Raw genomic sequence first — 60948 nt, 5'->3', positions numbered from 1 at the left:
GAAGCGTAGCTTTCATCGAATGTGGAGGCAGCGTACGGCTCTCACAGTATGTAACCAGCATGTACCTGCACTTGCCGATGTGGGTATCAATGTGGTAAAATCAGTAGGAAAAGAAAAACCATGTGGCCAGAAATCAGTGGAGTCTGGTAATCCTGCACATGGTCAACAGCAAACACAATGTCTTGTAGGCCACACATAGAATCCTGATGGGCTACCAGTTGCCCACCACTGACCAGCTAGTTCCTAGTGACCAGGTGGCTACTCACACTGCTGTTCCCTTGTCTGCTACTGCTAGGTGAGTACAGCACCTTCAAAGGCAGTGTCAGCAAGGAGGCCAAGGAATGAAGGGTGTGATGATTAATCTCTGGGTAAACCCTTATGCCGCCTCAAGCTAGAAGGAAGCTAGCGGTGTGCCTGCCCAAGCTGTGATCAAGCCTTCGGTACAGACATACCCAAAGTCTCTATGTGCTGGTAGATTTTTTGTGGTGTATTTTAAATGAGTTGGGCTCCACCTTGGGCCCCCTAGGCTAGTGAGTGGACTGCGTGAGTAGCCCACTGACAGAATCTTACAACGCTGCATGCGGGCAACTGTAAATCAAATGTCTTGTAGACCACCAGGCCCACCGGCCAGGGGTGCAGGGGTAGGATGACCATATTTCCCTATCCCAAATAGGGGACAGGGAGATACGGGCTGGGGCGCATCCCTGGCTGCAGCTGCCAAGGGCTGCCTCTCCAGCTGACCTCCCCGGCTGCCCCATGACACAGGGAGCCAGGAAGGAAGCAGCTGCGGTGGCTGTGCTGCTCCCAGCTCCCCCGAGGCATGGGGAGCCGGGAACTGGGCAGCAGCCATGTGAGTGGGCTCCCTGCTCCAACCTTTTCAGGGTCCCCTGCTGGCTCCCTCTTCCTGTGGCGGGAGAACACGTACTCATGTACAGCATGTGCTGTCCAATCAGCAGCTGCGCCTGCCCAGCTGGTGAGGGAAAAGGTCAGCTGGCGGGGCAGTGGGGGGACCAAATACGGAACAATTAGCCCCTTTTTAAGATCAGGAGGAGCGCCTTTTTGGTGAAATATGGGACTGCCCTGCCCAATACGAGACAGATGCTCACCCTGGGCGGGGGGAAAGGGGGTAGTTGCGCCCAGGCCCAGCTTTTCAAATGGGCCCAGAGCTCTGGCCACCACCACAGCTGAAGCTCGGGGCCCCTTTGAAACTCCACGGAGTGCTGTGTCCTGCTCTGTGGGCAGCTCAGAGGGAGGGGGATGGGGAGAAGGCACAGGGCTTAATGCCCAAGCCCTGCCCCTTCTGCCGTTGGCCCCACACCTTCCAGCATCAGAGAGCCGGGCCCCTCTCCTCACCCCCGGACCCGCAGTGCCTCATGGCGCTGCTTCATGTCACAAATAGGACCCCAGTGGACTGCACTGGCCCACTGGCTATGCTGCAGGTTGCCCTCCACTGGACTAGAGCGTCTAGCTCCCTCATTTCTACCGGCAGTTCACTATTCCTCTTTACTTGTTCTCAGCTCTAATGTGGGATAAAGCTGCCGGGCCCCACCTCATCGATGGCTGCACCTCAGTGGTGGGTGCGTGAGGTGAGCCCTTTACATACCACTTGCCTACGTCACAGGAGTGTTGTGAACCTAATGAACGTCTATGAAACACTTAGCAAGCCTCCTGAGAAGCATGCAGTAACCAGACAAAGTATCTGTAGTGTTGTTATTGCTTGGACAGTGGGGAAAAATGCAATTTTCCTGTGGTCTGAGCAGAAAATAAATCAGCAGTCGCAGAGAGACCTCACCTAAGCAAGGGCTGCTAAAAATGATTTTTGCTCAAGGTCAGCTCCCCTCCCTCTCTCATATTGCATGATATGACAGTTCTGTTTTGACAGGAAAGCTTTCATTTGCCCAGAGAAAGGGATAATTTGTTTCTTTTAAGGAGTTAATCCTCTGGTCCATTTCTGGGCTAGAGAACTGCTCTTCACCCCCAGCCTTGAATTGGAGGCACCGACACAATGGAGATCAGAACCACCTTCAAATCTACACTCAAGATGGAGAAATCAGATTTCCTTCTGGAGTCATTGCTGTAGGATTAGCTAAATCTTAGATCCACACTAACCCTTCACAAAGCTGCCAAGATTAGTTAGAATTTATTTTATTCAGAGGGGGGTTTAAGGTTTTCTTTCCAAAGGGATTATATATATATATATATATTTACTTAGGATGGCCTCAGTTCTAAAGCAGCTAACTTAGAAAGGTGGTGGGGGGAGGCATGTCTGTTTATAGATATATAACATAAAAATCCCAGGTTCAAGAATGACCATCGCTTAAAAGAAAACAAAACAGCCATTCTGTCTGGCGTCACTGGTCTGTTTTAAAAAGCATCGAAGTGTGAGCCGCAGTTTGGTCTCTCCCAGAGAGCAAGCCCCACTGCTTTCAGCATCTGAATGTGACCGGCCAAGTGCCCCAACGGCAGTTCCTGGAAGAGGATGTCTTCAGAGGTCCCCCTGGACACAGAGCTCAGCAGAAGAACCCTGAAGAAGCAATGCTCATTCACCATCGAGAACATTCTGTCCAGCCCCATAGAGAGAAGTCCCCAGGTTTTGGTTCCTTTTAGTCTCCAGGGGATCTTGGACTGTGAGCCCAAGGCACTGTGTGGGCTGGAGGCCATCAGAGCTGGCTCTCTGCCAGAGGAGGAGGAGGAGGAGGAGGAAGAAGAACTGGAAGGTGCTGGGTGCAGCTGCTGTTGCTGTTCTCACACAAGCACCCATTCCCTGCAGGATTCCTCAAACTGGCTAGGTAATTATTCTTCTGTTTATAAGTCATTGTGTGGCTCCCGTATGGGGAGGGTCGGGCACTGCAGATGCCACTTGCAAATGCACCAAGAGAGTAGCAAAACCTGGTGATATAATGACATCACCGCACTGTGACCTGCAGCCTTGTCATGGTGCACTGGGATTTTGTTAGACCTCAACCTGAGCAAAGTTGGGAAGGGTCAGTTCTCAGATGCGGACTCCAAGGACCAGTGAGGGTGTTGCAGGATATAATCCAGGTGATTCAGTAATTGATGCTTCGCTCTGAGGCAGTATTGTATCAATGCCCCAACTACGTTTCAATGTGGCACTGGGCTGTCACTCTCTCAATGAGATGAAGAAGGAAGGTCCTGATTTCTGATAGCTGTTAGGGAACCTAAGGCATTTCTTGCAACACTAGAGATGTTAATCTAGTTCAGGTAACTGAATTCTGCCAGACTACATCCCTGTAACGCTTTCATTTGGATGGTTTTTGCTCCTTGTTAGTTGGTTTGAGCATTGGCCTGCGAAACCCCAGCTTGTGAGTTCAGTCCTTGAGGGGGGCTATTTCAGGATCTCAGGCAAATAGCTTAAGAAAGGGATGGTGCTTGGTCCTGCCAAGTAGGCAGGGAACTGGACTTGACGACCTTCTGAGATCCCTTCCAGCGCTATCAGATGTGTATCTCCATATTTTAATTGTAGCTCTGATTCAGCAAAGCACAAACCAGCGCTTAGACAAATCAGGGCCTTTTTGCTGTAGTTCACTCCAAGGGCAGCTGCATTTCAGGGGGGATGAAATAGTTCATGTTTGTAATTTGTACCTCAGTGTAAGTGTGCAGAATGCTATGGGTTGAAAGGTGCTAGAAATATATTTAAGAGACTAGATTATTAGCAATAATGTATTATTTTATATTATCATGGAGGAACCACTATTTTAAAAAGACATTGGTATTTGTAAAGCACTTTAATGATGAATAGCATGGTCTAAAATCTACACAGTATTACTGGGCTAAATGCTGTGTCCAATGAGTGAATCTTCAGCAAAGCATGCAGGGTTTGATTTTTTATTATAGGAATGACTTAAGTAACAACCCTTCTGTTCCTCTCTCTCTCCCCTAGATAGATAGATAAGTTAGTACTGGAAAAGCTACTGTATAATTCCCAGCATCGTAAAGAAGAAAGAACACGCAGAGATGTCTTAGTTATGCGTAATTAAGATGAGGTCTCCCAGATTTCGGTTTAAACTGATGTTTACGAGTAAGCATCTTACGAGATGGACTTGCAGATCTGATGGCAAGTACAAGCTCGGACTAAAGAAAAAGGCCGCACTCTCCATAGCTGTGGGGTTCGTGCCATTATTTTGAAAGTGAGCGTGAGAGACCGTACTGTGAATTTCATACGACCTTCCCAGTTTGGTTTGTGCTATGGAGTCTCCATGAGCCACTGTATAGAGATTAGCAAAGCCATTTCACTTGAGTGCCCAGATGGGAAAGGTATTCCTTAGCACAATCATGTCTTATTCAGGACCCCAAAACCACCTGTGGATTTTTGCTGTAACCTAGCCAGTCCCATAATCCATAGAATCACAGAATTCAAGCATAGAATCACAGAATTCTAGGGCTGGAAAGGACCTCAGGAGGTCATCTAGTCCAGCCCCCTGCCTAAAGCAGGATCAACCCCAATGAAATCATCCCAGCCATGTCAAGCCAGGACTTAAAAACCTTCACGGATGGAGAGTCTGCCACCTCTCTTGATAACACATGCCAGTACTTCACGACTCTCCTGGTGAAATAGTTTTTCCCCAATATTAAACCTACACCTCTCCCTCTGTAACTTCAGACATTGGCTGTCCGGTCTGAGAGCTCATGCCTTTACCCTTGTGAGACCACAGAAGTGCCACCTGGGGTGGGGGTGGAGGGCTCTGACCACCCGCAGCTCCCTGTGACTGTCATGAAAGCTGAGAGTGCCCATTATCTCACACTACATGGCCTTTACCTTTTACAAAAAAGCTCATGACCTAATAAATAAATGTGTTAGTCTCTAAGGTGCTACAGGACGGCTTGTTGCTTGTGAAGCTACAGACTAACACGGCTGCCCTGCTGAGACTATAAACTCCACTGAGGCTCTGCTGTTCCCTGTCAATGAAGGAACTGCCCCATATCAGCCATAGAAGCTGGTAACATTTCACAGGGGGAAGTCAGACTGACTTTGTCATTGGTTTCCATGGGCCTGGTTCCTTTTTGCTTGTTGCATTTCTTTTCATGTGTCTCGCAGTGAGGTTTCTGCAAACCCCTGAGAAAGAAGCCAGGCATTGTCTCCCCTGCCTGCTCTGGGACAGCAGCCGTTATAGACTGGTGTCTGCACTGAGAGAGCAATCTGAGTCCTAGTGGGAACCCAAACTCTGCCCATCTTCTGTTGGAGGGTGTTCCTGATGCCTCCTGGAATTCTCCCTCTGATGCCACTTGAGTTGTGCAGAGTTAATTGATCCAAATACCTGCTGCTTCCAAGCACTGCATAAAGAGACTCTACAGTCCTCCTGAATTCTGGGGAAGGAGGGAGACCTCCTGTGAAATCATCTTTTTTTGGCTATATCCTTCAGTTGCATTGCAAACAGGGCCATGGATGTGCTATGACAGAGCTTGAGACCCGCCTGGAAAACTTGTGACTCTCATGGCCTTCTACTTAAAGCCCCAGCTCCTGGCCTTAAGAGGCTTGATGAAAACCTCACCTTCCATTTAAGAAAGAAAAGTTCGTTTCCAGTCCTTTGGTTGCAAACAAAGGTTTGAAAATATGGCCCGAGTGCATCCTGAAGGCTAAAAAATCACACTGCGAATAAACAGAACGTTGCATGTATTCGATTAACTCTCTTGTGGCTTTTAACCCCCTCTCACAACTTTTGGGAGCCTGACTCATGCTGGTTTAAAGTGTGTGGTTGGCAGTGCTGCGGCTAGACAGCAAACCAAGAGAACGAAGCTACCATTCCTTCACCCTCCCCCGGAGTGAAATACTCTGGCCTTTTTTTGTCTTTCTTCTTTTTCCTCCCTCCTCTGAAACCTCAGAGGCTGCCAGAGCTGGAGAGGAGAAACTGGAGGGAGCTGGCCAGAGCTCAGAGGCGCCCTGAGTATTCTGTCTCTCCCACGCTCAGCCAGCTGATTCTTCCTCACATACTCAGATTGTCACATGTGAGGTCAGGAAGGAATTTTCTCCCAGGTCAGATTGGCGGTGGTATTTGGAATGTTTCCCTTTCACCGGTGTGTGGGTCCAGGTTGCTTGCTAAGATCGCGGGGGAGTGTCTCCTTTCCCTGCCACTCTGCTCAGCTTGTTTAGGCTCAGTAAGCAAACTGGTAATTGCTAACTCTCCTCTCATTAGATGCCAGGTTCCCCTGGCCCATGAGGCTCCTTCATCCCGCCGCCAGGGCATGTAAGAATCTCCGTGGGAGCCAGAATGAGCTGCAGACCTTCCATCAGATCCAAAGGCGAACCCGCCGGCACCGCACCATCTTCACTGAAGATCAGCTAAAGGCCCTAGAGGCCCTTTTCAACCAGAACCAGTACCCCGATGTCATCACCAGAGAGCACCTGGCCAACCGCATCCACCTGAAGGAGGAGCGAGTAGAGGTGAGAGACCAGGATCAAAAAAGTTTTGGTCCCTGTTTACTAAAAAAATAAATAAATAAAAAATAAAAAGGAATCTGGGTCAGAAGCCGGTTTTTATGCCTCCTCCGGGGCTGCATTGTAAGCCATAGATTAAGGCAGTGGTGGGTAACCTGTGGCCCACTGGGACTCCACCTGCAGCCCATACATCCAGTGGCTGCCCCTCTCTCTCTCCTGCACTGGAGCACCTGAGCCCGGCACTTCCTAGGCCTCCCAGCATTTTCAGAGGAGCTGTCAATTGCCTGATCTGTGCTCCATCCCCATTTCTGCCCCTCGCTCCCTCCCAGAGCTGGAACACTTCAGATCAGCTGTTCGCAGTGTTCCAGCTCTGGAAGGGAGATTGAGGAGCAAGTAAGTGTGATGCTTTCAGGAGCCAAGCGAGAGAGGCAAATGTGGGACAGGTGCAGACCGGAGGGCTGTGAGGGATGCAGGGGGCATCCTGGTGGGCTGCGGGAGGTTGTGAGGTGAAGGAGGGAGACTCATGTGGCCCACCCACTATTCATGGTTGCTCATCCCTGGGTTAAGGCTAGTGCACCCTGGCGGTGCACAGAACAATACTTACACATTGGTTCACTCCGTGTTTATGGCATGACACACTCACAGGCACTCTTGCACACGTTCTCACACGCACACATTGCTTAATTCTGCGGTCCCTCTCCATAGCACTTTTGGTTACCGTTGGGATTCTCAGCTCCCCTGCCCACCTTGAAAGGAACTGAACATGAACTCCAGGGCGGGAACTTCTTGTTCTGAGTTTCCTGTGCCACGGCAGCCTTTATAGCCAGAGTAGGATGTACTGCCAAATCCTAGAACTGTGGTTCCCAATCTGGGGTCCGTGAAGGTATTGCAGGGGGCCCGTGAAATAAATATAAGATAAATAAAAATGATGATAGAAAATAAGTTTTAAATACATTGCAAAGTTATAATCAATTATTATTTTAAATATGGTCCAATAGTGTGATTAATTGCTCTCTGACAGTCTATGTTGTAAGCTGCTCTTTCCTTTAATGAAGTGTACATAGTGGCTAGAATTGGCTTTGGTGGGGATCTGCAAACAGTTTTAGGGGCTGACTGGGGGTTCATATAAGTGAAAAGGTTGGGAACCACTGTCCTAGAATAACCCATCGTGCTGTAAAGTCCCAGTTGCTTTCAGGGCCAGGTTGTGTCATAAAGGCTGGTGATAAATGTTGCATTTCTTCTGTTAAATGTCTAGGTTTGGTTTAAAAATCGACGGGCCAAGTGGAGGCATCAGAAAAGAGCTTCTGCTTCAGCTCTGCTCCTTCAAGGTCCCAAGAAACCTTCTGAGGAGAATTGCTAAGGGGCTGATGCTAAGCCTCACTGGGCCAGTGTGAAAAACACCAGTTGCCTTGAGCCACTAGTTTCATAGCAAGTTGAGTCAGGTGGAAGAGGAGGGAGGCTGGAGAGGGAAAGCAGGGAGGGAAATCTGATTTGATGAAGGAAAGGGCAGGCAACGGTAGGTGCTGTATTTTCACACCCTTTTTAATCCTAACAAAATTAATCTCATGACAAATAAAATGAATGAGTCTTAGGGCCTGTTCCTCCAAAGCTGCAGTGGAAAAATTGCCAAACTGGGGGACAGCCAGAGCTTGCTTCAGTGTTGGTATTATAGATGCATGTGCGTAGGGCAGAGAAAGATTTCTCTCCATTTGTCTTTGTTCCCGTACAGATAACATTATGCCTGTTTTGTTGTTATAGATTCAGACTATCCCAGGAAATGGCCTGGGTTTTCTCGTGGTTTTGATGTCATGATGGTGACTACAGTTGCCTCTAGGGGCCAAGATAGAAACTGATTAATTAGACAACTCATTCTTTAAATTAACAAAGAATTTGCATGTTTCAAAATGAATTAATGCCTGTATGGAATAGAAGGCTTCTAACAGTACTTTAAAACTAACATCTTCAAGGAAGCTGTGCTGATGCATGGCTGTACAGGTTGAGCCTCTCTAGTCCATCACCCTCAGGACCGAAGCCGGTGCCAGGTGGAGGCAGCAGCAGCCAGGGCCAGGTTTAACATCTAGGGGTTCCTCTCCATCGCCCACCCTGTAACCTGGGAGAGTCACACGCCACCCTGGGTGCCTTGGAGAGGCAAAGCTTCTCCAGGTGCAAGCACAGCCTGAGTGTAGTAAAGAAACTTTTCAAAAAGGGGAGGGAAGTAACTTGGTATTATCTGGCGAAACCCTCCTAACAAGGCTCATAAACAAAAACCACGAGTAAAAGTCCAACCCCAGGTAGGCTGGGCAACGTTAGGGTTTCCATATTAAAAGGAGGGCACCCCTGTGAGGGGGAGTATCTGTATCAGTATCAGCCAAGTAGTAGTAAAGTGTTACAGCAGGGTGGCCAACCAATTAGGAAGTCCGAGCCAAAATAGCTGTGGATAGTGTGCAAAGAGTCATGTATTATCTATCTAAGATAAATACATAAAAATAAATATTAGATAGATAGATAATATGTGGCTCAATGCCCTCACCCTCCCCAGAGCCAGGCACCCCCAGACCCCCAACTCTAATCCACTCCTCCTCCCCTCTCTCAGAGCCAGGCACCCCCCCAGCCACCCGCAGTAACCCTATCCCTCTCCCCATCTAACCCAATGCCCGGGTCTCACCGTAACTGCCGCAGCTACGCACTTCTCCTTCCAGGCGCTGGGGTGGGTGTGCAGAGTGGCGGTGAGCAACTCTGAGCAGGCGCTGCATTTCAATGAGCAAAGAGCCATGGGTTGGCCGCCCTGGTGTTATAGTATATCTAGTACATTAATACAATGTGAGTTGGTAGATACTGATACAGACACACTCCCTCTCAGGTGTGTCTCCCTTTGTGAAAGGTCAGAGATGGTAACCCCAGGCAATGTCCTTTTTCTCTCAGGTTCTTAAGACCAGCAATCTAAATGTCCCCTTCACATGCCCAGTACTTCTCTGCACCCCACTCATGGTCACTGCCTTTGATCAGGGCAGACCCACAGTTCAGAGGTGTGTTGGCAGAGTTCACCTCCCATCCACAGTCGAGGGAGATGAAGAGGCATCTTACTCACTCCACTGGTCATTTGCCACCCACTTGCTCACTGCTTCTGCCCAGCTGGTATCACACCTCTCTGCCATCCCCTGCTGGCCACTTGCTCACTGCTCCCACTAGCCACCTGCTCGCTCACTCACTGCTCCCGCCAGCCACCTTCTTGCTCGCTCACTGCTCCCACCAGCCACCTGCTCGCTTGCTCACTGCTCCCGCCAGCTGCCTTCTCACTCACTCACTGCTCCCGCCAGCCGCCTTCTCGCTCGCTCACTGCTCCCGCCAGCCGCCTTCTCGCTCGCTCACTGCTCCCGCCAGCCACCTGCTCGCTCGCTCACTGCTCCCGCCAGCCGCCTTCTCACTCACTCACTGCTCCCACCAGCCACCTGCTCACTCACTCACTGCTCCCGCCAGCCGCCTGCTCGCTCGCTCACTGCTCCCGCCAGCCACCTGCTCGCTCGCTCACTGCTCCCGCCAGCCACCTGCTCGCTCACTCACTGCTCCCGGTAGCCACCGGCTCGCTTGCTCACTGCTCCCGCCAGCTGCCCACCTGCTTGTAGTGGATTTGGCCCTGGGCAAAACCCCAGTGATTTCAGCTCTTATCCCAAAGCACTGTTCTGCCACAAGTAATTCCAGCATCCATTAGAATAAATTTAAACTAATAAAAGAGACTCCTTATGGAGCCTATTTTAGCTCTGCTCCTGAGACAGCAGAGAGAAACAGCTTGAACCAGTCATATAGCCAAAGCCTCGAGAGCATTACTGATTGAGAGTCCTGCATGCACCTGCCTCCCCTTAGGCCAGGTCTAAACTAGGAGATAAAATCAATTTTAGAGATGCAAATCCAACAAGGAGAATTGCGTAGCTGGAGTCCTAGGACATTAAAGAAACACGATAGGAGGTAATATCTTTTTGGATCAACTTCTGTTGGCGAGAGCTTGTCCTTCAAGGTATTACCCCACCATCCTTGTCTCTTTAAGGTTAATAACTGGTAATGTCATACCAGGCCAGCCAGCTTTTGAAGAATTCCATCCCTATCTCTGTTTTATTCCTTGCAGACAGATTTCTTTTCATTTTCAGACTTGTCTCTCCCTGATGAGTGTGGGTAATGGAGTGTGGGTGTGCGGTAAATGCTGCTGGAGTTCATTTCTAACTGTCTGTAAAATAAAGGTTCATAAACAAAGGTATTGCGGAGACAGCTGTAACTGGGACTGGAGCCCAGGTCTTAAGCTTGCCAAACACTATGCACCTGACAACTTTACTAACATGAGTCCACAAAGATTCTGTCACTGTAAATAACACTTTGCACATCCACAGCATCTTCCCCTTGCATCTGTGCAGCTGACACCAAGAGCCACACACCAGTTTACGATTTTCAACACAAGGCTATTGAGTTAATCCTGAGTGATGCCATCTTCTGACGAAGGGTTGCTCTGCTGGGGGGCTTCAGCCAAATAGCACAGCCCAGAAAGTTGGGAGCACTGCCCAGAATGTGGGGCGTGGCTAGGGGGTAACATACGCAGTGTCTGAATGCTGGGAATTGTGATCTTTTTTTCAGAATAGGCATGTGTGCCAGCAAAACAATATTAATCTGTTTCTCCCAAGCAAACTACCTAAGAAGCACTAAGTGAATATTAATTCAATATCCATCTTACAAAGGTGTATATAGGCTCATCAGGGTTAGACTATCAGTAAGAGCAGATTGCACTGAACACACACAAACCAATGGAAGAATATTCTCGTTGATGATAATCAAAATTTACAGATGGGCAAAGTGAATGAAAACCCAGTTTGAGAATTTGTTTAGTTTATGGATATTTGCTGACAATGTGTGTTTTAATGTTGTAAAGTGTTAACTCTGTATATCTCAGTGTCTACTGTCAATAAATATTGTCTGACCCTCTTGACTGCCTGCAATTGTGAAAATGTAGAGAGCACCAAATAAAATAGGTTAAACCCATAATTTTGTGTAACTGTGAAAAACTACATGGATAAAGATAGAAAATGTACTTAAAATAAACATTGATATTTTCCATCAAAATTATGACTACATAAAAATTGAATTTTGCCCTGCCTGAGTGTTTGGCAGCAGAACAGTATTCACAAGCAAAATTTCTTGTGACTTACAAAGGCAGTACAAAAATAAATATACTGCTGTGTTGTTTTTACTTTTTTTTGTATGTGTTTCTGGCAGAAAACTTTCTTGTGTGTTCCATTCATTCCTGTGGATTGATTTTTATTTTCCAGAAATAAGTGCACTATACAATTAAAGTCTGAGGCCAGCTGTAGAATATCTATAGACTGCCTCATGTGCAGAGTTGCTTTTACTGAAAACATCTTTGTATTAATCTTATATCAATTTGCTACTGTCTCAATCCTAAAAGGTGACTGCTGAGGCCTTTAAATTAAACATCTCCCTCCTTCTTCATTGTGAATCAGAACCAGGAATACAATGAAAGCATAAGTAGAGTAGCAATGCAACTGGTAAGTAGAGAGATATTTGGAGAATAAAGCAAATTAACTGTTGTTTCTTGTCACTGAAGTGGTGTGGGTAAAGAGAATTATATTTTCTAAGAATAATAAAATCTTTCAAATGCACACTTAGATATATTGGGTGAGGTTAGAAAAGCCTCTTATCAAAGAATCAGAACCTTCCCTCTGGATCATGTTCTCTTCTCACCTGTCACTGTCATATGGCCCATATTAGAATGAGCATCTGAGCATGAGTTAGTTTAGCACACGCTATTGGGCCAGGTTTCCAGAAGACAATCTTACCACGTATCTCAGTGGGACTTGAACTCTTCTGAAAAATACATTTAAAAATCTGCCCTTGTGAGAGCGGAGCACCTGAAACTCCAGCAGTAGATTTCTATGACACTCCCTACTGTAGCATTGCTTTATATCTGTCCATCTCCTACCACTTTTCTTATTTGCTCATGTCATCTAAATTCAGTGCCGCATCCTAGCAGCCGGTCCTCATTCCTTCTACTGGTGCCAGGATGTGCTGGATTCAAATCTCTCCTGGTGTGAGGAAGCTCCCATCCTACCCAGGCTACAGCAGTGTCTGAATGGGTATCCCCTCCGGTCATTGGCCTTTTCTCCCGATTTCAGACTAGGCAGCATTTGTGCGGTCCAGGCTCATTACGACGCTTTCCTGACATGCCCTGTAGGCTGTGCACTTTTGCACTCAGGAGAGAGTCCAATGCCGCCCAGCCCATTAGCAGATCACCCACAGCTAGGCGTTGTGTTTCTACAGGTGGTGCACGTTCACAAATGCCTCAGTGCACATAAAAATTTATTATGCACATGGATGGAAAAGATTAGAGGGAACACTGGCCCCTTCCCTGCCTCTAGGACAGGGGGGTTTCCTGCTTGTTTTCATTTGCAGCCCCTTAGCAATGTTCCAGTGGAGGCAGGGACCCTTTTGGAAGTCTCTGGCTAGGGTCTTTAGCCCACAGGCTAAGCCCATGCCGAGCACTAGGGCTGCACTAGCTGCCCGGCCCCTAGCAGGGCGATCTGCCTGGCTGGGCACGTCCAGGGCCAGCCAGCTGCCTGCTACCCAGGGCTCTGCCACCCTGTGGACTCAGGACCCAGCACCGCAGCTGATGCGCTCGCAGCTGCAGCCGGCAGCCTCCCCCATGCTTGACCCCACCTCTTCCTGGTCGGTAGGGAGCGAGCGCGTTCATTGCGACGCTCTAGCTGCTCTCTGTGGTTTCCCGCTCGCCGCTCTAGGTTTCACTAGGGGCTCCTCTCGGCGGTGCCGCTCAGGCTTGGGAGTGCGGGCGGCGCAAAACGAAAACTACAATTCCCAGCAAGCTGCGCGCGTCGACGGTGACCGGGAAGGGCCACGTCTCCTCCCATCGGTCGCGGCGCCCCTGTCCGCCCCCTGCCGACAGCGATCCGCGGCCTAGCGCCATGGAGGAGTCGGGGGCTCCCGTCGCTGCCGCCGCTTCACCCCTGGCGCTGGTGCCCCTACAGGCCGACGGGGCCGCCGTGGCCGTGCTGCGGGGAGCGGCCCAGGAGCCCCCCAAGCGTCGCAAGCGGGTCCTGGACGAGGAGAGCTACATCGAGGTGAGCGGGGCGGGGGGCGGCCGAGGCGGCTCGGGGGGCGCTGCTATTGCGGGGAGCCGGGGGCGGCCGCGGCGGGGCACTGGCTGCGCACGGAGGTGGGCTGGGTTGGGGGCGGGGTGTTGGCCAGGCACGAGGGGGATGGGCTGCATGGGGGGGGTGGAAAGGGAGGCCAGGGCTGTTGGGGACAGGGAGGGGCTGGCGGGGCACTGGGAGTGGAGTCCTGGGCTCAGTGTGAGCTGGGTGCTGCCGCCTTTTCCTTGCTGCGAGCCCCCAGCGAGTGCTGCGTGGGGTTCATCGTCACATCCTCAGCATCCTCAATGACCGTGGGCTCGGCGCCCGTTGGTGTCTGGTGCCTCTCTCGCTATTTCCTTCCATCTGTCCCTGTCCAGCGCGGAGTGGCTCAGTTTCTGCAGACCAGCTCCGCACCAATCTCCTGTATCATCTGCCCATTCTCTGGGGGGTCTGCCTCTCCTGTTCGAACCGGCCATTACGCCGAATACCAGGGTCTTCATTTTTCGCTCGTCGTTCATTCTGCACATATGTCCAAACAGTTGTCGCTTCCGTTTTATAACCTCCTGCAGCCGGTTCTCTTTCGGCTGTATCTTTCTATCTAATTCCTCACTGGTGACCTGTGTAGGGTTGTTGGGTTTTTTTTGGAGGCGGGGGGAGAGCAGGCTGACTCAGCAGCATGTGACAGCCCCCTGGATCAGGCCCTCTGTGGCTCAAACCAGTGCTGGGGAGGGAGGTGACTGAAGGAGTCCTGACAACTCAGCCCTGCCGAGCTCGTAAAACAAAGGGGAACATGGTTTCAAACACTCCAGCCCCCAGACCCGTCCATGCCAACATGGGTGGCTTAACAGTCGCACTCTTCTGTGGGTAAAACTTTTATCCACTCTGCTCCTGGTTGGAGAAACTATGTGACCTGCCAGGGAAACCGCTGTCCACCCAGGGAAGGGTCAAACTGACTGTCTGTAAGGTGCTGCCTAATACACATTAAAAATGAAAAACGGTGAAGATATTTTTCAATCTCTTTTTAATTATAACGCTCATAAGATTCTTCTTCGTTTCTTGTCCAGAATTGGTGTGTGATGTCACTGTGCATGGCTCTGCGATTGTTGGGTTTTTCTCCCTGGCTGGCTGTGTTTCAGCAATATATAATATAGGACATCATACAGTACATATTTATAAGTGTTTTTGGAAGACTATTTTGGGATCCTTCAAAATGAAAGGTGCTTTATGCCACTATGTTTTTGCCCCCACATTCTTCTGCTTTTTCACAAATGGGTCAGGTTGAAAATTGTTAATGGTACGTGGATCTTTTCATCTTCGGCTGTTGCTTCCTATCTCTCCTTGACTAGGAGTGTAACGAAGGGTCTGCATTGCAATTGCAGCTTGATGGCAGCTTGACGTACATGCACTAGCTTCAGTGTAACTAGTATAGCTAAAAATAGCAGTGGAGATGGACCCTGGCTCAGGCTAACAAGCTTCAGGATGGGCTTGCGTAGCCTCGGTTAAATGCTATGTCACTGCATTTTTACTGCTACTTTTAGCTATGCTAACTAGACAATCCTAGGCTGGCTCTGGCGGGGTCCCGGGCTGGTGGTCCTCTGGCTATGGTTCTAGTGGTGGAATTGGGGCGGGGGGCTCCCCAGTTGTTTGTACAGTGGTGGTGGTGAGGGAGTTATCATCACCCCTTAGGAGGCTGTGCAGTTCCTTGAAATAGGGGCAGGTCCTGGGCCCAGGTGAACCCCTGCCTCAGCTCGTTTACCTTTGCCCTTGCTCCGTTGTCTCGGCGGGGCAGCCCAGTGCTTCCAGGGCAGTGGCAAGCCAGGCATAGGATGGGGCATTCCTCCTTTTGGCAGTGGGGAGGTCCAGGAGGACGGCGTCCTCTGCCCAGAGGCCCAGAAGGTCCCACAGCTTGGGCTTGGCCCACAAAGGGGCCCTGCATTTTGTGCCCTGGGGGTGCTCCTGCGAGCCCTCTGGCAGCTTGCTGGAGGGCTCTGGGGGGCGTCACAGGGCTGCTGGCTGTTGTCCATCTGGTCATTCTCTGTTCCAGAGTGTGGGTGTGAGGGCGTAGGTGTCAGCAGCCTGTCTCCCTGCTGCCTCCACGCTCTGCTTCCTGCCACGGGGTTTCCGGAGCTCCCTGCACCTATAAGAATGGCCAGAGGCACAGGACATAGAGCTGTGATTACTGTGGACAGGGCGTCTCCCAGGACCAGCTGGCTGGTGCCATGGAGGACCTCTCTGTTGGCACAAGGGCCCCCTGGAGCATCCACACGGCTTTTTTGTCAACAGAATGTGTTGACAAAGGCGTTCTGCCTCATGGGGGAGAGGCAGAAGGCTGTTGACAAACGTGCCTAACGGTATGTCGACAGAATGCATTTGTAGTGTGGACACTCTGCAAGTCCTGTCACCAAAACCAGGGTTTTGGCGACAGAACTCTCTCGTGTAGATGTAGGCTGACTGGGACACATTGCCCCATCCCCTGCTCTTTCTGGACAGAGCTTGCTCAGGGGAAATGGACAGGACCATGCTGAAGGGCTGTGTCCTGCAGCAGAGACAGTACTCACAGGATGCAGCCTTCCATTCCACTCTGACCCTGCTTCTTCAGCGCTGCCTACTTGCTTCCGCTGCAGGTGGGAGCCAGTCAAGGAGAGAGTTAGGTCTTACAAGTGGAGACTGCTCAAGTGGGGCAAGGTGAGTACAGGTTGGGCGCTGGGTCCCTCTTCGAAGAGGGGGAAATGCAAGGAACCTCAGTCTCCAAAGTGGGACTCGGCAAGTAAAATGTGGAAACCTTTGTTCTAGATCACAGTTGACTGCTGTTGGGGCCAGTGCTGGTACTGTTTGTGTACCTGTGGTGCCTCGTGTGGATAAATAGGATGTCAGTGGTGTTCATGCATTGCAATGGATCAAGGCCTTTCAGTGAATCCAAAATCCTTTCTCCTCCCTTCCCTCTGAAAGAAAGTTTTCCCCAAGCTGATCTTGCTTTTTCTTGCTTGCCAGGTACGCTTAGAATCATTCCTCCTTTTGCCTTTTTTTTTTTTTTGACTACAGAGTTTGGAGAAGATTATCCAGCGGGATTTCTTTCCTGATGTTGAGAAGTTATGTGCCCAGAAGGAATACTTGGAAGCTGAAGAAAGTGGTGACTTAGAGAAAATGAGAGAAATAGCAATCAAATTTGGCTCGTCGTTGGGAAAATCATCCAAGGAGACACCCGCCCCGTGTAAGTGCTCATGGTTTCAGGGCTGATTTCCTGGGCAGGCTTTTAGTGTGGATGGGTGTCCGTACAGTATAAGTTATAAAGTGCTGCTATCTTTTTGGTACTTTGATGGGTCGTTTTATGCTCGCGAGATAAATTGTAGCGGTGTTGTATGTCCGGGAGCTGAAATTATTTAAGGTGCAAAATGCAGCGTTGTAGCTGCCTTCATCTCCTATTATGGAAAAGTAATAGTTATTTCAAAGAACCAGAGTTCTGTCTGCACAGGAATTACCAGCCTGGAGGACACATTGGTGTATTGACAGCAGCTGTTAGCAGCTACCTTAAAGGAAGGCTATAAGAAAAAGCTCAGAAAAACTGTTATGAAATAACCAGCCCCCTGGGAAACTTCTTAGCTCCCATTTATTAGAGGTCACCTTATGCTCTGAAACATGAGGTCTGCTGTCTCTTTGGAAGCTCTAGGCTGTCTCTTCAATCCTTACAATTATAACTCTGAACAGTCTTGCTGTGCCAAAGCCTCTTCTGAATGCTGCTATGAAGCTTTGTGTAATGCAATGGGGAATCCTCTTAATTAACACACCTTTGTAGAAATAGATGACCTGATTATCAGAGGCTCACGGAGCAGGCCCTCACTGTACTTTAAGACACCTGCTTCTGTTTCAGGAGTTTCTACAAAAATAGGTTTAGTGCAACTTTAAAACAGTCGAAAAACATAGTAAGGCAACACAGCAAGAAACAGCATGTCGTGAACAGAGCGAAGCTGCCATGTTTGGCCACTGCATGAACACCCATGCTGTAAGCTGCTGTGAAGATGCTTGTAAGCAAGAAATCCATGATGTTCAGAATGTGTGCAAGTTACTTTAGTTCTGTTGTGCAAAATCCATTCCTAGTTCTGTTTCCTAGTCATTTCAGTTGTGTCCGTGCCATTTACAGGGCTCCTGTTGTGTGCGTCAGTGTGGTTGTTTTTTTTTTTTTTTTTAAACATTCCTTTTAGCCCCCAACCTAACGTAGGCGCTGTTTCCCAGGTTAGCATGTAACTCTTTTGCTGGGTAATTTACAGGGCTTCCCCGCAGTAAAACTCAGCCCCTGGTTGACTTCTCGCTGTGGAGCTGGGGTGTTGGCTCACACAGGGGCAGCTTCTGTGCTGTTGTAACTTGCCGCCTTGCGGTGCAGGACATGTACCATTGATTGGGTTCCCTCCCCCTGGTATTGGTGTTGCTGTTTGTGACTGGCAGTCACTAGCATTGCCCTGAGCGTGGACTGCCATTGAATACAAATAATTGCCTGCTTCTGTTTGCTGTTGGATCAGACCAAATAAAGAATGCTTAGCGTGCAGTCTGTCCCCCGACCCCCAAAAGCACAAACTGTGGGTCATCTGAGTCCAATGAGGGCAGACAGGCCCCTGAAGAGCCTGCAGCTTTTTGCTTATCCACTAGGGCAGGTGTGGGCGAAGTATGGTAAGCAACTCTTGGCCAGAACCTGCACCTGTCACCCCTTCCCACACCACCGCTCCCTGCCCCAGGGCACTCCCCAAACCCTCTGCAGACCTGCCCCTCATCACAACCCCCTCCCAGATGGCTCCCCCAGGTCCAAATCCTCTCCTATACCCAAATGCCATCCTAGACTCTGCACCCCAGATCACAATGTCCTCCACCCAAGCCCCCTCCCAGGCCCCACAACCTCTCCTGCATCCTGGTCCCCAGCCCAGAGCTTCCTTCTGTATCCAACTTCCATCCCAGACATCCCTCCATTAATATCATAGTAGAGTGTGGCCTTTGGCCATTTTCCAAATTCTTGGAGTGCCCCTGCCCCTCAAAAGTTATTGCTCCTCCCTGCACCAGAGATAACATGATGATCTGCTCTCCTCTTTCATAACACATGCTGGGATTTGTTTTTCTGGCACAGATGTTACTCCAGCCACATTTGATACACCTGAAGTGCACCCAGGCGCCTCTTCCTTGTTGAACAAGCCAAAGATCGGGATCAAAACTGTGGAGGAAGGTAGGCAAGGGACTTCACTTGGCCCCTCCAGCAGGAGGGAAAATACTGCTGGGTGGTCGCTCTTCTGGTGTTAATCTTCTGAAGTGGCCCCTTCTAATATCTGCACTAAGTGAAACTTCATCACAGGTTGGGTGGGATGTGGGCCTGTCTGGCTCAGTAACTGTCACTAACGTAAGAGTGTCATTGCTTCCCAAGAAAAGGGTTTTCTGCCCGTGGGCAGGGTGGCCAGAGCACAGCCATTCACGAACAGAACAGTGCAGACACAGACTTGTCACCTGGCAGCAAATTACTTCCGAATTGTCCTTTAATCTGAACAAATGATCTTGAAGGGGTTGGTTGTGAGAAACAGTCACTGATCCTTCCATAAGTCAAGACGATGCTGCTGCTACCCTGTACGTCACACACACTTTCATTTTAGATACAGATCCCTCACCAAGGCTCAAGTTAAGAGTGGGCCAGTGGGGGAAAACATTTGCTCGGGGGATTAATGACCAAGCGTTGCTCATTACAGAAAGGGGAGTGTGAGCCTCTTCTGCAGACGACTTCTCTCCTCTCTCTAGGCGAAGTGGAGAAAGACCAGAGTAAAGATGCTCTTCCCAGCTTGGACAGTTTCTTATCCAAACACACCAGTGAAGATAACGCTTCCTTTGAGCAGATCATGGAAGTGGCCAAGGAGAAGGAGAAGGCTAGGCATGCTTGGCTGTACGAAGCAGAAGAGGAGTTTGCCCAGGTGGGGAAATGTCTCCTGAAAAGCAGAGCTCTTCTGACACAATACTGTGGACAATTGCTGTCTTGGGTTTAACCAAATGGGAAGGACGGCTTATAGTTTCTTGCTTTTTGTGGGAGAGTTGAGAGTGTTGAGTTGCCTTCTACTGTTGAATCCTGTAGTACTCCCTGTGATTGTGCCTTGTCTATGGATATGTGACTGTTGAATTAGACATGCAGTTGCATCAAGGACTAAATGTTGCTTGATTCTGAGATGTGCATGAAACAGTGGGATCTCATAGACTGAGCTAGGGACTCCGGAGTGTAATCCTGCCTCTGCTCCAAATTATGGTAGCATTTGACAAACCACTAACCTCCTTTGTGCTCCTGTTTTTCCTAGGGCAGTCTGGAGTTAATACTGACATATATCAGGGTGCTGAGTATCTATGTTGTATAGAGTTTGAAAACAAGAAGCACGGTCTCAGGGCATCATTAGAAACCTAGGCAACGTCCCTTAGAAAGCTGTTGAGCAGTTCTTGGTGTTTGTCAATATCTTATCCCGTGACAGACTGATTTCTGTTCTTGTTCAGTTATTGGCATTCACAATCCTCTGTTGTTGACACAATTGTTAAATATGAGGGAAAACATTTAAAATTTGTCTACTTATTAATGTTTTATGGAACTTGGGGGTGGGGAAGCTGTTACTGGGGTAAGAGCTCTTCTGTCGGCCTTTTTAAGACAACTTTGTGGTGCTTAATCTCCGAGATTTGTGAATTTTAGTTCATAAAGATTCTGTAATAAATAATGGGCCCTCTTATGTAGTCCTGGATCTGGTACCAAAGTTAAAAGTCTGACACCAGAGTAGTATTATCAAAACACAGTGATTGAATCAGTGTGGTGTACAGTAGAGAGAGACAGAAATGCAAAAGCCATTCCAGGGCTAATATTTGTATCTCTTCCTTTAAACTGCATAACTTTTATAGCAGTTGTGTCTGGTCTCTTCAAAGCAATCCAATCTCTGAACTCCTCTGAAGGGCAGAACTAAGAGATGAAAAGCAGAGCAACAAGCTGGTGCATACTGAGCTTATTTTCAGTCTGATACATGAATCTGAACCTCAGTCATTGTGTTCAATTTGATTCCAGCGACGACTTGAGCATCTGGCGCTTCCCTCAGCAGAGCAGCAAGCCCTGGAGAGTGGGAAATGTGGCGTGGAGACCTGGGAGTACAAGGCTCATAATTCCCTGATGTATTATCCACCAGGTGAGGCCTCTATAAGAGGCATCAGCAGACTTGGAAATGCGCATTGGGAGGCATCTGCCCACCTCAGCCAGCACCTGCATTTCAGCTTTGCTGCCTGCAGCACTTGTTCGGGTTCCTGAATTGCTGTCCCTGTGGTAAGACTGCACTGAGCAGGTTTTTCTTCCGCACGGTGGGTTACGCTCAGTTTGTCTTTCCGCCATTGTGTTCAGGAATCGAAGCTCCTTCCTGCTGGGTTTGTCTTGTTAATGAACACGTCTGGGTTCCCTCTTTCCTCCTACCATCCTGCTCAAGTCTGCATACGTGGGGTTTGCTTGTCTCCTGTCTGCCTTACTAAAGACAATGGGTCCCTTTAACAAACTTTAACATAAAGTTTAGTGCACACTTTATTTTAACTTGGTGGAAATGGCGAAAAAGAAAACTGCCGCTATACATCACAGCTTGCTGAGCTGTGTCCTCACCACTGGGCTGATAGACTAACAGATGTTTTTGGAGCATAAGCTTTTGTGGGCCAAGACCCATAACATGCATCTGACGAAGTGGATCTTGGCCCACAAAAACTTATGCTCCAAAGACATCTGCTAGTCTGTAAGGTGCTCCAGGACGACTTATTGTTTTTGTGGATACAGACTAACGTGGCAACCCCTCTGATAGGTTCTCAGTTGGCTGATGTTTGTTTGGGGCTTTCTGGCAGCCTGCCCTCTTTTCTTGATGCCTGGCTTGTTGTCCCAGGTGTGCCCGATGAGGATGAGGTGTTTAAGAAGCCTCGTGAAGTTGTCCACAGAAACACCCGCTTTCTGAAAGATCCCTTCAGCCAAGCTGTGAGTAAATCCCAGCTCCAGCAGGCAGCAGCCCTCAATGCCCAGGTGGGTTTACAGATAGGACACTGCTTGTGACCAAAACACCCTTCACTGGGAGAGGTGCATGAGCTCTGAGAACTGACCGTGGTGAATGTGCCTGATCAGCCGCGTTCTCCAAATGCACCGGATTGATGCCAGTGTTTCTGTTCTAGTACAAACAGGGCAAAGTAGGGCCGGATGGGAAGGAGCTGATCCCCCAGGAGTCTCCGAAAGTGAATGGCTATGGATTTGTGGCCACTCCCTCTCCTGCCCCAGGTAAGAGGAGACTTCTTTTTTTTTTTTGGCTCTAAAAGCAAAGGAGGTTGCAAATGCTGTCCTGTTCCGTGGACCTTTTGCTGTGTGCCCCACCTGAGGAGTTAATGCTTCTTCAGTCAGGCAGGCTGGACTTCCACTCTGTATGTCTGCTGAGCCAATGGCTCGCTGTGGGGTAGCAGATGGCAACTTCTCTGTGATAGCCCAGCCAAGGACAGGAACGATGCTGGGCTCGGGAGGCTCTGAGAGCTGTAGGCTGGTTCGCTGCATGCGGGTTGGATCGACTATTAAAATGCTTCAGTGAAAAGCCTCTTTTAGGAGTTCTGTGACCCACTGGCTACACCTCAGGTGTGAGGAGGGCAAATCAGTCAGAGTCAAGAGGCGGAGACAGAGTTAGAGGGCGACCAGATTTCGTGAGTTGATAGAGACGGTTCCAGTACATGGGGCTTTTTCTTGCATAGGTGCCTGTTACTCCCCATCCCCTATCCCGAGTTTTCACCATTGCTATCTGCTCACCCTAGTTTGACCAAAACTAAACCAGCGTTTTCAGATTGTGCGTACAATTAAGACATTATTGGCTGTGCTACTGGTAATGGAGAGCGATTCTAAGAGAGGCTTATGGGAACTCTGAGGAGACCTTGGACCCTTGTAACTCTCTGACGATTCTCTCTCTAGTGCCTGTATCCAGGGATCTCAAAGCACTTGACAATTATTCACCACCACACCCAGCAGTTCTATGTATAAGCTATTTTTTTCTACTGCATTCGTCTCTGTGAGTGCCTTCCACTAGCACATTAAGCACACCGGCCACATGTGGTATATTCTGTCCTCCTCTTCCCAGAGGGGGAAGTGGTGTATGTTGGGGGGTGTCAAGGTCAGTGCAGAACACTGCAGAGATGTTGAGAAGGCTGCAAATGGAGTTTCTGTCCTCTCGCCGCTGACAGCAGGAGATCAAACAGCAGTGCCAGGTTTGTGTGCTGGGTGCGGAAAGCTGGTCTCAGCTAGATGAGCAGGTCATTGGCCACTTGCTGGTGTCTCTGTGAACTTGCTCAGGAATGGGACGTTTGACATGGGCTGATAGATTGGTAGGACTGAAATATCCAGTGTGGGTAGGACTGTTGTTTGTTTGAAGAGGGGCAGATTCTTTCTCTGCACAAGGCTCATGGTTACCCTGAACCTCTTGGTGAGTGAATGCCTGGAACAGATTGGCAGCAAGATGTGGGTGGAGTGGATCCTTGCTGTTTGAGAAGCCTTCCTGAACCTGCACAATCTTTTCAGGGAAGTAAGATAGCTCTTTGCAACACTTTGAGGCCTGCTCTCAGGCAGGTTGTAGGTGGTCTGGATTAATGGTGTGCCACTCTGTATAGCTTCTTGGGAGGGATTTGGCAGCTTCAGTGGAGGCTGATTGGAAAGTTTTGTAGGCCGGTAATGCAGCCTTCACACAGGCTTTGAGGAATTCATTACATTTCATTCTGTCTGAATCAGCTTTTGTTCTCTGCCATCCATGCCTGAGCTTGGATTTCTTTTCATCCAGCAGAGTGTGTCAGGAAACCAAGGAGATCTGTGTGAGTAAGCGCAAGGAAGGGATTGTTTAGGACCAGTGTGTGAATGGCTGAGGCCAGCTCAGGATGGTCATGAGTTACCAGTTCCACTTTCTGTCTAATCCAAAAGACAGCCCCTGTATTAGGACAGATCCACTAACAACTCTGCGAGGTTCTCTGCCATTCTGACCAAAGGGATTCTCTGTGATCCATAGTGCATGGCAAATGCCTATTCATTTTGCAGTCTATTATCATCACTCCCGGTCTCCCTTAGCCCTAGGCCTTCTCTTTCATCCTTTGAATAGGTGTGTATTGTGTATGCTGTATCATCACCTCTGACACTTAAAACAGAGCACGCTAGATTCCGATTAGTGGGTGACTGATTTTATGCTGACCTTTCTGTGACCATTGATTTTTTTTCATCATTCGGAATGAAGACTGAGGCTCTTTGCATCCTTCCAGCACCGCCAAAGCCTTGCGCTGGTACGCTCAGGCAGATCCTTCCCACTGTGTAAATAGTCTCTCAAACAGAAATCAGCTGGGTCAAAGATGCCTTTGTTTAGCCTAACAAACCAGCTATCGGATCAGGCTCTTGGGAAACTGTCCTGCAGCTCTCGCTGTTGTTGAAGGAAATGTGTCTTTCCTACAATTAATGTGATGGGCTTCCTGGTGACATTTTTTTCCATTGGGTGACCAGTGATTTATGCTGTTTCATAATCAGTTTTTTTTACCATTGTGAGGAGCAGCCAGCCCCTGGGTTAGGGCAGAGAGCCTGCATTCTGAACGCTGAATTTTCTACACGTCTTGTCTCACAGACTCACGCTGCTTAACTTGTTGGTAGGTGTCAGTGACTCTCCTCTTATGACGTGGGGTGAGCTCGAGAGCACCCCATTGCGAGTAGATGGGTCAGAAACGCCGTATGTGGACAGGACACCTGGGCCGGCCTTTAAGGTATGTCATGTCAGAATTCAGCGCTTAGATCTTGGGGGATTTGGGTTTTTTTCTGGTGGCGGGGGAGCCTTGGCGTGGGAGGGAAGGAGTCACTAACAGATGAACATTTATTCGTGTAGGAGCTGTGACTTGGTTGTAATACTGGTTACGTTGTCCCTTGGCTTAAAGTTTAGCTGGATAAAATGCTCTTGCCATGACCTGCCTCCTGCTCAGGGCCCATCCAAGACCTCCCACGGTTGGGGTTGAGTATTCCAGGAGTGTGGAGAAGAGGAAGATGTTTCATTTTTCTGATTTGATGTACAAGTAGATGAAGAGTCTTAAATAAAACTTACCTGGCAGGTTGGCTTCCTTCCAGCTTGCTGCTTCTGGCCATCACCCCCAGCTGGGAAATCTGAGTCTAGAGAAGTTTGAGGAGGTGGTGTGGATCTACTACAGGTTGAACCTCTCTTATCTGGCGCCCTTGGAAACGGACTGGTGCCCCACTAGAGAATTTGCCAGACCCCAGGAGATGAATATTGTCCAGCACATTACCAACACTTCCACTGCTGACTGGGCTTTTAGAAGACATTTAGGGGTAAATTACAGCAAAATCACAGCACAGAGCACCTAGAGCCAGGACTGGTGGCTGTAAACAAACTTCATGGAACCACGGGTAACTTGGCCACACCCATGATAAGTGGTTGTCCAGGTAACTAAAATCATGCCAGACTAGAGTGGTTCAACCTGTAGTAGTCCACTAGGGTCTTCGGTTTCCTCCCAGGAGACATTGTGATTCCTGGGGTAGAAAAGTTCCACTGTTGGTCTCTTTGTTTTGTTGATCCTGGCCAGTGCAGTGCAACTGGTTGGTTTCCCCAGAGCTTAGCAGTGATTAGAGATGAGAGCTGCGTGGCTGCAGGCTGACCCAGGTCAGATGGAGGCATTTTGTTCAGGGGAGATACTTGGAGGAAATGTCAGAGTGCAGCTTGGCTATGGAGGCAGTTACTGTTTTACCATTGATACATCAGGATTTCCCAGCTGAAGATTTGTCTGCAGTTGCCTCTGGTTGTCCAGGTAGCACCAGAGCCAAAAGTGGTGGTCTCTCCCCACTCTCCAAGGTAAATCCTTACAGGTTGGACTCAACTATGTATGTGGTTGATTAGCAGCCTGGAGACTTACATATTTTGGTGTGTTTGCAGATCTTGGCGCCTGGGCGTAGAGAGCGGTTAGGACTCAAGATGGCCAATGAGGCAGCTGCTAAAAACCGAGCAAAGAAACAAGAAGCATTAAGAAGAGTCACAGAAAACTTGGCCAGGTGAGACTTCTCCATAGTAAACTGTCCCTGGCCGCAGGGGAACAAAGCAAGTGCTGTCTAGTAAGAGTTAAACCAGTCTGCATAGAGCAAAGGCATTTGGGCGAGGCGAGGAGTGCAAGGACCAGGAGCCAGAATGGACATGCTCAGGCTGGGAAGAGGTGTTTCCTGGGAGAAGGCTGTTGGCTCCTCTGCTTGCTCTTGTGCCTGTTGGCAATGCAGGGGAGAAGCAAGTACTTTGTGAACTCTCCTGCCAGGCCAGACTGCCCCAGAGGACCCCAACAGAGCACGAAAGGTGGAGAAGTTCCAGAGCTTGGTTGTTTGGGGTGGGGTGAGGACTTGGTAGACCCAAAGAAAAGACAAAGGAGCATTGATCCTATACAGGGGCTGGCCTGGGGGTGCTCCAGGCATTAATCAGCAAGAGACACAGCAGGGCTGAGGTTTAACCACACAGGCGGGGAGCAGGGGAAGCTCAGGCTTCGCTGCCAGAAGAGCGGACTGGCCAGGCTGTGTCCTGAGCTGTGCTCGGAATGATTCCAGTAAGGCAGGAGTGGAAGGAGAGGGGAGCCTTGAGTCAGTCTGCAGGACCTGGGAGAGGTTCTGCGTCTATGCAGCGCTCTGTCTATTTTTCTGTTGCAGCCTCACTCCTAAAGGACTGAGTCCGGCTATGTCACCAGCATTGCAACGACTAGTTAACAGAACTGCGAGCAAATACACTGACAAAGCCCTGCGAGCCAGTTATACCCCCTCTCCAGCACACCCCGGCACCCCTGGGTATAAGACCCCTGCTGGTGGTTCACAGACACCCACTAGCACCCCACCTCCTAGGACTGTCTCTCAGACTCCAGTAACACAAGACCCCACTTCAATCACAGACAACTTGCTTCAGCTCCCCAAAAGACGAAAGGCATCTGATTTCTTCTGACTTCCACCTTTGCCAATGGGGGGCTATGCCCCTGGCTGTGCAGGGCTGCGTGCAAGCTGAGGACAGCACGCCCTGCCAGGAGAGGGGCTTGCTTAGAAGATCTAGCAGTTGCTGGATTTTTGGGACCATTTCTGCCTTTGAATAGTGCATAGTTCCCTCACTTGACACGTCATCGCTAGACCAAGAGTGGAGCAGCCTGCAACGTGCATCGTGGAAGCAGCGTATTTACCAGTGTGGTGTCATTTCTGTTAGTAGCACGTGGACATATTACACGCAATCAGTAGGGAACAAGGACACTTCCAGAAATGGCATAAACCAGTATGGACTTTTGGAAAATAGCCAGAAATGTTTGGGATATCTTTTGTAATTCTCCTGGGCTTTTTTTAAAGAGTGTGACCCTGAATTTGAGTGCCTCTCTTTCTGTACAGGTGTGTCTATTTATAAAGTCTAGCGAGCTGTTGTACTAAGGCCTGAACCAGGGTGTGAAACGTTCTTGCTTCTAGCTTCGCATTCGGCCGAAAAATGCTGTTCCGCTGAGTAAAGGCAAGTCTCCATATTCTTTCCTCCTCTGATCCCAGTTCTGGATAGAGCATGGTCCCAAATACTAGAAATTCTGGCTTTCACTTGCATCTGCTTCAGGTATCCTCTTCAGTACCGAACAGGCCCCATGGTCCTTTGAGGACATGGTGGAGCAGCCGTCAGTGCACACTTTTTATTTTTTTTTGTATTAGTCTGTCGTCCTTGGTAGAATCCAGCAAGGTGGTGAGTATTTTTGCCCTGCAGGGATGTACAGAAGGAGGTCTGTATGGCAGTGCACCTCTGAAATATCCAGCCAGCTGTTATTTCGTAAATGTAAGAGGGAAGTTGGGAAATGTTGAGATCCAAGGAGAAAGAAAGGTTGTCAGGGTTTGGGCTGAAACGCACATGTATCACCCGTGCGTCACATCCGTACAACTTGCTGCTGAACACGCGCGTTCTCAAGATGCTCAGCGTCGTTCCTAAGGTAATCACTTTGCTTTTCCAGATCTTATTCATTGCCTTCAAACTCACTCTTGCTTTTGCTGTTCTAGCAGCTCGCAGTAATTGCCAGCCCCTTCCCACCAGGCAGGCTCTGTGCAGGGGGAGAGGAGCTGCAAAGTGGTTGGGGGAACGAGTCCTGGACTCACTGCTGTGCTCCTCCCCAGTTAGTTTTGTAGCTGCTAGTGGCTCCTAGAGATGTGCTTCCCTTTTCTTCCAGTGCTCCTAAATTGTACACAGGTTTAGTTCACACTGTTATTCTAACCAATCGCTGCGCTTTTCCTAAAGGCGGCTGAATGTTTTTAAGAACAACCCCCAGTGGGGACTGACATATCACTGTAGAAATTACTGCAATATATGCAAAAATGACTGTTCAAACTACACTACTTACTGCCTGAGGTATGGGTGTGGTTTCAAAGCTGTCCCAGTAAGTGGGCAGTAGGCAGGCCTGCCAAAGGGGTGGGGGGACGACAAAGGGGGCAGTTGCACCAGGGCCCGGCCTTTCAAGTGGGCCTGGAGCTCTGGCTGCCTTTGTCATGGCTACTTCAGCAGTGCCATGCCCAGAGCTCCAGCGCCTGTGGGGCCCAGCGCCGTGGTGCTAAGGATGACTTATACGCTTGCCTGTGGCCTGAAGCTGGGCCCTCTTCCCACTTTGCCCTGGGACCTGCAGTGGCCCTTTGCACCCCTGCTGGTACGGCCCTTTCCTAGTGGGGCCACGACTACTGTACCCAGTATGAGTTTTGTAAACCTGCCTGGAGCTACTTGCAATGTCTCCTTCAGTGGAAAGGGGCACTTGGCAGTTGCCCTCTCTGGGCTGGAGCTAACCAGAACTTGATTTCCCCCATGGAGCGCTCAGGAAGAAACCAGTGTTGTCCCAGATCTCCTTCCCCTCTCTGGTTGACAAGACCGTTAAGGCTACTTATTCCTATCTTCGTAATGTAACACTGGGAAGTTTTATAAAACGGGGCAGTATAGGGAGATGCTGTCACTTGGAAACAAGACTCCAAAGTAGTTTCACACTCTGCAGCTGCCCCTGAGCCTTTCCAGTTAGTGTACGTCTTGACAAACACACTTAAAAATGCTCCTTTCTCCTCTGTGAATTAATCTGGTGCCTGACTTGAGTCCCTCACAAACAGGAGAGGTGGATTAGCCAGGCACAGTGATGTCAGATTTACAAAGTCAAAAGTGAAGCAAGGCAAATCTAGAGTTACGATAGTCTTAAGTACAACGAGAAGTCCTGTGACACCTTATAGACTAACAGATATTTTGGAGCATAAGCTTTTGTGGGCAAAGAAGCGGGTCTTTGCCCACGAAAGCTTTTGCTCCAAAATATCTGTTAGTCTATAAGATGCCACAGGACTTCTTGTTCTCGAAGATACAGACTAACATGGCTACCTCGCTGATGATAGTCTCAGGGGTTATGTCTCCCAACAGCCATGTTTCCAGGCTGAGTTGTGCTTTTTAAGGGAGTGGTGTTTCCTTTGTGGCGTTTTAAAAAAATAATAGTTCCCTGCCAGAATATGACAGGCCTGGTGGTCTCACTAATGGAGTCTGCCTTTTCCCTGCAGGCAAGCGTATAAGTGCTTGTAATGAATTGCATATCAGCATCCCAGTGACGCTGTCATAAGGTTTAGCAAAACCCATTACTCTGCATCAGAAAACAAAGGGAAAAATGTCAAACCTGCTGTGGTGATGCTGAGGCACTGAATAATTGGTGAATCTTAGGGAGGTGAGGAATTGCCAACGGCAGAACTCCAGCACCAGGGCAGTACTGGAATATGAAAGGAAACAATGTCTATTTTTCCATGCCCTTAACAGAACTGCCTTAGAGAGGACCAGCTGTCACTGTGTTAATGCCCAATGCAAAAGGGACATGTGACTGTTGTGAACCAATGTGCGAAAGAAGGCTTAATTCACTGCAGCACTTCCGGCGTTCAACACTGGGGCAGCTATGGAACGCGTACTCCACAGGCTTTATGTGAATTGGGTCTACAATCTATAAGGTGGCTTGGAAGACCTATCTCCTTATTTAACCTTTCAATTCAGCAACATAGTTACCAACTTAGAAGAAAATTTAATAGAATTGCTATTAAAATAATTCCTTGCTATGAATGGATTTCACTTTCTCCTGCTCCGGGCTCTTGTTTTTAAAACAACTTCATCGTCTTATTCATGTGCAGAAGCCATGTAAACCACTCTGGCAGGCGGCTGTTCTTTAATCATCATTTCTGATCTCTGTTCTTTGCATTTGATCTGCAAGATCATTAACTTCTGCTTGCTCTTCCTCAGGAACGGCATCCTCTGCTTCCGGTACCGCCTCTAGTCTGGGCACTGCTTTCAATTCTGTTTTGTGATCTGGTCTTTCAGGTTTAGCTTCCCGAGTGGGTTCTGTTTCCTGTTTGTGCTCTGGCGTCACCTTGCCAAGGTTCCGAGAACACTCTCCTTCTTTTACAAATGAAGTTGCTGATGGGACTCTGGGCTTTGTCACCTGCATCCAAATATGACTTAAAACCTCATCTATGGTCAATCTTCGAGCCACGTCCGGCTGCAGCATGCGGTAAATAAGATCTTTGCACTCAACTGTCAAGTTTTTAGACTTGGGAAAGTGCACTCTGTGTTCTTTCTGAATCTTCAGCATTTTTCTGATGTTTGAGTCATCATATGGCATTGAGCCACAGACCATGATGTACAAAATGACGCCCAGACTCCATACGTCATAAATTTTAGGTTGATAGGGAATGCCTTGTAACACTTCAGGGGCTGCATACGCAGCAGAGCCGCAGAAGGTTTTACTGAGGATAACACGGCCATTCTCATCTCGAATCAGTCTTCTGGAAAAGCCGAAATCTGAGAGTTTGATATTAAAGTCTTTGTCTAGAAGGAGGTTCTCACACTTCAAGTCCCTGTGGACAATATCCAAGTCGTGGCAGTACTTGATAGCAGAAGACAATTGGCGAAACATCTTGCGAGCTACATCTTCAGTCATAGCTCCTTTGCTCTTGATGAACTCCAGTAAGTCTCCTTTTGTACCCAGCTCCATGACGATGTAGACTTTGCCATCAGACGTCTCAAAAATCTCATAGGTCTTGACAACGGAGCAGTGATTCACTTTGGCCAAAATCTCTATTTCCCTGGGGAGAAATCTTTCTAGGAAGTCACGGGGAGCTTTTTTCCGGTCTATGATTTTTACCGCTACGTTGAATTTCAGTCGATCAGAGTAGGCAGATTTCACTTTAGCATAAGATCCTTCCCCCAGATTTCCTCCCATGATGTAGCCTCTCTTTTTAAGGACAGCAGCATCATCCATGGTGCCAGAGGCAACAAGCGACTCATAAGTTGAGGTTGACTGTGCATCACGTATGCCAGAAGCCTGTTATATATTCCATGGTGGCCATCTGAGGTGCCCTGCTTCTCTGGAGTCATATGATGCAGAACCCTCAGCATTGTTTAAAGTATGATGTGGGGCTGTGATGTCACAAAGCACAGCTGCTATTACTACGGAGGTAGTGAATTAAAAAGCCTTTTTCAGTCTTACTGTAAAGTAACTGGAAGCCAAGAACCAAGGCAACATTCCAGCCTGTCATCTACAAGAGCTATCATCTTCTTGATAAAACGATTATTCCATTTATTCTCACAAGAGCAGAGAAGGAATCATGGAAGTATTTTTTTCCATTCCTTTATTAAGAGTCCTGTGCTTTGGTAACTTCTGTATGCCACTTGGCCTGCTACTGTAGTACATTCTGTACTTTGAGCTGAGCTGGGCTAAGATAATTGATAAGTTTCAGTTATAGGCTACTTCCTGATGGTGTGGCTTATGGAAATAAAATTAAGACAAAGAGAGGCTATAGACCAACATGCACCCAGTACTACGGAACAGTTTCCTCTTTTAAATCTTTGTCCAGTTTTAGAAATGTTATTCTGTGCACTAAAATGAGGAAGGAAATTCTTGTGAGTTTGCTTCTCGGATTCATTCTGTTTGCTGTAGCCTAAAAACTAACAAGGAAAATCACCTGTTCGGAAAATACTCCAAAACTACTTCTGAAATCAGTATAGCACAGCCAAGGAAAAATTGTAATTATTTCAAAGGCTGGAGGGGCTGGGCTATTCAAATTGAACAAACCAATCTATGCGCCCACCGCTGCTTTCCACGGTTAAGTTTTAATAATCTAATTTTCCAACGACTGTGTGTGTGCTGTTGCACGCCTTTCTCCAGGGCTTATGAATTTCACTCTGGGGAGGTTATTTTTAGCAATATGAGTCCAATGACAGTAATATATACTAATGAGTGTAGTACTGTTTCAAACAGCACTGTGCTAAAGTGCACCAGGGAGCCTTTAATAGACACTGGCAGGGTCTATGTGGACCGAGTAATACACTGAATGGTAGTATGCTTTAGAAATCACAGCCCAGAACTCCACTTTACCGTCCCATGGAAACAAGCTCTTGGATACAAGTAATCATTTCTACTGGTTTTTGGAGGTAAAAGCTGCTTTTTGTTTTCTGTTGGGGGTGTTTTTCAGTTAAAACTAAAAATCGAAATCCTGTATATGTCTCTCACAGCTTGTGTGTGTATATGGAGGCACTGGTTATAATTCTATACTTAAAGGCTGGGTCTACATGGGGCCATCTCCTGGCAGCTATAAGCTAATGAGCAGTCTCACAATTGCAAATGGCTGCTCATTAGCATGGTCCTGTGGCTCATTAGCATAGCCACATGAGATCTCGCTCTTGGCAGAGGCGGGTGCTGGCAGTAAAGAGACCGTGTGGACATGCCCCTGCCAGCAAAAAGCCCTGCTGTCGCCAGCTCCTCATGCTTCAGGCTTTTTGCCAGCAGAGGGGCTTTTCACTGGCAGGGACATGTCCATATGGCCTCTTCACTGCAGGCACCTCCCTCTGCCGAGTGCGAGATCTCACATGGCTATGCTAATGAGCGGCAGGACCATGCTAATGAGCAACCATTTGCAATTGCAAGGCTGCTCATTAGCATGGAGCTGCTGGGAGAGCGGCCCTATATAGACCCAGCCAAAGAGTTGAGTTCTGCCTTTAAAACTGGGATTCAGCTGATTTGTGTAGGAAGAATATAGCTACAAAATTACAGCATCAGACAGGTTGCTGTGTTAGTCTGTATCTGCAAAAACAAGAAGTCCTGTTGGAGTTTAAGCTTTAGGGGGCAAAGAGAGCACTTACTCTTTATAGACAGAATATATTTTCTAAGTCTTTGCAAGTAAATCCTTTAAGTAGTTTGAATGAAAATTAATTTTAATATGAATTAAGAAATGTAGTAATTCATCAGCTCATTTTTGTGTGGAAGATTCTTAATGTACAATGACACAGTCTTAAAATGCCCCTCTCATTAAAACTTTACAAAGCCTCATGGACAGGCTGCATCTGAGGAACTTAAGTTGTAATTGAGCCAAGTTATTAATAAGTGTTATATCAAATTGTTATATAAACGGGGTAGCTCAGGATGTTCTTAGTTTGAACCACTGTCACACCAGAGACAATTCAGCTAGGCATCAGCCTTCCTATACAGCCAAATGTGCATTACCACTCTATTGTTTTATAGGCATCAGTGTGAAATCATAGAACACTAGGACTGGAAGGGACCTTGAGAGGCCATTGAGTCCAGCCCCCTGCTCTAATGGCAGGACCAAGCACTGTCTAAACCATCCCCGATAGACATCTATCTAACCTGTTCTTAAATATCTCCAGCGATGGAGATTCCACAACCTCCCTTGGCAATTTATTTCACTGTTTGACCAGACAGAGTTAAATTTTAGTTTCATATCATGAAAATTTATCTGCACTCTACAATGTATGAATGAAACATGAAAAAAATTGTTTTGGATCAATACAAAGTGCACGCCATAGTCACCCTTATGGTCCAACTGTTTTGGGCTCCTTTGGAGGTACAGAGCACCCCTAAAACCCACTTTCACCTGCCCAGTTTGACACAGTTTGCTATGCATTGCTCCTGGGTGGCCAAAAGCAGCCAGAGTATACTGGTGAATTTGATGCTAAAGGTTAAGATTGTATTATTTAAGGTTAATATTACAATATCTTCAGATCGTTAGAAACGTCTGCGATGAGTACTTGTTGGTTTGTCCTTCATTCCTGAATGACAAACCAGCTGTTTAACTGTCTCTTCATTGATTTTTAAGGCCAGCTGGAACAGTTAGGTAAGCTAGTCTGGTCCTCTACATGTCAGAGGCTCACATCTACCCCAGATGCTTCTCTATGGAACCGAATAACTTCTATATGTGGCTAACGCATATCTTCCTGAAGGCATCCAGTGCTCTTCTGAAGAACTCCAGAGATTAAGGCTCCATCTCTTCCTTTGGTAGGTCATTCGGGTGCTTCATCCCCCTCACTATTAAAAGGCTAGGCCTTATTTCTAGTTTGAATTTGTCTGGCTTCAGCTTATGGTCACTACTTTCTATTCTGCCTGACTTTCTCCACTAGATTAGAGCCCTTCAGTACCTGGTGGGTGTCCCACTCCCCCATGAACATACTTACACACTGTAATCAATTCCCCCACTCAATCTTTTTTTCATTTAGCTAAACAGCTTGAGCTCTTCAGTGTCTCTCTCTGTAAGGCATTTTTTCCAGACCTCAGCTGATTCTTGTGGCTCTTCTCTGCACCCTCCCCAATTTTTTCAAATTCCTTTAAAAATGTGAACACCAGCACTGGGTGCAGGTAGTCCAGGATCTGTTTTCCCAAGCCATATACAGAGGGGAAACCACCTTTCTTCTCTCTACTTCCTGTTCATATAGCCAACAACTGCATTAGCCCTTTTTTGCCACAGCCTTCCCCTGGAAGGGTATATCGAGCTGGTTGTCCATTGTGTTCCTTAACTCCTTTTCAGAGTCACTGGCTTCCAGGCCACAGTCCTCCATTTGGTGGGTGTGGCCTTCATTCTTGGCTGTGCAACTTTTCTTTTGCCTATGTTAATAAGCAGTTTGTTTGAAAGTGCCCAGCACTCTCTGACTGCCCTAGCCTCGTTTTTATTTGCCACTGCACCAATCTGTGTGTCATCTGCCAGTCTGATCAGCAGTGGTTTATATTGACGGCCGTGTTTGTGATTAAACTGTTGAATAACATTGGGCCTCTCTTGGGCCCCCCTCAAGTCACTGCCATCCATTGATGATTCCCCATTAAAGACCTGCAAGTTTATTTCACGTCTGTCAGTCGCTTCTTAGTCTTCTCAGGCCTGGTGTACACTACTGTGGGCCATCAATCTAAGTGATACAGCTGCATATTTGTGAATAACATCGCCGAGTCAATGTACTTAAATCGACTTACTGTGGTTTCTTCACTACAGAGAGTCAGTGGCAGATGCTGTCCTGTTGACTTCACCTATGCTTCTGGTTTGGGTGAAGTACTAGAGTTGATGGGAAAGCACTTGGCGGTCAATTTAGTGCATCACAATCAAATCAACCCCTGCTGGATTGATTGCTTGATCTAGCAAGTAATGCAGACATGTCCTTCATTTGTGCTCACTGTTTCGTGCTGCTACTTAAATCAGAAAGCAGTGTAGTACTAAGTTAAATGCCTTATTAAAGTCCCAAGGCTATCACATCTGTGCAGTTGCTCATATCAACCAAACTTGTCAAAGAAAGAAATCACGTTTGTTTGACCAGACCCATTTTACATAACCATGTGGACTGGAATTCAATATATTCCTGTCATTTAATTCTTTTTCTGTTGACTCCCATAGCAGCTTTCCACTCTTGTTGGGGTCTGAGCTCAGTCTGACCTGGTCGTCCTGCTTTCTCTTGCTGCAAATTGACACCTTTAGCATTCTTCTAGTCTGCTAGAATTTGCACAACTGTTCTAAAATGTATTGAAAACTGTCAGTGGGATCGCCAACCCATTTAGGACTCTTGGGTGTAGATTATCCAAGCTGGTTGATTTCCAGGTATTTATCTGTACTAGATGATGTTTCACATCCTCCTTTTGGTTACTAATGGACCTGAAAGCATTTCATCATCTTCATGTGATACAAGACTATCATCCTGCTTCTTTTCAAATACAGGAATATTTAGTGAACCATTCTGCCTTTTCTGCGTCATTACTAATAATTTTACCTTTTCTACCAAGTAGTGGGCCTATAACATTTCTAGGATTTGTTTCCTGACTGTCTCTAGCCTTGCCATCCATAGAATTTTTTAACCTGATGTCTTTAACTTACCATACCCATTTTCTGAACTTTCTAAGTTACACTGATGATTATTTTGCTCTTTTCCCGTCTGTTATATATTGCTTTTATATTTCTAATTGCTACCTTCACTTTACCATTGAATCAGGATGTGCTTTTAGCCAAAGTTGTTCTGTTTCTTGATTGTGGAATTGTTGCTTTTGGGTCATCTCATAAATCTTACGAAAGTAACTTTCCTTTTTTCATTTGTTTTTTTTTTTCAGTTTTTTTTTCCTCCAATCAATTTTCATAATTTCCCTCCTATTTGGGAATTGTCTCTTGAAGCACCAAATTACACACACACACACACTCTCTCTCTCTCACCTCATGTTGGGGACAATATCTTCTATATTTAAAAATTATACCTGATGTTTTGCTTCTTCCCTAATGAGTCCTCTGGCACATGTCTCCTAAAATGACAACCCCCATATGTCACAGTGTGTGTGTGTGGGGGGGGGGGGGGTCACCAGGCCACGCACCCCATCCGCAGTCAGAGGTGACACTCAGAGAAAAGTGTAAACTGGCATCTATTCCAGGCATTATGTCACACTCTCTCCAGCACAATGTCTACCTTTGTAGCATAGCTTAGATGTGTTGGTTATGCAGAGCATAACAATAGCCCGAATGGATCAGACCAAAAGTCTGTCTAGCCCAGCATCCTGTCTTCTGACCATAGCCAATGCCAGGTGTCCCAGAGGGAATGAACAGAACAGGTGATCCAGCCCTTGTCACCCATTCCCAGCCTCTGACAAACAGAAGCTAGAGACACTATCCCTGTCCATCCTGGCTCACAGCCATGAACTAGTTCTTTTTTGAAACCTGTTATAGTCTTGGTCTTCATATCGTCTGGCAAGGAGTTCCACAGGCTGACAGTGTGTTGTGTGGAGAAATGCTTCCTTTGGTTTGTTTTAAACCGGCTGCCTATTAATTTCATTTGGTGACCCCTACATCTTGTGTTATGGAAGGGAGTAAATAAATCTGCTCTTTCTGCACACCGGTTGTGATTTTATAGACCTGTATCATATCTCCCAATAGTTGTCTCTTTTCTGAGTTGAAAAGTCCCAGTTTTTTATTAATCTCTCCTTGTATGGCAGCTGTTCCATACCCCTATTTATTGCTGTTGGCCTTTTCTGAACCTTTGCCAGTTGAAATATATCTCTTTTTGAGATGAGGCAACCACATTAGCATGCAGTGTGGGAGCGTACCATGGATTTTTTATATAGAGCCAGTAAGATATTCTCTCACTCATTATCTATCTCTTTCTTAATGATTCCCAACATTCTGTTTGCTTTTTACTGCTGCTGCACATGGAGAAGTTCTCTGAAAATATCCACTCACAGTGATTCCAAGATCTCACTCTTGAGTGCTAACAGCTAATTTAGTCCCCGTTGTGTTATTCATATGCATATTTGGGATTGTGTTTTCCAATATGCTTTACTTTGCAGTTATTATCAACATTAAATTTTATCTGTCATTTTATTGCCCAGTCTCCTAGTTTTGTGAGATCTTTTTGGAGCTCCTCACAATTGGCTTTGGACTTAACTATCTTGAGCAGTTTTTGTGTCACCTGCAAGTATTGCCACGTCACTGTTTACCCCCTTTTTCCAGTTCATTTATGAATATGTTGAATAGGATTGGTCCCAGTACAGATCCCAAGGGATATCACTAGTTACTTTTCTCCATTCTGGAAACTATTTATTCCTACTCTTTTTGTTTCTTTTATTTTAACCAGTTACCAGCCCATGAAGGGACTTTCCCTCTTATCTCAAAACAGCTTACTTTGCTCAAGAGTGTTGGTGAGGGACCTTGTCAAAAGTTTTCTGGAAATCTAAGTACGCTATATTCACTGGAGTGCTCTTGTCTATACGCTTGCTGATCTCCTCATAGAATTGTAGTAGATTGTCCGATGTGATTTCCTTCTGAAAACCACATTGACCCTTCCCCCAGCAAATGTTAATCTGTGTCTATAAATTCTGTTCTTTACTATAGTTTCAACTAGTTTGCCTGGCCCTGAAGTTAGATTTATTGGTCTGTAATTGCCAGGATCACTGCTGGATCCCTTTTAAAAAATTAGTATCACGTTAGCTATCCTCCAGTCATGAGGTACAGAAGCTGATTTAAAGGATGGGTTACAAACCACAGTTAGTAGTTCTGCGGTTTTACATTTGAGCTCTTTAAGAATTTTGGATGAATGCCATCTGGTCCTTGTGACTTATTATGGTTTATCAATTTCTTCCAAATAGTCCTCAAACTGAGACAGATTTGTCACCTTAAAAAAGGCTCAGGTTTGGGAAACTGTATCCATCTTCATGACTGAGGATGTGAGGGAAAGAATGAATGTAGATATCTGTAGGGTTGTTGCTTGGAGCTCTAAACATACATTTACTAAGCACCATGAGCTAAAATCTACTTCATGCCAAACTGAGCAGCCATTGTATCTCAATCCCTCCTTAAAAGGGCTCCGAATCTCACCTTCCATTTACAGGGCACTGTGTGCCAAACTAGCCCAAGAGTGGGACTATGCAGCAGACACTTGCCCCAAGAAACCTTTGTTTCTTCTTGTCTGTCCATACAGCACCAGCATAGCACTTCAGTGAAGATGCTTCTACTGTGACAGGCGAGTGTCTCCCATTGCTATAGCTAATCCACCTCCCCAAGGGGCAGTAGCTGTGTTGGAGACCAAGGACGGCCTATGTGGGTGGGTTGGTTAGCACAGCTGTCGCTCAGCAGTGTGGATTTTCCACACTCCGGCTGACCTATTTATAACAGGCTAGGTCAGTAGTACAAGCCTGGCCCTACCGGTAACCGAACCTCTTGGAGGCTGCATGTCCGTACTCCCAACCCTCTTTACCTCTTCCTTTAAATCCACACAGAACTTGACTTTGGAGGTGTGAGGGTGGGAAGCAATCAAGGCATGGGAGGACTCCACTCCCACTATTCTGGGATGTGGGCGGTGGGGAGGGGGTCAAGTGACCCACTGCTGTGAAAAGGTCCCATTGTCTGAATTGGACCTGCCAACATGTCCAGGTATGTGATTGCGCAGAGACCATCTGAAAACTCCAGTTACAGGTAATTCCCCTTCGTTTCTTTACTGACTGATCAATAGGGGCTCCTGGGTGCCACCGATATTATGCGTTTCAGCTCCCTTAGGAGAGGACGGTGAGCACCAAAAGGTCCTCAACAGCTGCTCTGCTTTGCTTGTGTTCATTAACTGTAATCACTCATCTAAACCTGCAGAGCCCCTGACTCAGGAGCTTGTGGTACGTGGAAGGGCACAGGGAAGGCTGACGTGTAAAGGGGCAGCAGCCAGAGCCAATAAACAGTGGCAGGCAGAGGTCCCATTGTCTGACCCAAAGCTCGCTGGTGGCTGTAGCAATGTCCAGAGAGCTGAAATGGAGAGCGAGAGTCGTCCACTAAACTGGCGTGATTTAGCAACTCCCTGAATGATGAGCAGCCCTGTGGCACAGTCGAGACTAACAGATTTATTAGGGCATAAGCTTTTGTGGGTAAAACTCACTTCACCGGATGAATTGGAGTGGAAATTAGAGGCCTGGGTGTATATATAAGAACAATAAATGAAGTACATGTGTAGTGTCAGACCACTGCTATGGTTCCCTGAATTGATGACTGCTAAGGGGCTGTGGGAGTAGATTTAAATCATATTCCAGTGGAGATGTGTAGAGAGCCAGTGAACACACAGGTAAGCAGCTAGTTGCAGGTAAGAGCTGCAATGGGCTGCCCGTGGAGGTGAAGGTGCTCGTGTCTTGTATTTGGGACTAGAAGCCAGGCAAACCACATTTCGAATCTCATCACTGGCCTGCTGAGTGATGTGGGGCGAGTATTTTGTTGACCCACCTGCAAAGTGGAGGCAAGTTTGCTTGGCTACTGCACACGGATGTTGTGCAAACAATTTAATATCTGTTTGAGCTCTCAGAGGATGTCAATCACTAGGCAAGTGTTACCTTAATATCTAGGTAGCAATCGGCTTCATCCCTTGGGAAAGCTAAAGAACACGGGAGAAGATCTGATAATGAGCATGGGTTTTTTGGCACAGAGGGAGCTGCTTTTATCAGGGGGAGAAGTTGCCAATGTGAGGGATGATGGTATTTAGGAGCCAGGGCTCCAAGCTGAGAGCTGGGCCTGGCTAACCCTGCATAGTCCTCTGCAGTGTGTCGAGAAATAGAAAACCATCCAAGAGCCACAGGAGCTGGCGAGAGTAACGGAAGGAAGGGCTGGAGCCTGGGGGCACATCACTGCCCTCTCTAATGTACCTTTCTGGACATTGAAAAGGCATCAGTGTTTCTACCCAGGCCTGCTGATGGAGGTGGGGGAGGCAACAGGGGCAGCAGCCCCAGGGCCCAGCATTTCAAGGGGGCCTGGAGCTTTGGCTGCCACCCCTGCTACTTGGGCAGTGGCTGGAGCTCTGGGCCCCTTTGACAGGCTGCGGCAGCGCTGCTCCCTATGGCTCTGAGGGAAGTGGCGGGGGGGATGCTGTGGTCCAGGTGATGCCAAGGGCTGGCTGCCCCGGCCCCACCCCTTCTGGGGACACAGCACTGGGCTCTCCTGATGCTTTGCTCTGGGGCCTGCAGTGGCTGTCGGCCCCGCTGTTTCTACCTCGCCTTCCTCCTTGTCCCCCTCCTCACCATGCTCCTGTTCAGGGTTAGGGGAGTCCTTTGGTTTTACGAACATGAGGGCGTGATCTAGTGCCAAGGGTTGTACAAGTCTCACTTGCATCGATTTACTCAGGAGACGGCGCTCATGGACTATGTCAGCCCCTTCACTATACGCTTGGCACTCTAGTGCCTATGTTAATAAAACCACAGCAGCGCAATAGTGCACTTACATCTGACCTCTTGAAAGGGGAAACAGGCTCATACTATGTAGTCATGGTTCAGGGCGGGTGGGTAGAGAAGAAAAACCTACAGCCGGCTCATCTGACTCCTAATCAGGCCATGCACCTTGGTCCCCAGGGCCGAGAGCAGAGCGTTAGCCTGTTTTGCCAGGGAACCTCCCCGAAGGCACATGAAATTAGAATTCAGTCAGTTTGAGACGCGTGAAGGCCGGCTCGCGCAGCCTTACATGCAAACAAAGCAGGTCGGTGTTGTGGGACAAGCCTCACCTGGGAACAGCTTGGCACAGAAGCAGGATACTCTGCTGAATAATTCCAATTAGGAAGCTGATGCTCAGGACCAAATTAACGTGGGGATTATGAAAAATCAATCAATAAAAAGCCCTTGGCTGGGTCTATAGACCTCATGCCTTCAGGAGCCGTAGTCAGGGCTGTCAATATGAGGGAGAATTGAGAGGGAGACTGCAGCTATAGATCCAGCAACTTTTGAGGCCTCAGTCCTCCTGGATAATTGTTTTTTAAATTGCAGACTTTGACCTTGTGTTTTTTTTCCCTAAACTAACCTGGAATGTTTTAATTAATGTTCCTTGATAGGACAAACTGCAGGAGGGGAGCCTCCCAGAACAGAAAGAGGCAGGAGGAAAGAGACGACTGCTAGGGGCCATTCCAGAGCTTGGTAAGGAACAGCTATTCAGATGGACGTTTGTCTTTACAAATCCAAGCCTCTGTCAGAAGGTGCAGGGGGTATTTTACCTCTGTGACCTGAACCACAGAGCTGATTTGATGGGCACCATCAAAAACTGTACCCCGCAGGGCTCATGTGGCTGGAATAGAGAGATGCAGGGCAGCGTCAAAGTGTGCCTTTCTGCTGCTGCCTGCAGAAGAGCCACATCAACACAGTTGAAGCGCCGTAGTCTTTAGTTGGCTGTAGGTCTCGTTAAGCCTCCGTTCCCACCTGTGGGCAGGACTGGCAGTGCTGACTGGCATGAGGTCTTTCCGAGTACAGTGCACATTTTCAGGTGATTTAAGGAATTGGTGTTGAGAACCAGCTCAAAGAGATGATGAATGGAAGGAGACAGCTTTTTTTCAGTTCCACTGCTTCAGGGAATGGGCTTTCAGAGGCTGGCTACAAATCAGTGAGTTCTCAAACCTCAAAAGGATGAGTGATCTCATAATTGCTTCACAGTGACAGGGGACATGTAGCAAAAGAAGCCATGCAGCATCTATCCCATTCTACAGCCAGCTATGACCAGGAGGGGAAAAACTCCTTTCTTTACATTTATACTTTTATTATGAATGTAGTGACCTATTGGTGCATTGTTCAGCCATGCTGCTACCAATAGAGAGCTCTAAAAGAATCCATATTTTGACTTTTTCTGCTTTGATTCCTTTGCAGAGTCTTCATAGTCCTGTTAATTAATCCTTTTGGGGGGTAGATAATACTCTTGGCTACTTTTAATCATCACTATATTTGATCCTTGTTCTTTGCATTTGATCTGCAAGGTCATTAACTTCAGCTTGCTCTGCTTTGGGAACAGCACCCTCTGCTTCCGGTACCACCTCCAATCTGGGCACTACTTTTAACTCCGTTTTGTGATCTGGTCGCTCAGGCTTAGCTTCCCGAGTGGGTTCCAGTTCCTGTTTGTGCTCCGGCGTTCGCTCTCTGAGATGTTGAGAACATTCTCCCTCTTTTACAAACACAGCTCCCGAAGGAGCTCTGGGTTTCGGTGCCTGCATCCACTTGTGATTAAAAATTTCCTCTATGTGCAGTCTCCGAGCCACGTCCGGTTGCAGCATGCGGTAAATAAGATCTTTGCACTCAACTGTCAAGCTTTTAGACTTGGGAAAGTGCACTCTGTGTTCTTTCTGAATCTTCAGCATTTTGCCAATGTTTGAGTCGTCATATGGCATCGAGCCACAGACCATTATGAACAGAATGACACCCAGACTCCATATGTCATAAATCTTAGGCTCATAGGGAATACCTTGTAACACCTCAGGGGCTGCATATGCAGCAGAGCCGCAGAAGGTTTTACTGAGAATAAGCTTGCCATTCTCATCTCGTGTCAATCGTCTGGAAAAGCCGAAGTCTGAGAGTTTGACATTAAAGTCTTTGTCTAGAAGGAGGTTCTCACATTTCAAATCTCTGTGGACCACGTCCAAGTCGTGGCAGTATTTGATGGCAGAAGACAGCTGGTGAAACATCTTGCGAGCTACCTCCTCAGAGATGGCCCCTCTGCTCTTGATGAACTCCAGCAAGTCTCCTTGTACTCCAAGCTCCATCACAATGTAGATTTTGCCATCAGAGGTCTCAAAAATCTCATAGGTCTTGATAATCGAGCAATGATTGACTTTGGCCAAAATCTCTATTTCCCTGGGGAGAAATCTTTCCAGGAAATCATGAGGTGCCTTTTTCTTGTTGATGATCTTCACGGCCACATTGAATTTCAGTCGATCGGAGTAGGCAGATTTCACTTTTGCATATGACCCTTCTCCCAGATTGATTCCCAACACATAGCCTCTCTTTTGCAGGACTGCAGCGTCATCCATGGTGCCCAAGGGAAGAAGGGATTTCTAAACTAAAATTGACTGTGCACCCCATACGCTAACAGCCTGTTCCTATGCATTCCATGGTGGTCATCTGAGGGAGCCTAGTTCTCTCAAGCTGGATGGTGTAGTAGAACCTTTAGCATTGTCTTACTTGTGATGAGGGTGTATGATGTCATAAATTAAAACTGATATTTGTGGTGACTGACTGTGTAAAATATGGCAGTTCACACACAACTGTCTGGGTAGGGAAGGAAGGTAAGGAGCCCTGGAAGATATTTTTAGCTGTAGGGAGACAGAAGGAAAAGACTGAATCCTTCTTATTTTAAGGAGGAAGAGGCAAGATTTGGATTGAGGCAGATATGTAGGGCAAAGGAGAGGGAAAAGTTGAAGAAGATCCTTAAAGTTATGATCTGGAGTGGACAAAAGAAGATAGGAGATGGTGTTAATAGTGACAAAGACTGAAGGGAGAACAGGATAGTTGTGAGGAAAAATAAAAAGTTCAGTTTTGGCCATGTCACGTTTTGCTAGAGGAGATCCACGATGAGACATGGAACAACATGACCAATAAAAACGGAAAGTCCAAGAGAATTATTTCTAATATAAAAGCCTTACATCCCACCCATCAATTCTGAGGCATATACTCCATAAAGAAATTAAAAAAGAACAAATCGCAACCTGTTTCTTTGTAAGTCACCAATAAGACAACGGGGAACCCATTTTCCAACACACAGAATGCAGGCACTTGGAGACACTCTTCTGGAAACACAGTGAGCGCTATGATTGAGTGGTGCTCTGTGTAACCCTCCAGACCAGACGATGCCATCCTGTCTTAAGCAGCAGTCCTGTATGGAACATGGAATCTTACAGTATTTGAATCCAGATCTTGTTTGTAAGAACAGTGTTGTAGTCGGGGTATATGAGAGAAAGGGACAGGCTCTAATTCTAGACTTCTTCGGCGACTTTGAGCAGATTCATTAACTCTTCTCTGGGCAGACTCTGTGTTAGCTCAGTAACCAGGTATCACCTTGCTGCACATGCCATTTTTTTAATAATTCTATCAGTTCTGATTCTCTGGGGCTGATTTTTCAATCCATGCCTCTGATTTAACAACGTACCAAATTATAGCCTCAAAAAAATCTTCTCACAGGATGGTTATGGAAAACAAGTTGAAAACAGAGTGAAAAACATCCTTTGTTATCTCTGCTGGAAACCCTATCCTGGGGCCAAAACCTCAGCATCTCAGATGCCAAAACCTCAGCAAGTAACAGTTTAGTGGGAGCTGACTGAGCTGAAAGATGCTTTTTAACATTTGAAATTTCCAGACTCCACCGTTTTAAAATCTGTGGGCCTAGTCCTGTGAGATGCGGTTCGTGTCTCCTGCAGCCCATGCCCATGAGTATGCTCAACTGCTGTTGACAGCAGCAAATCTTTTCTTCTTGCTGGTGTGAGAGGTTTCTGTGGATAACAACTGGGTGGAGGGTCGGGAGAGAAATGGGGATAGCCTGGTGTGAACAAGTTTCTCAGCAAATGAATACTGCAAACATTGACCAGGAAAGCTGATGTGCTGAACAGCTCCTGTTGCCTCCTCATCTATGCACACTGTTACCCTTCTCCCTGCAGAAAGCTGGGCTGTGGCCTCCTGGTTCCTGTCCCTCCCATCTGGGATGCCTCTAGAATTCAAGGGAACAATTACCAAACATTGATACCGTGATGCTCCCCATGGTATGGTTGGGATTGCTGGAGAGCTGTGTCCCTTCAACTTTCCAACTGGGGTGCATTTACATGGCTTTGCTGTGAGAACCGCCACTGCTGGCCTGCTTACACACAACTTCTAGCCTTAGAACTCACTCCCATCTGAATTATATGTGTGCTTCTAGCCAGCCACAACTGGATTATACTCAAGAGCAACACCAGCAAATTCCCAGTACCAGTGGTGTCCCCAGAAATGTGTATCTTCTACTGGCCAGCCCATTCCTTCTGTGCAATAGAAGCTCATAGAAATTCCATCATTTTGTTAATAGACAACGATACCCACATCCTGTTATCTTGCATCAGTCAAAACACACACTAGTCTACTTTAGAGAGAGAGATTTTAAGTTATTTCAAGTAATAAGGCATAACATTCAGAATTGGTTACAAAGAGATAAAACTAAAAAGCAACTAATGCCTAACTTAACACGCTAAGTGAATGAGGAGCAAAAAGGGTTTTCTCCCCACCTGCGGACAGCAATCTGGCTGGATCTTTCAGACAGGATCCCTTCCCATTTCAGTTATACTAGTTTTGTCTTTCAAATGTTGTTGGTACCATGCACTGAGATGAGGAGATAGGTGATTTGTGTTCTCTGTTCTCCCTTCTTAAAGCATTTCTCTTTAAGAATCCTCTCCAGCTGGAGGTGAGGCAAGAGCCAGTCTGCCAAGATGTAAATTCCTCTCTGACTTCATGCCAAAGAATGGCTGCTTAGCCCAGTAATAGTCCACTTTATTATGCTGTTGCCAGGCTGAGACGCTGGGCAGATATTCAAAGGTATCTAGGTACCTAATGTCCACTGATTTCAACATTGTCTCCTGGCTGTTGATTTCCAAGGGAATTGGATGCCTGCTTTCCTTTGAGGCTCTGGGTCTTGTTCTCTTAAAACATGTCTGAAATTGATTGAGAATGTGTTAAATAGAAGCTACTCCCAAAACATAGGTTGTAAATCTCCTGAGTAGCTAGATTTGTCCTGCAACATTCAGAGTTTAGGGTATATTTACACCAGAACTGCAAGTGTAATTTCCAGCTTGGGCAGTTGTAGCTAGCACACTAACAACAGAAGGGCACAACAGAAGGTACTTAGCTGGCTAGTGTGTCCTGCTGCCCATGTCATATTCTGTACTGGCTGCCGGTGGATTTCTAGATGAAGTTGAAATGGGGTTTTGAACTTTAAAACCTAAATGGCTTGGTACCTACCTGCTTAAAAGAGTGCCTCTTTCCTGACGCTGTATTGCCAATGCCGAGGTCAGCAAAGACACTGAGCTGCAGCCCTGTTAGTATAAGCAAGAGGAAGTTGCTGGCAGGATATTCTCTGTGAGGGGCCTATGGCTTTGGAATTTGCTTACCCCTTTGGTCTTACATATCTCATACCTAATGACCATCAGGACTGTTTACAAAAGTCATCTCTCTTCCTAGGCATTTGAAAATGGGAGTGAAAGGTGGTGGATGGGGCAGAGGAATATAGTTTATAGCTATCCAGTTCATACTGCTTGCCCTTTTAAAATATTGGTGCAACATTAGTCCTCTTTTTCATACTTCTGGAATATCCCCAATATTCCAAGATATATTACAAATCAAAAAAGTGGGACAGAATTCTCCTCAGACAACTCTTTTAGGACTCTTGGGTAGAAGTGATCCCAGCTTGATTTTACAATGTTAATACCTAATAAATGCTGATTAACATCCTCCTTGTTTACTAATACACGGGAGAAACTACTTCACCATCCTCATATGATACAAGCAAATTGTCTTTCTAAAAATAGAATGAAATATTTATTGAACATGGCTGCCTTTTCTGCATCATTAACAATTCCACCTAGTAATGGGACTATATCATTTCTAGGATTTCTTTCTTCCCTAATATACTTAAAACTGCCTCCCATTCTTCTTATCCTTGGTTTACCAGCAATGGGTTTTCTCTAGATAGCTTTAGCCTCTCATCAATTTTCTACACTTCATAACTTCTAATTTATATCACCTGCTATTTTTCTTTTTTATATCACTTTTTAATTTCTAATTGCTCTCTTCACTTTGACATTGAACGAGGATGTGGTTTCAGCCATTGCTGTCCCACTTCTTGATTGTGAAGTTGGGCTTTTTGGCCATGTAATAAACCCTTCTTAAAGAGCTCCCAATTTTCATTCACATTTTTAGACTAAATTTTTCTCCCAGTTAGTTTAGCTAATAATTTCCCTTTATACATGGGGAAACTGGCCTTTTTGAAACATCAAATACATGTATACAGTATATCACTAGTTGTGACTGTCCACTGTTTGCCTATGTTGAATGTAATCAGGTCATGATCACTGCTTCATCAGCAATAACCATCTTCCAATCCAGTGACTGATTAGCCTTTATCTGTCACAAACAGAATGTGAAGTTTCCGCTGAGCAGAGAATAGAGACACCTGCATTTCTGTGTATGTTTCAAGGTTGCACTTTGATCCTGAGATGATTTCACACAAATTTGAGAGCTGGCAGCTTCCCCTTAATGGCAAAATCTCAGAAAGCAGGCATTAAAAAAAAAAAAAAAAAAAGAAAAGCCATGTACTAGTTTTTAAATATTGGGGGGAAGGGTGTGAAGCCACCCTTAATTTTTGGACATGTGACTTGATTCCTTCTCCTCACTGTGAATCTGCTTTAGCTGGCTGAGAGGATTTTTTCTGAAAAGATTTTATTAATTGGTTTTGATGAGATAGGTGAAGACTTGAGCAGTATGCTGTCTTGTCTTCCTAGCACAGTGAAGGTAGATAACATATCTCTAAAGGTGGAAGGTTTCAGATTCTGCAGAAGTTCCCATTATGATAAATTTATCTCCTGCAGGTTTTAGCAGTAGTTTCACTGTATGTGAAGATTTCTTTCATGCCATCCTTCAAGCATCAATATTTAGAGAAGAGCAGTCATGCTGAGCTGCAATTTGTTCTCTAGTCTTGCAATCACGCACAAGTGCCCATGAAGTTTTCTTTCAGAGCTGGCATACGTTTGGGTTTTTAAAGACTTGGTCTCCGCTCTTCTCTTTTTTTAAAGCTGAGCGGTCCAAGTATTTGTTGGCTTTGTTCAGAGGGATGGGGAAGGGGGTTGCCAATGAAAACTGCAAATGAATACTACACCTCTTTGTCAACTGTCTGAAGGCATGGTGAGATTTATGCTGCTGCAGGAATATAGGGGTTTGTGGCAGTCAGAAGTGAAGGTCTCCTGCTCCATCAGTGATGATAGTCGTTCAGTTGAGTGTGTGGCCCCTCTGTGTGTTGCGTTCGGTTGTGCAAGTAGCCACCACAGCAGACTGTGAGTGAAACCCGCCCCCCCCCCCCAAAAGACAATAAAATCAGATAGAGATTGAAGGCACCAGGCCAGGTTTATTGTAAACAAAGCACAGTCCTAGCCTGCCCAGATCAGATGTCTGCAGTTGGGATAACACGTGTATGCTTGTTACAATGGTCTCAACTCAGTTCAGCGACATGGGATCTGGCCCTGCCCCCTAGGTTGGACAGTAAACAAGATACACATCACTCCTGATGTATCAGGTGGGTTCCCTCTGACACTACCTTCTTACCATCCCTTACTTTGTACGTGGGGGTTTGATCACTGTCTATCATGCTGTCAGGTTAGACCCTGTCCTGAACTGCCTGTTAGTTGCGGGGAGTATTTTTGTTCCAAGATGTTTCTTCATGAGGTGTTCTGTTACGACCCCTCCGGAACGTGCGTCCAGCCTGTGTCTAGTACCAATTAGGTGTGAGTATTACTGTGATATCAGCCCTGTTTGTGCCAAGTGCTGTCAGCAGGGCCAACCACGTGCTCACAACTTCACTTTGCTTTATCTTACCAAAGCCCTGACCATTGTAGTCCAGGTCTCAGGCCTCACACCAGGCCTGTGACAAATGGGCTTATGTTTCAGGCCCTCATCTTACTAGAGGGCTGATTCCCAGAGCTGTGGAGTACCTGCAAATTCCACTTGAAATCAGTGGGAATTTCTAGGACTCAGCACCTTTTCTGCCTCAGACTCATGCAGAAAGAGATGCATGCTGAAAAAATTACTTATGTAATGTACCATGCACGCACACACCCACGGGAATGTTTTACCTCAGAGACATGGCACATTTTCTCTAATATCATGAGTCAAGCACACATGACTACTTCACAGTAATTGACATCGTAGTTCAAAGAAGACTTTGATCGTTCACTTTTATATATATTACACAGCACAGCCAGATTAAAAGTACGGACCGTGAAAGTAATGTGCAATGGGTAAGAACGCCAAGACAGGAATAGTCAAAAAGAGCTTCCAAGGGTTTGTAAAACTTGAGTGGCCAAAACTGAAGTTAAATGCTTGTAACCGCCTGAGCGTTTTTCTGGGCGTTGTTAGTTTGCTACAGATTAGGGATACAGTGTGTGCTCAACATTTTCTTTTTGTCTCAGGAGACTAATGCGTGTATTTTATCTTACTTCTGACATTGCTAAAATATGTATTTGGGTTCTAATGCACTTGAACCTCTTTAATGCAGCAACCCCGGTGTGCCAGATTGAAGATTTTGCCAAGCCTGGGAGAGTGTTGGCTTGGACATGTGGGATATAGGGGTGTTGCCTTTATCTGGCTCTGCATCCCCTGGGATTCTCAGGCACCATGCTCTGCTGCTCTAGGAGTGGTGGGAAAAAGCTTCAGAGGGAGAGTGTTGTTGCACTGCCATCCCCCCCCAGTGGGGAGGTAGGGGGAGTGGCAGCACCCAGAGCCTCTTCCTCCTCCGCACCATGTGTGTCCCCAGATTAGGGACACTTGGAGCATGGAAGTTCAAGTGTATTAAAAAAAAATGGGAAAGATGATTTTCTGGAAGTCTGAAATAATGAAATTGTTACACTGATGAGGGTACACCCAGGTTTATGAATGGCTAAAACTCTATCTGCAATATGTGGCTCGGTTGTGGGTGCAGAGTCTGGCATCATATTAAACTGGCCACTAAAACAGCTTATAACAAATGTTTGGAAATATCTTGGTGTTCCCATCTCCTAAAAATTACATCAGCCCCTAAACAGAGTCAGGGAGGAGTGACTTGATCTTAAACTAACCTGCATGGAGGACAATGCAGAGTCTACTGAATGCACAAGGTATGCAAAGTATACGTTGAGTATTTGTTAGACTACAGTAAAATGTTGAAGCTGACTAAACCAGGGATTTGGAGACCCATGTTTTTAATGAAGATAAATATTTTAGCAGCAGTGTGCTGCAGGGGGCTCTTGAGTTAAAAAAAAATCCATAACTAGATTCACGTGAGTGTGGGGTGTATTTGCCTGCCTCTGGTAGGCTTTGCTAAATCATCCCTGCCACTGAGCCCTGGAAGAATACTTCAGCAGAATCAGTTTTCTCTTTGCAATTGACTAGATTGCAGCAAGTGTAGAGTATTAGCAAATAATGCCTTGAGAAGGATGGAGCCAGACTAGCCCGCTTCCCACCTCTGCTGTTCATCCAAGATGGACACTGATACATGCCCAATATACTTAAGGTATCTTCCAGGAACACATTCCCAGCCAAGTGCGGCGTAATACTATGGTTCACTAGGTTAGGAAAGAACATTTTTTAAAATATGAAAGTAAATCAATGGCTTCTTGGCCTTTATCCTATCCTTCTGCAAGCAACTGCCCTACTCTGTCTTCTGCCCAGGTGCAGAGAGGCTATGGTGGTTCTTTGCCAACATATCAGCAGGAGACAAAAATATGTATAGCCGTGAGAGTGGTATTTTTCATTCGTTCATTCTGTTTATTACAAGGGAGTGAGTTACAAAGGAATTGACGTATTTCTCCTTCCTGCCCCCAGCAACTCTTTGGATCTTTTTCTAGCAGTAGCTGCCTTTTTGGTGGTCTTCTCTGCTTTGTTCTCCATGGGTGTGTTCCTCTTGCGTGCTTCATCTCAGATGCTGTGGCTCCTGGTCTGGTGGCAGTTAGTGGCCCTAGTAGAGCACATGTGCGCTGCATTGTCAATGTGGGTCTGAGCGTCCAGGCTTTGTGGACTTACTATTTCCTGACGTGCACTTACGTGTCAACGCTTCACTGCAAACCTGAGCTTGCAGTTGCTGGACTGGGGCTCGCTGCTGTCCTGCACTGAAGACTTTGTGATGAGGGTGTGGGGCTTGAGCCATTGAAGCCACACTGCCAAATGAGAGGGTTTAGACCAAAGTCACAGAGGGCCTTAGAGGGCCACCCCCTCCTAGGACTGGGGGGCCTGAGTGCTTGCTGACCTGATTCAGACCGATTTGTATAATGATAAAAGTGGGACGTTGGCTCCAGGCAATGCAGTCAGGGGTCAGGAAGCAGGGGAGGGGGAAGATAATTGGGGTCAAGGAGCAGGGGCGATTGGATAGGGTGCGGAGGTTCTGGGGAGGTGGTTGGGGGTTGGGTGGGATTGAGGGCTGGGCCATGCCTGGCTGCTTGGGCAGGCACAGCCTCTCCCAGCCTTCCCTATCCAGCTCTCCATACAATTTTCACACCCAATCTGGCCCTCAGGCCAAAAAGTTCACCTCTCCCTCCAGGGCAGAGGTTCCCAACCCTTGCCAGCTGGGGACTCGGTCTGACAATTCAGGAAGATTTGGTGACCCAAGGCAATTCAAAAACAGCGGGAGGGTAAGCAGTGCTGTAACTAGCTAACTTTGCTCTTGAAGCAAGAATATAAAACTGTGCCCCCTCATGTTTATATATTACAGTAATAGTTATTCCATAAAAAGGGAAAACACATTAATAAAATAATAGCACTCTATTTATTATAGTTTATTATTTTATCATCATACTTAATCTGAGTTGCAGTTAGGGAAAGACTCATCCTCAAACCTCTCCCCCGGCCCCGGCTTAAACCCCACACTCAGCAGCTGGAGGGGGTGGGGGCCAGTCACAAACAAAAAAATGGAAACTGAGAAATCAGCTGCATAGAAAAGAAGTGAAAAGGGGGGAAGAGAGAAGCAGAGGTGAAAATTACTGCCAGACACTATTACATGGCTTGCCTGGGAGCACCACGAATATGAAAGACACGGAAGCCGTCTTTGTAATGTGTAAGGCGGGTGGTGGGGGGGGGGTCTAACTTTTTGTTCACTGGGGGCCACATGGTAATTTTTTAAATGTTCCAGGGGCTTGAACACAAAATAGCCCCAAGCCACCACTGCCACCCCAGCCTTAGACCCCCACTGCAGCTCCCAAACTGCTCTCAGCTTTAGACCCCCCCAGCAGCTCCAAACCACCCCAGCCTTAGACCCCCACTGCAGCTCCCAAACTGCTCTCAGCTTTAGACCAGCAGCTCCAAACCACCTCCAGACTTAGACCCCCCCAGCAGCCCCAAACCGCCCCCAGCCTTAGAATCCCCCTGCAGCCCCAAACTACCTCCAGTGTTAGACTACCTTCCCTGCAGCCCTAAACGGACCCAGTCTTAGACACGCCCCCCTTTCCGCAGTCTCTTCACGTGGGCTGGGTGGCTCCCCCAGCCCTGCTGCTCCCAGAAGCTAACAGTCGTTAAAAACCAATTAACTCAAACGTTAAGCTTTCAGCACCTAGGCATAAGGTAATTGCTATCTCTATTGATAGATATCTGCCTGAGGCAGCAATGTTAAGAAACTGTAAATGGCTTCTTTAACAGCCGCATGCAGCTGGGAACTGCCCAGCTGGCAACTCTTAACAAATCTAATGGCCACCCATGTTTGGGTCCTGACTCATAGATTGGGAATCTCTGCTCTAGGGGGAGATAAATGGAAAGTCCCACCTTGAGCCATGGGAAGGCAGCAGTGAACTAGTAACCATAGAAAAATCCTTTGGTGTGGTTTGAAGGCCTGAGTTCTACCAGAGCCCCTGTTGGAGTGAAGGGGGGCTTCTGGTTAGCTGATTAGAAGGTGTGCAGGTTCTTACACCGTTTTAGTGTGTGTTCTCTGTGATGTTTTTGTTTTAAAAATAAAGTTGCGTGGTAAGAAAGAGCTGTGTGGGAACTTATGTCTGTGGACAATTCTGCTGCATATAGGTTCTGAAGAGAGACAGCGAAGAGCAGACATGGGCCTGTTTGGGCAGTTTGGCTTGCTGGGAGTATGGCAGCATAGGGAGGGAATTCAAACCTGGATGAACCCTGGTCAGGAGGGAGACAGCTGGGGTCGTCTCAAAAAGGTGACAGCTGAGAAGGATCAGGGAGGGGAAACAGAGGTGTAGTGGATCTAAACTATGATACCAACCACTAAGTTGTAGCAAGAACAGGGCCTTAGAAGCCAGCAGCTCTCATGACTTCTGGTCAGTTTGAGTACAAATTGCCTTCTTTGCTTGCTGACACAAACAACAAAGGAGCCCATTTTCCTCTCCTGGTTCAGATCCTGAGCCCCTCTCTGATTGGCAGAGGGTCTTGTTCGAGGACCATTAGGAAGAAACCATTTGTGGAGGCTGAGAAAGCCAAATATCAACTTAGAGGAGCTCCCTGGCCTTTCTAGAACAGCCTCTGGAACCAATAACCCAAGCCTTATCTCCAGCTGACAAGGGCTGCCCTGCCTCAGTCCTAGGGGGGTCACTATAAGAGGCCCCTTTTTACTCTGGCAAGGTGCTGCCATCTCTCATCATTGTGTGTCAGCATTAACTTGTCAGTTTTTGGGGCAGTGCAGAGCCTCTGCCTTTAAAGCACCAATACAGGTGCATGACACATGGAGTAAGTCAGTAAGGGTGGGCTGGGAAGAGGTTAAAATTGCTGGCTGGCTCAATGGAGAGAGAATGGGTAGCCCCAGCTACTGCTAAAAATCCACCTGCCTTGAGAAGCTCTCATTCATATTGACCTCTGCAACAAGGCAAATAAGGGAAAGGATAGTCTCCACACAGCGGTTGGCTGAAACTAACTATGAAAATGGATGGAGAATGACAGGGTACACTGTGGAAAGGAAACCCTGGATTTCAGCAGCCGTTACGGCACTTTACGGTATGTCAGCCTCTAGAAAGAGATGTGTCTTACCCTTTCTTTGTGCTTCGTGGTTTATTGATTGATTATTCAAGCATGGTGAACGGCTTCTGGCGCTTCCCCTGCACCCACGCATGGTTCAAAACATCTTCGATTCGTAGCCGGTGGGACACATCAGGCTGCAGCATACGGAAAATAAGATCTTTGCATTCATGTGTCAAAGACTCAGGGAAGATCACTCGGTGTTCCTTCTGAAATCGGAGCATTCTCTTCACATTGGAATCGTCATATGGCATGTAGCCACTGACCATCACGTACAGAATGACACCCAGACTCCATATGTCATAAACTTTGGGCTGATAAGGAATACCTTCTATCACTTCAGGAGCGGCATACGCAGCAGAACCACAGAAGGTTTGGCTGAGAATAATTTTCCCATTCTCATCCCGGAAGCACCGTTTGGAAAAGCCGAAGTCAGACAGTTTGACGTTCATGTCTTTATCCAGGAGGATATTGTCACATTTCAGGTCCCTGTGGACAACATCCAAATCGTGGCAGTATTTGACGGCACAACAGAGCTGGCGAAACATCTTGCGTGCTACTTCTTCTGGCAGGCCTCTGTTTCTCTTGATGAACTCCAGTAAGTCTCCTCGTACGCCCAGCTCCATGACTATGTAGACCTTGCCAGATGTCTCAAAGATCTCATAGATTTTGATGATAGAACAGTGGCTCACTGTTGCCAATATCTCTAATTCCCTGGGGAGAAATTTTTCCAAGAACTCGGGAGGAACTCTTTTCCTGTCTGTAATCTTCACTGCTACGTGGAATTTCAGGCGCTCGGAATAGGCACATTTCACTTTTGCAAAAGAGCTCTCTCCTAAATTGCTCCCCATAATGTAGCCTTTCCTCTTAAGGACGGCAGCGTCATCCATGGTGCCAGAAGCAACAAGTGCCTCGGAAGGTGAAACCTACAACTCATCTGTACATAAGCTCACAGTGTGTTCCTTTGCACTGCATGATGTTTGGCTGTGGTGTTTCAATCCTTTGAAGGTTACTGCTATGAAACGTCTTGGCATTGTTTAACAGATGCCGTTGATAGGTGAGGTCATAAAGCAAAGCTGTCATGGGTGGTGACTGACTGTATAATTCAGTGACATTATAAAGCGAAAGCCAAGCACAAGGATGGTAGTATTTCCACACGTCAATGAGAAGAGACATCACCTCATGTTCTGGAACCCCTTAATACAGGACTGTTTTATCTTACAGGGGGAAAGAGGTTGGTTTATAAAGATCTCCTGTTTGGCTTTGAAACTAAAATCACTTCACTCAGTTATTTGCTCAGCCTAGTGCAGGGGTCCGCAACCCTCATCCTGGGTGCCAAGAGTGGCACATAAGCCAATTTTCATCAGCAAGAGAGATGGGAGCTCAGTCCCCCTCTTCCCCCGCACGTCCACATGCATCAAGCCTGTAGATTTCCCTTTCTTCTAAAGAGGAGTAGGAGTAGCAGCACCACCGCAGGTGCCCTGCAAGTTTGATTTAGTGTGTCCCTATCAGGGACATTAAATTGAACTCCAGAAGGTCGACCATGACAATCAATCTTCCTTGTAGTGAACGTATACCCTCAGGTCACCAGAGGCAAAGTGAGAGCACCAGCCTTTTTCTTATGTCTGATATAAAAATATACAGGTATGTACACGAAAACAAATGTTTTACAAAAGCAAGGGCAGTGCGTTATAACCAGAGCGAGTGGACAATTTTCTGACACAAGCATTTTTGTTAGGAAATGCTGATTTGTCAAAATCAAAACAGCCTGAAGGGGAAGTGGTGATTTCAACAGCATTTAGTTTTGAAAAAAATTGAAGCATAAGTTCAAAATGTTTTGCAATGAGAACATTTTGCTTTTAAGGGACTTTTTTGTTTTGAAATATACATTATAAAATCCCATATAAATTAACAAGGTCAAAGGAGAGACATTTTTAACTTTACCAAAGGAAAACTTTTCAATTGCTCCACAATAGATCTCCCCCCACCCCCAAACTTTTGTTTTATGGGAAATTTCAAATTTTTGTCTTTTTGTTCTGATTCTGATTCTGAATGAATTTTGTGTTAAATGTAAATTTTCTGCAGAGTGGGAATTCTGGCTTCTAGCCCTGTCTAGTTATGACAGAGAGGAAAATATTTGTATTAACTTTTCACAGACATTTAGATCAAGTAGCAGATTTCCTCTGCATTTCTTTTAGACCTTGTGGGGAATTTTCATTACCTTCCCCAGCTAACGCTGTCTCAGGTTAGAGACACTGAACTCAAGATTAATTCACCATTTGTTTTCTTATTATTTCCTCTGACTGCCCAGAAAGCAAGCAAAGTCTTTATGTGACTTCAGGCTGGCAGCTTCATGTAGTTGATCAAAATAACTTAACATTCTTACTTCCAGCTCCTTCCCAATTGAATTTGGAATCTGTTGTCTCCTGATAACTGATTAATGCAACATGCATCTGTGGGAAGCCACGCAGAAACCTTGCAAACTGCTCTGGGTCTGTGCAGCACCTGTTTGTAACATTCCGACATGCCAGGAATAGTAATTTGTGCTCCACACATAGCATTACACTCATCCCTCACTATACAAGCACAATTGGTTCCCCACTTTCTGCTGGTAGGTGAAAACTCATAAGAGGCACACTGAATTCCCATTAAAATACATGTAAAAGTCTTTGATTGGTTTCAAGTGTTCCTAATTCTGCAAAGGAGAGACAGGATGTGGCGCTGCTTTTGAAAGGTAAGTGAACTTTGGGTGTGGAGGGTGGGGTTGGAGAGGGTTAAAGGCTGGGAGCAATTTGGGGCCATGAGCAGGAGGAAGGGTGAAGGCGGGTTGGGTCTGTGGGACGGGTGGGCTTTCAGGCTGCTGCAGATTGGGTCCTTGGGGAGGGTGTGGGAGTTAAGGCCATGGCTTATTGGGTCCATGAGGCCTGCGGGGTTTTGGGCTGTGGTGGGTTGCATCTGCGGGGCCAGTGGGGCGGGGGGTGTCAGGCTGTGGCGGGTTGAGTCTGTGGGGCTGGTGGAGGGGTCAGGCCGTGGCAGGTTGGGTCTGTGGGGCTGGTGGGGGGGGGTCAGTCTGCGGCGGGGTTGGGTCTGCCGGGTAAGGCTTGTATTAGCAGGGGAAGTTCACTTGTCTGGTGAACAAAGGTAGGTTTATGTGTCCCTCGTTTTAGCAAGTACTCGTAAGTAAAGGACTCATTTAACAAGGGATGAGTGTATATGCTGTCAGGATAAAGATACAGATTAATGTCACAGATTTGTTTGTTTGCTTTTTGTACAAGCAGCAGGGGCAGCCTGATCAATTGCTGGGGAAGGGTTCACCATGCTTTGTTTATCCATGGTATCTGGTAGGTATGATCTCTCAGAGTAGCTCTTTCTGCTTAAAGGCTGCTGCATTTCATTTTCTACCCAGGAAACTTCCTTACTCTTTGAGTGTAAAGTGCTGTCGCTGAGGATGACCGGAACTGATGCCAGTACATATATATATGCAAGTAGGGGAAGATATGAAAGGCAAGTATCACTTTCTGCTGTTCATGACCCATCTATCTTGCACCAAAGAGCTTCAGACTTTGTCTACATGAGAACATAATGTTGATTTTAAGGCACTGAGCCTGATTTTATAATGTGACTGTCTTCACTGCAAATACCATTTAGGTCAATTTTAAGGGGCACAATGGTTGGTTTTCTAGCGCTGCTCCTCTGAGGTGGTGTAATTCCAAGTTTGAATTTAAAAGGTCGAATTAATGCTAGTGTGGAAACAGCATTATTTTAAATCAATTTTATTGGTCTCCAGAAGTATCCCACAATACCCCGTGTCTGTTCTGGCCGCTTTCACCTTCACTGCTCTCCCAGTCCGCAGGAAGTAGGTAACAGGAAGCCCAGGAATTTGAATTCCTTTTCTTTCTGACCCGTGAGGATAGCACACCTCAGGAGCAATCACATCAAGCCATCATGAGCTCTCAGGGTTCTAGTTCTGATCAGCATTCTCATGGTTACAAAAGAGACCCAGCATGCAGCCATCAAGAGATTCAGGATCTCATTTCTGCATGAGGTGATGAATCTGTGTTGAGCAAACTGCGAGCCAGCAAAAGAAATCTGGACACTTATGGGAAGATTTCCCAGGGATGCTCAGTGATGGTGGGTCAAAATCAAGGAGTTCAGGCAGAATTATCAGAAGGTGAAAGAAGCCAGCAGGCAATCTGGGACATCCCTCAAAACGTGCCGCTTTCACAAGCGTCTGGATGCGATCCTTGGGAAGGATGCAACCACAGTGACCAAGAATTGCATGGACTCCTCAGGAGACAATACTTGGGTCTCCAGTGAGAGCAGCAAGGGTGAAGAGGAGACAGAGGCTGATGAGGGCGAAGGGGCCACCAGTCAAGAAATTAAGCAGATGGCTGAGGAAGCTGACCCTGCCAGACAGACACTCTTCATCAGCCAGTCCCCTCATCAATGCAGGATGCTCCGGAGTCCAGCAATGCTGGAGAGTGCTGTTCTGGTGCGTATATTTTTTAAATTGCTACAAGTGGGTTGTGGCTGGGAAGGAGCAGAGGTTTACTTCTGTTGAGCATATTTTTTTAAACTGCAACAAGCATGTTGTGGGTAAGGTGGGATGGATCTATGCCTCTAGTACAGCTTGTTAATATTTCTGGGAATGAAGCACTTATCCTTTTTGGAAATCTCCATAAAGGTCTCAGCCAGGTACTCTTTTATTTTTTGCACAAGGTTTTTGGGGAGGCCAGACTTATTCTGGCTTCCATGATAGCACACCTTGCCACGCCAAGCCACCTGTGAGTCATCCGGCATGATGGCACCACACAGCATTCTTGTAAATTTCCCAGCCCTGTGCCCACAGAGTATGAGCATAATTTCTTTTACACACTCTGTTATTCTTAGGAAGCTGATATCTCTTTTGCAGCCTAGAAGAAGCACAGGAAGTTTCATTAAAGTTTTTCCCTTAAACATTATCACACTGCTCCCTGGCCATTTAAATTTCCCAGGATTGTCCTACAGCACCATGTGGTTGGCGAGCTCTCCATCTCCCATCTCCTCTGTGCATCTGGTGGGCTCTTCTGGCCCCCTCCTCTCCCACCATGCTGCTAGCTGGCTCCCCAGGGTTTCCCCAGCAACCAACAGGTCTGCAAAGGATTTGTCAGGAGCCACCAAGAAAGTTTTTTTTTTCCGTGCTTTATATTTTACAGGGCTGTCCACTCCAGCCTGCCTCGACCTTCGCCCTCCACCACGTAGCTGCCAGGCTCAATGGACCCTGCTTCTAGACTCTGGCATGTCCAGTGCAGGCTCTCCTTGCTTTAAATGTCCTTTTTGTTGCACAGGGAAAAGACACTGAGAAACGTTTTTTGCATTTTATATTTTACAAGACATAGTATCAACTACTCACAAGCCTCCCCTCTCACTTAGCTGTCAGGATCTTACCATGTCTACAATGAAATGGTCTGGGGAAGTTATAGCTTCTGTTCTGCTCTTCATGGTCATCCTTAGGACGCCAAAAGTGGCCTTGGAAAACAACAGTTGTAGTGATTTTCAGACACCCATTCATTCTATAGGTCAGTGCATTGTGTCATATTTAAAAATTGTATCTAAATTTTGACCTTGACCATCTTCAACCAGCAGCATTTGTGGGGGTGAGAAGGTCAGAGTGGTGCCCTGGAAGAAATGAACAAATCAGGACCTCAACCCGAACCCTAGCAGGTGCAAGAGGCCCAGAATGAGTGAGCCCAAGCCACTGCTGCTAGAAAGTGAACCCAGCAGTGGTGACAAAGTATGCTCCATAACACACTGCAATGGCTCTAACCTGTTCAGGATCCATGCTAGCACCATGCAGCAGTGTGAGCCAGGGGCAGGCTTTAGAAAAGTGGTGCAAAATTCCTTGGGCCATTTATTTTCAAGTGGCGGGGGAAGTGGAGGCAATGCCCTCTGGGATGATGACATCAGACACCCACAAGCACTTGTGATGCACTGTTTCCCATAATACACTGGCACAAAACCCCAGAATGCAATAGGGCTGTAGGCACTGTGGGATAGGTACCCACAATACATTGCTGACGCAGTCAAACCTAGCTAAGGCAATGGAGACACACTATGTCAACTTTCTGGACGTGTGTGGACACTTACCTTTCACTAGTGGTAAAAAGTTGATTTCAATAAATTTGACTTTATTTTGTAGTGTAAATGGTAGTGTCAGTGGATGTAGTGGGGAGGTCAGAGAGACAACAACTGTGTGAAGCTAAAGAAACCAAGCACTGGAGAAAGATTGGCCAAAACTGAGTTTAGAAGTTTCTGAGAATGGTATCTGGGGGCAAAACAGCCTTTTGGGTTGGGCTGTGGTCAATTCCTGCCAGCAGAAACTAGCCTTTTCTCAGGGGAGGGATTTGTTTTTGTTACTACTGACTCCTACTTACTTACATAGCAGAAGCAACTCTGGGAAAAGGAGTAACCTCAATGATCATTTTTTACCTACCCAGCAAAATGCAGCATATTATTAGCAGGTCTGAGATCAGTCTTTCCCATGTTGCTTATAAACTAGGCAAAACTAGTTACATGGGCTACATCTACATGAGAGGCTTTCCCTGGCAAAACTGGGCTTTCGTCAGGATAAACTGTGGCGTGTCTACACACAAAATGTGTTTTGTCGACAGTTTGTTGACAAAAATTGGCACATCCGCCAGCATTATTATACCTCTCCACGTTCAGGTATAACGCCTCTCCCGACAGTGTTTGATCAACAAAACAGTCATATAGATGCTCCAGGCTCCTTTTGTCAACAGACAAGGCTTCTGGGTTCACCGGGCAGCGCTGTTTGTAGAGTTTCCAGTCAGCCATTCTGTCAAGAGAAGGCCGGGCAGTCTGGCTGCTCTCTGTTGACAAAGCAAATTGCTCTTTCAATCTGCTTTTGTGTGTAGATGCCATGTGTCAACCGAGGTTTTGCCAGGAAATCCCTTCCGACAGTCACTTCTGTCGACAGAGGCTTCTCATGTAGATGTAACCAGGATGACTAAAAAGATACAAGTGGATTGCAGTACTGTAACCCAGAGGGGTAGCTGTGTTTATCTGTAGCTTCACAGATGACAAGCAGTCCTGTAGCACCATAGAGACTAACACATGTATTAGGTC

General features: G+C 46.9%; 5 protein-coding genes and 1 long non-coding RNA gene across 6 annotated transcripts in view; 2 read left to right on the top strand and 4 right to left on the bottom strand.

The window, feature by feature from the left end:
• Window positions 1-2479: 2479 nt before the first annotated feature.
• GSC2 (goosecoid homeobox 2) lies at window positions 2480-7754 on the top strand. Its single transcript, XM_075012529.1, has 3 exons — window positions 2480-2789; window positions 6153-6400; window positions 7650-7754. The coding sequence occupies exons 1-3, from the start codon at window positions 2480-2482 to the stop codon at window positions 7752-7754; spliced, it is 663 nt and encodes a 220-aa protein (XP_074868630.1).
• A 5552-nt stretch (window positions 7755-13306) lies between these two features.
• Window positions 13307-26993, top strand: ESS2 (ess-2 spliceosome associated protein). Its single transcript, XM_075012572.1, has 10 exons — window positions 13307-13527; window positions 16582-16750; window positions 18650-18745; window positions 19306-19475; window positions 20594-20711; window positions 21441-21574; window positions 21721-21823; window positions 24203-24312; window positions 25488-25603; window positions 26240-26993. Exons 1-10 carry the CDS (start codon window positions 13372-13374, stop codon window positions 26523-26525), a joined length of 1458 nt encoding a protein of 485 aa, XP_074868673.1. The 5' UTR covers window positions 13307-13371; the 3' UTR covers window positions 26526-26993.
• A 2764-nt stretch (window positions 26994-29757) lies between these two features.
• On the bottom strand, window positions 29758-30875 carry LOC142022663 (testis-specific serine/threonine-protein kinase 2-like). Its single transcript, XM_075012743.1, has one exon. The coding sequence runs from the start codon at window positions 30847-30849 to the stop codon at window positions 29758-29760; it is 1092 nt and encodes a 363-aa protein (XP_074868844.1). The 5' UTR covers window positions 30850-30875.
• An 11169-nt stretch (window positions 30876-42044) lies between these two features.
• LOC142022664 (testis-specific serine/threonine-protein kinase 2-like) lies at window positions 42045-43139 on the bottom strand. The gene has a single exon (XM_075012744.1). It carries the CDS (start codon window positions 43137-43139, stop codon window positions 42045-42047), a length of 1095 nt encoding a protein of 364 aa, XP_074868845.1.
• Window positions 43140-53867: 10728 nt separating this feature from the next.
• LOC142022658 (testis-specific serine/threonine-protein kinase 1-like) lies at window positions 53868-54713 on the bottom strand. The gene has a single exon (XM_075012735.1). It carries the CDS (start codon window positions 54711-54713, stop codon window positions 53868-53870), a length of 846 nt encoding a protein of 281 aa, XP_074868836.1.
• Window positions 54714-58841: 4128 nt separating this feature from the next.
• Window positions 58842-60948, bottom strand: part of LOC142022554 (uncharacterized) — a 6077-nt gene continuing 3970 nt past the window's right edge. Inside the window, exon 3 of the long non-coding RNA XR_012647984.1 lies at window positions 58842-59481. This is a non-coding gene — a long non-coding RNA (uncharacterized LOC142022554). The remainder of the gene's footprint in view (window positions 59482-60948) is intronic.

Source organism: Carettochelys insculpta, chromosome 18 (assembly GCF_033958435.1).
Source record: "Carettochelys insculpta isolate YL-2023 chromosome 18, ASM3395843v1, whole genome shotgun sequence".
Taxonomy (NCBI): Eukaryota; Metazoa; Chordata; order Testudines; family Carettochelyidae; genus Carettochelys; species Carettochelys insculpta.
Note: the sequence above shows the minus strand (reverse complement) of the source record. Positions and strands in the feature narration are given on the sequence as shown.

Coding starts and splice junctions, on each gene's coding strand:
- LOC142022658 (XM_075012735.1), bottom strand. CDS start 54,713: ATGGATGACGCTGCCGTCCTTAAGAGGAAAGGCTACATTATGGGGAGC.
- LOC142022664 (XM_075012744.1), bottom strand. CDS start 43,139: ATGGATGACGCTGCAGTCCTGCAAAAGAGAGGCTATGTGTTGGGAATC.
- GSC2 (XM_075012529.1), top strand. CDS start 2,480: ATGTCTTCAGAGGTCCCCCTGGACACAGAGCTCAGCAGAAGAACCCTG. Junction 2,790..6,152: donor GGATTCCTCAAACTGGCTAG/GTAATTATTCTT, acceptor TCCTCTCATTAG/ATGCCAGGTTCCCCTGGCCC. Junction 6,401..7,649: donor TGAAGGAGGAGCGAGTAGAG/GTGAGAGACCAG, acceptor TTAAATGTCTAG/GTTTGGTTTAAAAATCGACG.
- ESS2 (XM_075012572.1), top strand. CDS start 13,372: ATGGAGGAGTCGGGGGCTCCCGTCGCTGCCGCCGCTTCACCCCTGGCG. Junction 18,746..19,305: donor GATCAAAACTGTGGAGGAAG/GTAGGCAAGGGA, acceptor TCCTCTCTCTAG/GCGAAGTGGAGAAAGACCAG. Junction 25,604..26,239: donor GTCACAGAAAACTTGGCCAG/GTGAGACTTCTC, acceptor TTTCTGTTGCAG/CCTCACTCCTAAAGGACTGA.
- LOC142022663 (XM_075012743.1), bottom strand. CDS start 30,849: ATGGATGATGCTGCTGTCCTTAAAAAGAGAGGCTACATCATGGGAGGA.